This window comes from Maylandia zebra, linkage group LG6 (genome assembly GCF_041146795.1).
Source record: "Maylandia zebra isolate NMK-2024a linkage group LG6, Mzebra_GT3a, whole genome shotgun sequence".
Taxonomy (NCBI): Eukaryota; Metazoa; Chordata; class Actinopteri; order Cichliformes; family Cichlidae; genus Maylandia; species Maylandia zebra.
In genome coordinates, this window is record NC_135172.1 from 291438 (window position 1) to 363526 (window position 72089).

The 72089-nt window shown below is 44.0% G+C and overlaps 2 protein-coding genes and 1 long non-coding RNA gene across 3 annotated transcripts; 2 read left to right on the plus strand and 1 right to left on the minus strand.

Annotated features, from left to right (window-relative positions):
* The first annotated feature begins 12300 nt into the window (after nucleotides 1-12300).
* Nucleotides 12301-16376, plus strand: LOC112434354 (uncharacterized). Its single transcript, XM_076885174.1, has 6 exons — nucleotides 12301-12425; nucleotides 13073-13151; nucleotides 13457-13501; nucleotides 14296-14340; nucleotides 15283-15412; nucleotides 15909-16376. The coding sequence occupies exons 1-6, from the start codon at nucleotides 12301-12303 to the stop codon at nucleotides 15998-16000; spliced, it is 516 nt and encodes a 171-aa protein (XP_076741289.1). The 3' UTR covers nucleotides 16001-16376.
* Nucleotides 16377-18528: 2152 nt separating this feature from the next.
* LOC143419057 (uncharacterized) lies at nucleotides 18529-34848 on the plus strand. The gene is made up of 9 exons (XM_076885206.1): nucleotides 18529-18631; nucleotides 18921-19083; nucleotides 22092-22284; nucleotides 23050-23146; nucleotides 23235-23296; nucleotides 23558-23672; nucleotides 23907-23968; nucleotides 33823-33888; nucleotides 34204-34848. The coding sequence occupies exons 1-8, from the start codon at nucleotides 18529-18531 to the stop codon at nucleotides 33847-33849; spliced, it is 822 nt and encodes a 273-aa protein (XP_076741321.1). The 3' UTR covers nucleotides 33850-33888; nucleotides 34204-34848.
* Nucleotides 20602-21759, minus strand: LOC143419116 (uncharacterized). The gene is made up of 4 exons (XR_013099093.1): nucleotides 21453-21759; nucleotides 21249-21366; nucleotides 21080-21117; nucleotides 20602-20647 (listed from the first exon to the last, which is right to left on the minus strand). It is a non-coding gene; the product is annotated as an uncharacterized LOC143419116 (long non-coding RNA).
* Nucleotides 34849-72089: the final 37241 nt, after the last annotated feature.

A 72089-nucleotide genomic window follows, 5' to 3' on the forward strand; every position in this document is an offset into this window, starting at 1 on the left:
CGCGCAGGAGGAAATACAGTCATGGGTGAAGAGAGTGTATAGCAGAGGGCTCAGAACACACCCCTGAGGGGCACCGGTGTTGACCACAAGGGTGGAAGAGGTGTTCTTACCCACTCTGACACTCTGTCTACGGTTAGTGAGGAAATCCACAATCCAGTTGCACAGAGAGGAGTTAAGTCCCAGTTGGTGGAGTTTGGGACGGAGTTTGTATGGCCGGATGGTATTAAAAGCCGAGCTGTAGTCTACAAAGAGGAGCCGTGCATAGGTGTTCCTGTGTTCCAAGTGCTTCAGTAATGTGTGCAGCACTGTGGCGATCGCATCCTCGGTTGACCGGTTCTCCCTGTATGCAAACTGGTGCAAGTCCAGGGATGGTGGAAAAGCAGCTCTGATGTGTTTAATGACCAGTCTCACCAGGCATTTGGTGGGAATGGGGGTGAGTGCCACAGGTCTGAAATCGTTCAGACATGTGACATTTGACTGTTTTGGGATGGGAACGATGGTTGCTGCTTTGAAATAGGATGGTACCAGTGAACAGGACAACGAGGTGTTATATATAGAGGTGAAGACGTCCGCCAGGTCCGCAGCACAGTCTTTTAGCACCCGGCCCAGCACTCCATCCGGCCCGGCCGCCTTCCTGGTGTTAATGCTCCGGAACACACGCCTCAGCTCATGAGTGCTCAGGACTGGAGCAGGATCGGTTGAGGGGAGAGGGGACAGGACAGGGTCGGTGTTCTCCCTATCAAAACGAGCATAAAAGAGATTTAGATCCTCAGCCAGAGTAGAACTGTCGGCTGAGGGTGATGGTGTTCTTCTTTTGTAGTCCGTGATAGCCCTGATGCCCTCCCAGACCTGCCTTGGGTTTGTGTTGTTCTCAAACCTGGCCTCGATACGCCTCCTGTGCTGCTGCTTGGCAGTCTTGATGCCTCTTCTCAGGTTGGCCCTGGCAGCACTGTATGCCTCCTGGTCCCCGGATTTGAAAGCGTTGTTCCTTGTTCGAATAAGTTGTTGAACTCCGTGTGTCATCCAGGGTGGATTATTAGGGAACACACGGAATCGTTTCCAAGTTGTTACATTGTCCACACAGAAACAGATGTAGTCCAAGACAGTGGAGGTGTAACTGTCCAATGCGACACGATTGTCAGTGTCCTGCACCTTGAATACATCCCAGTCTGTGCAGTGGAAACAGTCCTGAAGCATCGGAATAGCATCCTGCGGCCATGTTCTCACGGTTTTGGTTGTAATCCCAGTGCTCTTGATCTTTTGTGTGTATATTGGGTGTAGCAGAAGGGAGAGATGGTCTGACAGACCCAGGTGGGGATAAGCCTGGGCTCTGTACGCATTCGCCATGTTGGTGTACACCTGGTCCAACGTTCTATCTCCTCTGGTAGCACACTTCACATTACGGTGGAAATTGTGAAGTACAGATTTCAGGTCCGCGTGGTTAAAATCCCCAGCCGCAATAAAGACACTGTCCGGGTGTGCTACCAGGCTGTTATTGATGCTGCTGCTCAATTGTGCTAACGCTAGCTTAGCATTAGCATCTGGTGGAATGTAAACAGCGCAGATGTAAACGGCAGAAAATTCCCGAGGGAGATAGAATGGACGGCACTTTAACACCAACAGTTCTACCTCTGTACTGCACAGTCTTTCCGTTACCGTGACGTTCGTGCACCAAAAGTTGTTAATATAGATGCACAGCCCCCCGCCAGTCTTCTTACCCGAGTCCGCAGACCTGTCGGCTCGATAGGCGGTGCCGCCTGCTAGATCGATAGCCGCATCGGGAATGGCGCTGTCCAGCCAGGTTTCAGTGAAAATCATGCACGAACAGTTATTAAAAGTCCGTCGAGTGGCGATCTGCAGTCGTATTTCAACCAGTTTGTAATGGATTGAACGGGCGTTGGAGAGGAATATGATCGGGAGTGGTGGTTTAAACGGACTAGTCTTTAGCCGTGCCCACAGGCCTCCCCGCCTGCCTCTCTTCTGCCTCCGCTCGCAACGTCTCCTCCTGCGGCTTGCTGTTGCGGGTAGCCCCGGGGGTTGCTTAACGATCTCCGGGGGGATGAGATACTCGGATGTTAGTTGAAGATCTCCACGGCTTAGTTGTAGTAGATCATCTCTGTTGTATTGAAGTAACCCCAGACTGTGTGAAATAATACACAGTACCACCAAAAGTGCAAAAGTGTAGGAGCTCCGGGCCGCTGCGTCTGTGCGCGCCGCCATCTTAGATGGAAAACCGTGAAAGAATGAGGGATCATCAACATTTGGACCATATACACTTGCAATACATAGCTTTTTATCAAGTATAGATAGTTTAATGATTAAGAATCTGCCCTCTGGATCTATAACTGTATCGAGTACCATGAAATTAATATTTTTATGTATTAAAATTGCTACTCCCCTTTGTCTAGAATTATAACAAGCTGAGAACACATTAGGAAACTCAGGTGTTTTAAGTTCATTCGAACCTCTAAGAGGTCTGTGGGTCTCTTGTAGTCATAAAGTCATAAAGTTAACACTCGCTGTGGAAAAAGTAACAATGGTCTCATCACAGTATGTCTCACACTGCATTAATTTCTCCCCTGTAACATTCACATTTTCTCAACAACACAGTGTAATTTCATCATCAACATATAGCCTGTAACTACGGTTTCCTTCATACAAAATCTCAGTAATCCTGTGGTATGAAGATGGCACCGGTGAGGTCGGCTGCCGTCATGACTGCTCCGACCACTTTTTCTTTGTCTTTGTTTTTTAAGTTAGTTTTCAGCGTTTCTAAATCGGCAAAATCATCACCATTGGGTACATTAGGTATGACAGTGACACTCTTGTTTCTATTGGTATACAATGTACTCACAATTCGAAGTTTTTAACTCCGGATCCGAGCTGGCCGAGTGAGATCTCGAGGGAGAACAAAGGGAAGCGGCGGCGGCCTAGAGGGAAGCGAGCCGGCGTCAGGAACAGGCTGAGAGCTCGTGCACACCGCACACCTCTGCCTAGCATCCTGCTCGCCAACGTCCAGTCACTGGAGAACAAGCTTGACGACCTCAGGGCCAGGATAAAGTTCCAGAGAGACATTCGGGACTGCAATCTCCTCTGCTTCACCGAGACATGGCTGAACCCAGCGGTGCCGGACCACGCCATCCAGCCGGCCGAGTTCTTCTCGGTTCACCGCATGGACAGGACACGGGACTCGGGGAAGTCAAGGGGAGGCGGCGTGTGTTTAATGGTGAACAACAACTGGTGCAACAGTGCGAACGTTGTTCCTCTCACACGCTCCTGCACACCAAATCTGGAACTACTGTCGATCATGTGTCGTCCTTTTTATCTACCTCGGGAATTTACATCGGTCATTGTAAGTGCCGTTTATATTCCACCACAAGCAGACACGGTCACCGCCTTATGCGAGCTGCATGAGGCACTCACACAGCACCAGACACAACACCGGGACGCTGCGCTTATTGTGACGGGGGACTTTAATAGCGCCAACCTCAAACGCGCAGCGCCGAACTTTTATCAACACATCACCTGCCCAACCAGGGGTGAAAGGACACTGGACCACTGATACACTACGGTCAAGGACGGCTACAAGGCACAATCCCGCCCCCCGTTTGGCAAATCTGATCACGCCGCCATCTTCCTCATGCCAAAATATAAACAAAGGCTGAAACAGGAAGTTCCGGTTCAGAGGAAGGTCGCGCGCTGGACGGATCAATCGGTGGCCGTGTTAAAGGACGCACTCGATGACGCAGACTGGGGCATGTTCAGAAACAGCTCCGACGATGACGTCAACGTGTTTACGGAAGCGGTTGTGGGATTCATCTGGAAACTAGCGGATGATACCGTGGAGACAAAGACTATCACAACGTTTCCCAACCAGAAGCCGTGGGTGGTATTAGATTATTCTGTTATTATATGTTACCTTATATATGTAATCAAAGTAGTTGAATTAGAATACTGCTGTAGATCATATTATACCCTTTAATATAGAGTGTGTGAGCTGTATGTAGTTTAGTTCTCGTTATACTTTTGAGTTAAAAGAACATATTCACTTATTAGTTTGTTAGACAAGTGTGCATCACTCTGTATCCTTGATCTGCTGTGAATGTGTTACATGCTTAATTGTTGAATCATGAAGAGAAGATTGTAAGCAGGAGACTCTGTGTCTAAGACAGGGGAGATAGACAGACCACATTCCATACCCCCACCTTACAGAAAGCAGAGAAACAACTGCCGAGGTCATAACTTAGGCGCTGTAACAGAGAAAGAATGTGATGTTTTGGCTTTTACGACTAGATGGGGGCCACTAGAGACTATAAAAAGCTGAGCAACCCATCACCATTTTGAGACTTGCTGTGACCCTCTTCAGGCATGTCTCCCCATCATGATGGTTCTTATGCTCTTAAGTGTTGAATTGTATGGAAATAAATGATTGTTGATTGAGCATAAATACACAGAGTATTGTCCTTCCTTCAGCCCAAAGATTCAAAGAATTGGAAGATTTCAACAGTGGATAAAACCATCCGCAACGCTCTGAGATCCCGCACCGCTGCCTACAACACGGGACTCACAACGGGGGACATGGACCCGTACAAAGCCGCGTCATATAACGTGCGGAGGGTGGTGAAAGAGGCGAAGCAGCGCTACGGGAGGAAACTAGAGTCACAACTCCAACAGAGTGACTCTAGGAGCCTGTGGCGGGGACTAAGGACAATAACGGACTATAAAGCACCAACAACCGGTATGACGAACGCGGCCGTGACTCTGGCAGACGAGCTGAACACTTTCTATGCTCGCTTTGAGGCTGCAGCTAAGGTCTCCAACAATGCTAGTGTTGGCGGCGCTAACGGCTGCAGACAGGAAGATACTGCCAGCACCGGAAACGTGCTCGTCATCTCCGAGCATGAAGTAAGGAGAGCCTTCAAAAGAGTGAACACCAGGAAAGCAGCAGGACCAGACGGCATCCCAGGTCGTATCCTAAGAGACTGCGCATACCAGCTAGCTCCTGTGTTCACTGAGATATTCAACATCTCTTTATCTCAGTCGGTGATCCCCACATGCTTCAAAGAGTCCATCATTGTTCCTGTCCCGAAGAAACCCCACCCTACTTCTCTCAATGCCTATCGCCCTGTAGCCCTCACGTCAGTAGTGATGAAGTGCTTTGAACGCCTGGTCAGAGACTTCATCATTTCTTCACTACCAGACACACTGGACCCACTACAGTTCGCTTACCGTCCAAATCATTCCACAGACGATGCCATCTCTCATCTCCTCCACACATCACTCACTCACTTGGACACTAGAAGGGGGAATTATGTTAAAATGCTCTTCATAGACTACAGCTCTGCATTTAACACCATAATTCCCTCCACACTCACCACCAAGCTGGAGCACCTGGGACTCAGCTCATCTATGTGTCAGTGGATCTCCAACTTCCTAACTGGCAGACCACAGGCAGTAAGGATGGGCGGACATGTCTCAGCCTCCACCACTCTCAGCACTGGAGCCCCCCAGGGGTGTGTTCTGAGCCCCCTGCTGTACTCTCTGTACACATATGACTGCGTGGCCACTACCAGCTCCACCACCATCATCAAGTTTGCTGACAACACCGTCGTGGTGGGCCTGATCTCTGATAACAACGAGACGGCCTACCTGAAGGAGATTAGGAATCTGGAGAACTGGTGCCAGAGGAACAACCTCCTTCTAAACGTCAGTAAGACAAAGGAGCTGATAGTGGACTTCAGCACTAAGCAGGAGAGGAACTACCAGACCCCCGTCATCAACGAGTGCCCAGTGGAGAGAGTGGACAGCTTCAAATACCTCAGAGTTCACATCACGCAGGACCTGTCATGGTCCTGTCACATCAACACCGTGGTGAAAAAGGCCCGACAGCGTCTCTACCACCTCAGACGCTTGAGAGACTTCCAACTGCCCTCCAAGGTGCTCAGGAACTTTTACTCGTGCACCATAGAGAGCATCCTGGCGGGAAACATCTTAACCTGGTTCGGGAACAGCACCATGCAGGACAGACGAGCTCTACAGAGGGTTGTGTGGTCAGCTGAGCGCACCATCCGCTCCGAGCTCCCTGACCTGCACTCAATCTACAGCAGGCGGTGCTGGACCAAGGCCAGGAAGATCGTGAAGGACCTCAGCCATCCCAACAACAGACTGTTCTCTCTGTTGAGGTCAGGAAAGCGATTCCGCTCCCTGAAGACCAACACAGAGAGACTGAGGAGGAGCTTCTTCCCGCAGGCGATACGGTCTCTCAATCACACCACCACACAGTACTGACCCACACATATAGTTCTTACACACACACTGGACATTCTGGACTTTGCTTTTGCACAACACTGGTCACTATATTCTTCATTTCCGGTTAATACTTGTACAGCTGCTGTTATTGTGTATATATTTATTTAGATTTAGATTTCTTCATACATTCTTATATAGTTCTATATTGTGTATTTTGTTGTACAGTTATTTCATTTTTAACCTTAATTTATATTTTATTCCTTCCTAGTTAAATTTACCCTTTTTAATTTTTCATATTTATTTCCTATCTTATTCATAGCCTTTTCCTTTTTTGTTTTCTTTAGGTCACGAGCAGTTGTCCAAGCATTTCACTACATATCGTACTGTGTATGACTGTGTACGTGACAAATAAAATTTGAATTTGAATTTGAATTTGATTTAGAAAAACATATTAAGTTGTGTCCTGCTGTAAATCACATGATCAAATCACATGATTAACCATCTGCTGTAAAAAGAAATGTAAATGTTAGCGCTGCGCAGGTGTATACACTCTTTCTCACAGTAATCTCTGTGAGCAACACAAGGTAGTGAATAACACACACATGGTAAATTCACAGACAGAGAATTTAAACTAAAAAGGTTAAATTTTCAGAGTTCACATAGTCATGTGACCCAAGTTTCCTCCTGTGGTCTCCTTCTGCTCCTGCAACAGAGACACACACAGAGATACATCCACACCTTTGTCAGGTGTGGGTTAACTTCACACAATGGTGTTAAGTCAGTCTTGTCAGCTTTTGTCAGCCAGTCAGTTTCCCATTTATTTTAAAATTCTTACTCATTCACTCAGTGATTCCTTCTTTTGCTAATTGTGGAAATTATCGTCGCAGTCGTTTCCACGCTCAGCAAAACGACGTCATTTCAAAAAGAAAAACAATTTAGACTGGATTTCCTCGTTGAATCCTTTTAGACAGGAACTTGTTTCCTAATTGTCCCAAATAAGTGGCTTTCTCCTGAGCCCATTTTAATTTTGGAGAAGCTCACTTTGCAACAGTTTTCTCGACGACGCTTCGGTTCTAATTGTGCAGATCTGCTCAAACAAAGATCATCAAACAAAACTTTCAGTGCACCATGAAAGTAACAAAATAAAAGAAAGAAAATAAAGGAAAGCAAAGGAAAGAAAGGCCTTGTTTAAGTCATGACACGTGTTCTTCATGCCAGGGGGATAAATCGTAACAACCCAATTGGCAGGCTCAACTTAATAACAAAAGACAAATGAACAGCCAGTTTAATCTCAAACATTCATCCAAATCAGCCATACACACACACAACATACAGCATAACCGTGTTGTCTCAGCACATAATAAGTTTCTTCTCATGTAACTAAATGTGTTAAAACTTCTTCACACATCAGAAACTCACAATCAGCTCACTCATTTAACCTTCGCTGACCCTTAAAAATGCATCCCTTTAGAGCCCTGGGGACCAAAAATGGTCCCGCCCCAAAAGTGCAATAAAAAGATTATATATTCATATTTTTTTCCACTTTAAATTGGTCAGTCTTTTAAAACTACTTCTCCCTGAAATATTCATATAAAGTTTTAATTATATTTTCGTTGTTTTAACCCGTTAAATCCCAGTTTTATTACATGAGCGCCCTGTTTTTTTAGCCCCAAAAAACAAAAAACTAAATATTTTCCAAAAAAAACATTTGAAGTAATATTTGTTTGTTATTATAATTAGGCCTTTAGATGGACCAAAGATTGGCACCAACAGTCATTTCGATCGCCTTTTATTTTTTTTGCAGGAGCGCATTTCATAAAATGCACACCCTATTGGTCCTAATCGACCACGCCCAAAAAAGTGCTATAAAAAATTTATATATTAATATTTTATTCCACTTTAAATTAGCCAATCTTTTAGACCTACTTCTCCTTGAAATATTCATGTCAAGTTTTAATTACATTTCGCGGATTTTAACCCTTTATATCCCGGTTTCGTCACATGAGCGCACTGCTTTTTTTGCCCCAAAAAACATAAAACTTGAATATTTTCCAAAAAAAACATTTGAGGTAATATTCAATTGTTATTATAATTAGGCCTTTAGATGGACTAAAGATTGGCACCAACATTCATTTCGATCGCCTTTTTTTTTTTTTTTTCAGGACCAGAAAATGGTCTCCAGGCGGCAAACGCTCCTCCTCTAGGCCGAAATAAGTGCATGTTGCCGGGGTAAGTCGCGACGATCACCGGGGCACGATCACCGGGGACTGCTTTTTCCAGCCCACACATCCGATACCACGTGACAACAAATACGTCATTTCCTGTTGACTAAAAAAAAAAAAAAAGCACCCTCTAACGGTTAGGGACCAAAAAATGGACCCGCCCGATCATCGGGCGAAGCCGCTGCTGCACGCCGGAAATGAGGCTTCGTTTCCCGCAGGTCTGTCCAAGCAGCCCGCTGTTTTCCAGCAGGGATCAAATGTGGAGCAAGGGCGCCACCCGGTGGACAAATAAAAAAATTACAACTCTAAGGCTCATAGACCAAAACGAGACGGAAACATAAGTAATCACCAAGACATTAACGGTAATAATTCTGCAGTGAAAAATAGCGTTTATAATGGAAGTCAATGGGCCAAAAATGGTCCCTAGGGCTCTAAGAGGATGTGTATTGTTAGCTTAGCCACTGAAGCTAATTTAAGGAAGTCAGACTTGAATTTTGAAATGAAATTATGCCAAACTTTTTTTTAGAGAATTTGGCTATATTCCATTCAACACAGTGCAAATGGCTTGTAACTGAAAAACTAAAGGGACCAAAAATGGTCCCAGGGCCAAAGAAGGGTTAAACTAACATAATCATCCTGCTAAAACCAGGTTTCTGTAAGGCAGAGTAAATCGATTTGTTGATCAATTATTAAGTCATGTACTAACAGAGACTTGGAGGAGAGAGACCTAATATTTAATAATCCACATTTCACTGTTTTACTCTTTAGTTAGGATGTGGATACTGTATTGTTCTTTCTTTGTAATTGTTTATGTTTAAGTTGTTTGTTGCTGGTTTTTAGTTTGTTTTTTGTCTTTTTGGAAGCTGACACAGTCTCTATGGAGATGGGTTTTTGGGGGGGTAGCAGGAGGAGAGAAGCTGCAGAGAGGCGTGTAAGACTGCAACTCTGCTTCCTGGTCCCAACTCTGGATAGTCATATTAGGGGGGGTTTAATTAATTTGTCCATATTTCTAGAAATGAGAGCTGCCGTCTCTCCTTATAAGACCAGGTTTCCTCCAGAAGGTTTGCCAATTATCTATGAAGCCCACATCGTTTCTGGGACACCACTCAGACAGCCAGCAATTTAAGGAGAACATGCGGCTAAACATGTCACTCCTGGTCTGATTGGGGAGGGGACCAGAGAAAACTACAGAGTCCCACATTGTTTTGGCAAAGTTACACACCGATTCAATATTGATTTTAGTGACCTCCGATTGGCGTAACCGGGTGTCATTACTGCCGACGTGAATTATGATTTTACTGAATTTACGTTTACCCTTAGCCAGCAGTTTTAAATTTCCTTCAATGTCGCCTGCTCTGGCCCCTGGAAGACAATTGACTATGGTTTCCGGTGTCTCTAGCTTCACATGTCTGAGAACAGAATTGCCAATTACCAGAGTTTGACCCCCGACGGGTGTGTCGCCGAGTGGGGAAAAACGGTTAGACATATGTATGAATTTGAGGAGTGGACCCAAAATGCTGACACAAAGGAACGTGAAAGAAAATTTGAATATTAACAGAAAGCAAGCCGTTTATTAATCTCTACTTTTAAGATTAGGCTTCAAACTTTCCTTTTTGCTAAAGCATATAGTTAGGGCTGGATCAGGTGACCCTGGATCCTCCCTTAGTTGTGCTGCAATAGACGTAGGCAGCCGGGGGATTCCCATGAAGCACTGAGTTTTTTCCTTTCCAGTCACCTTTCTCACTCACTGTGTGTTAATAGACCTCTCTGCATTGAATCATACTTGTTATTAATCCACAGCATGTCTTTGTCCTGTCTTCCTTTTCTCACCCCAACTAGTCACAGCAGATGCCCGCCGCTCCCTGAGCCTGGTTCTGCTGGAGGTTTCTTCCTGTTAAAAGGGAGTTTTTCCTTCCCACTGTCGCCAAAGCGCTTGCTCATAGGTGGTCCTATGATTGTTGGGTTTTTCTCTGTATCTATTATTGTGCGATCTACTGTACAATATAAAGCGCCTTCAGGCGATTGTTGTTGTGATTTGGCGCTATATAAATAAAATTTAATTAAATTAAAAGATTACAAAACAAAAGGCAGAGGTGAAGCTAAACAATAACCTAACCTGGGGAAAATATTTTTTATTAAAAAAAACAAACAAACCATGAAACCTGACATGGATACAAAGATACCTGGAACATGGAAACGTGGCACCAAAGACAACAGATGACCTGACACTGAACAAATGAGGACAGGACTTACAGTGGCTTGCAAAAGTATTCGGCCCCCTTTAACTTTCCCACATTTTGGCACATTACAGCCACAAACATGAATCAATTTTATTGGAATTCCACGTGAAAGACCAATACAAAGTGGTGTACACGTGAGAAGTGGAACAAAAATCATACATGATTCCAAACATTTTTTACAAATAAATAACTGAAAAGTGGGGTGTGCGCAATTATTCAGCCCCCTGAGTCAATACTTTGTAGAACCACCTTTTGCTGCAATTGGATTCCATTAAAATTGATTTGTGTCACGGCTGGGAAGGCGAGCCGTGTGGTGTGGAGGAAGGAGGACCCAAGATGCAAGCAGTGGATGAAAATGCTAGTGAAGTTTATTTACAAGGTGTAGTGGCAAACAAGCAGTGGGGCATGACAAATAACTGAAGACACCTAAACTGGGAAGAACTAAAATAACAGACCTGGGTGCATACGACAAAGGGATGCGCGGCAGCCGCCGAGCAGGACACCGAGTAACAGGCAGGAGAACACACAGGGCTTAAATACACACACCAGTAATCAGGGGATGAGAGACAGGAGGGCAACACGGCTGGGAGGAATCAGAGCTGACGGGACAGGGGAAACGTAAACTGAACACACTCACATCAGACAGAGACCTTCACAATAAAACAGGAAACTCAGACACGGGGAACCAAACAAGACACAGAACTAAACAGACAGATTCACAAACAGACGGGGTGACAGCATAGACAGAGACACAGACGCAGAGGCAGACCAAATATAACACATAGAACTCAAACAATAATAATCATCATCATCATCATCATCATCATAATAATAAACTAAAAGCGCTGGGTCACCAACCCAGGACCATGACAATTTGTGTTTGTGGCAGTAATGTGACAAAATGTGGAAAAGAGGGACGAATACTTTTGCAAGCCACTGCAAGTACACAGAGAGATAATGAGGGGATGAGGAACAGCTGGGACAAGGGGAAACAAAACTAGACTCACTGCATATAGGACAAAGACTTTCCCAATAAAACAGACATCACAAGGGTAATCTAATAAACAAATGAACTTAGCAAACCTAAAGAACTTATAAATAAACATCGACATCTAAACAAACTAAAACTTAAAACGCTGGGTCAACAGACCCAGGAAAGTGACAGTAAAATCATTTATTATACACATTATACTTATTTTCTTAAATTGCTTATCTATTATCTGTATTTTAACTTGGGGGTCTAGGGGTGCTGCATGTTTATGATAACACACTGACAATATCAGGACAATTTTAGCCTTACTCTATCAGTGAACAGCATGCCCATGCTAACTTAAACTAGACCAGCAAGCTAACCCCATGTGTATTAAGTGTTACTTCAGAATAGGAACCAAACAAATTAACGGAACGAAATTAACTGTAACAGCAGTTTGCAAAACATTGTGACAGTTCTCAAGTGTTCCTACCTCAAATCCAGCACGTGTTGCTGTGTTTTTGTTGTTAAATGGACGAGGAGAGGCTGGTGAGACGATGCAGCATTTCGTCAGTGGAGCATAGAACGACGTCTCTGATTGGTCAAAAAGTGAGTAAAGATGCATCTGATTGTTCGAAAGCGTCAACCAAAGAGCTGCTGGTCACGGCAAGATACAAACTCGCCGGAGCTCTGCGTGAACGGCACATCCAGGACCTTCAGCACTCAGGAGAGATTTATCTTGAGGTATGTATTTACCTTTGATATCCATGCGTCGACGCAAGCTCCGCGAGGTAAAGTTGTATGTTTAACAAGCTAATTAAGGTTAGTTAAACGGAATTAAAACAATACACAACCGATTTGAACAAATTGAAAGTGGTGAATGATGATAAATGCTAAAAAATTACTTAAGATTTATCTTTAACAATAGATATTAGAAGTTAAATTTAACTGTTTTTAAATTCCCACCGGAGTTAAAGGGACCTGCGGCCTTGCATGTGCTCTGCATCTTCAACTGCAGAGACAGTCAGTCTAAGCTCAGTGTAGCTAACTGCAACACACTTTTTTTTTTTTCAACACAAGATATGCTTGGGGGGATTTAAATGATAATATTAATGTTTTCTTATTCAGCACAAATCAATAATATTATAGTTATTTGCTCACGGTCTGGGTCTCTGGCCCAGCGTTTCTGATGTTATTCTAAGGTTTTTGAGTTTCTTATGTTTAATGGCGGGTTAGTTGAGTTTGGCTTAACGTTATTAATATCGTTTTAAGGAGTTTATGTTAGGGCTGTATATTACCACGTTTGTATTTTCATGCCATGTTTCCTGTTTTATTTTGAAAGAGTCTGTTGCGTTCAGTTCATTAATCTCACTTCCCTGTTGTGTCAATAGAATCATTTGTGCAAGCTACTACCCTGCTGTCCCTCTGTTGTGTCTCAACCTCCAACAGGAAAGTAGAAGTCCTCATATGGTAGGACCAGTGATTGTAGTGTGTGTTACACTGTCCTCATATTGTTTTAAGCTGTGAAGGACAGGAGTGTGTTTCAGTTGCCTTCCTCATGTGGTAGGACCAACAACTCTAGTGTGTGTTACACTGTCCTCATATCGTTGGGTAGCAGAACCGTACAGTGTTAAGTTTCTATAGAATCTGGTATAAGGAAGTCAGATCCTTCTGTAATAATATTCACTGATACAAATATGATCTGTAGTTAATTAAATAGTCGGGATTTATACTAGAGAATGTTTCTGACGTTATATTGTTGTCTTTTGTTGCAGACACCAAGTGCCGAGGTCCTGTCTCAACCTCCTTCAGACCAATTGGTGAGTGACACACCCACTTCATTCTTCCAACAGGTTACACATTATTTTTTGTATTTGGCATCAAGTATTTGTGTCAGTTGGGCCTAGTGCATAAATGAAATGCACTTTAATTGTACTAAAACAATCAGTTTTAGTCGAAGTTAACCAAAACCAACATTAGCATTAGGATAAAGTAATTGTCTATACCATTTGTTAGTCCAAACTTTCCCTTAAAGCATCAGCTTGATCTTTATTCTGACAAAATTTGATATTTTTGTCGTTTTACACATGTTTTTGTCAAAATAAGCTCCCGCTGATCAGTTTACATGATTTAATTTCTGGGGAAATAGATGGCTGTACATCAGTGTTGGGTTTAGAGCTTTTATTGACAACAGCAGGAGAAGTTAGAGGTCAGGAATGTGAACTCTACATGTGTTCAGTCGTCATGTCCTCATATTGTTTTAAGCTGTGAAGGACAGGAGTGTGTTTAAGTAGAAGTCCTCATATGGTAGGACCAGTGATTGTAGTGTGTGTGTTACACTGTCCTCATATTGTTTTAAGCTGTGAAGGACAGGAGTGTGTTTCAGTTGCCTTCCTCATGTGGTAGGACCAACAACTCTAGTGTGTGTTACACTGTCCTCATATCGTTGGGTAGCAGAACCGTACAGTGTTAAGTTTCTATAGAATCTGGTATAAGGAAGTCAGATCCTTCTGTAATAATATTCACTGATACAAATATGATCTGTAGTTAATTAAATAGTCGGGATTTATACTAGAGAATGTTTCTGACGTTATATTGTTGTCTTTTGTTGCAGACACCAAGTGCCGAGGTCCTGTCTCAACCTCCTTCAGACCAATTGGTGAGTGACACACCCACTTCATTCTTCCAACAGGTTACACATTTTTTTTTTTTTTTTTTATTTGGCATCAAGTATATGTGTCAGTTGGGCCTAGTGCATAAATTAACTGCCCTTTGATTATATTAAAATAATCAGTTTGATTGAAAGTTTCCCATATTCAACATTAGCATTACTTGTTTGTGAACATCTTAGGAGAAAGAAATTGGCATATCATTTGTTAGTCCTAACTTTCCCTTTAAAGCATCAGCTTGATCTTTATTCCTACTAAATTTGATATTTCTGTGTTACATTGTCCTCAGATTGTTTTAAGCTGTGAAGGACATGAATTTGTTTTTTTTTTTTTTAGCCTTTCTCAATTGGTAGAACCAACAACTCTAGTTTGTGTTACATTGAAACTGAACAGCAGGGATGTTTGTCATGAAGGTAATAACACTCTATCCGATTTCAAACAATCACACTGTGATGAGTATTATTAGTAGATTATGTTCACATGTAAAATATTCATATCAAATGGTAAATATCCTATATTTATATAGCGCTTTACTAGTCCCTAAGAACCCCAAAGCGCTTTACACATCCAGTCATCCACCCATTCACACAGACATTCACACACTGGTGATGGCAGCTACATTGTAGCCACAGCCACCCTGGGGCGCACTGACAGAGGCGAGGCTGCCGGACACTGGCGCCACCGGGCCCTCTGACCACCACCAGTAGGCAACAGGTGAAGTGTCTTTCCCAAGGACACAACGACCGAGACTGTCGGAGCTGGGGCTCGAACCGGCAACCTTCTGATTACAACTCTTCAGCCACGATCGCCCCTTAGCCCCTTAATGTAGAATTACACACTGCCCAACGCTGACTTTGCCTACAATGCAGAGAAAAAAGCAAACAGACCTATTGCATGCATTGATTCTCATATTTCACTGTTACTTTTCAAAGGCTCAAGGACCAAGTATTCCGGGGGTTCCAAGCCACACGCTTTACTCAGCTGCCCTGGACAACATGAAGGGCACCTCTGCCTCAATCACCCTGGACAACAAAAACATTAGCAACACTTCACCAAGAAGGGGTAAAGGCACCCAAATACAAAATGTTTTAGGTTAATATACTTGTGATCAAAGAACAAGTTTGTTTTCAGACATGACACTATTCAGAGCTTTTATCATAAATCATTTCATCTTATTTGATTCCCAGCAGAACACAGCACTTCAAATGGTTCATTCCAAGCATCCTTAAAGGAGCAATAAGCAATATCTTTTCACTGCTAGGTGTGCTGTTTTGCACTGCCTGTGAACCAAACCAAAGTCTATGGCTGGAGATCAACACAGAGAGAGGGATTGTGACTTCATGCTGTACTCCAGATGTAATTACACCTCTAGTTCTTCACATAGTCATTTTTAATTCCTTCAACCTAAGTATGATGAATTGTGCTTATTGCTCCTTTAAAGTGCTCCAGTAGAAAGCAAGGTTTAAGAACATTTTGTATTCACATTATAAACTAGAATATTTTCTATCTTTTCTTGCATTCACATTAAGACATTTTCTTTTGTTTCCATTTATGACAGCTGGGACGGTGAGAAGCAAGTGGACAAATGATGAAGTGAAGGTTGCTGAGCGGCACGTTTCACTTCATAAAAAGCTGCAAAGTACCAGGTAAAAAGGAATGTGACTGCTGCCTCCAAGCAGAGCCGGCAGCTCTGAAAGGCAGAGACTGGGTTGTCATAAGGTACTACAGCCACAACAGGATCATAGCATTAAAAGAAAGATGCAAGAAAAAAAGAAGCAAGCAAGAGAGATACTTTGTTACTTCCACAGTTATGTCAGTATTGCAGTTTTCTGTATTGCATTGTTCTTACTCATAAATCTGTGGTTTATGCTGGGTGCTTTTTGCAATTAAATGATAAAAAAGGCAGATAATGTTCCACGTTTTTATTCACATGAACATTCACTACAAAATGAATTAATGCATTACAATATCAAGACTTAAAAAGTAGACTGACCACATTTGACCCATGTCTTTTTTTTTTTTTTTTTAAAAGTCTTTACACAGCTCAGATTTACTGTTTTATTAACACAAATGTCTGATATTTCTGTCAGAAGTTACCCAACTGGTGAGCATTACTATTGTGCATCCATGTCTATTATATTGTAATCTCAAAAGGAGCCAAGCTAAAAATGCAGAACCTACCGTTACCTGGTCCTTATAAGTCATGTATACTTGAAAATTATGTGTTTCCATGGGCTTCACAATTCATCTAAACATGAAATATCTGTGTGTGACCTTATGGTACTCATAAGTCACATAAACCTGACAGTGTCCTCACAAGTAGCATTAAATTCAGGTTTGACCAAAATTTAGCCCTAGCCAAAATCTCAACAGATGGGTGTGTTCCTGGAAGCATGGGTCAAATTTTTTGAGATTCCCATGCCTCTAGGACCTTCGGAAAGGCACGTTCCCATTTGTCACATTTTTGTCATACGTACTGATATATCGTGTGTGTGTGTGTGTGTGTGTGTGTGTGTGTGTGTGTGTGTGTGTGTGTGTGTGTGTGTGTGTGTGTGTGTGTGTGTGTGTGTGTGTTTTTCGTTTTAGGAGGACAATTTTCAAGACAAATCAAAGAGCTATGAGGACCCTCTGTTACAGGAGGACATTTTGCTGTCCTCATAAAATTGACCTTTTAAAATGGTTTCTGGGCATGTTTTAATACCCAAAAAGTGTTTTTCTCAAAAGTCTTTGTAAACCAAAAACTTGACATATGTTGTATATTTGTGTGTCCGCCACTGCCCCCTGTCGGTTGGAGTTGTCCCTGCATGCCGCACACACAAGCGCGGGAAATTATACACGAGCGCGGGACATTATACACATGGCGCGAAATTGGAAGCTGCGCATGCACATTTTAACATTACCCATTTAGACCATTGATATTTACATCAATGATTTAGACTGACTGATTGGGCGCTTCTTATTCATCCATCAATTTTGGCAGAGTTTTGACACGCTTTGGAGAAAAGGTAAGAAGGTAATTATAAAACTTTTAAAAGACGGGCGTTCTGACAGACACAGTGCTTCAGAGTAGGCACAGCCGTGGTGAGGCGGCAGGTGAGGGAACGACGACGAGGTACGGTGGAAAGCATACGGCGGAGAGCGCACCGCGGGGACCGGACCACAACGAGGTGAGGACGGCGGAGCGGGCCGGAGCACGCGGAACGGTTCACGGAGGTCACAGCAACACGCAGGGCGGGGATTCCCGGACTGTCCCAGGGTTATTTTTACCCTGGCCTAATCTCATCACTTGTTTCAAGGTAAGAAATTACACAAGTGTGTGATGTTTCACTGGGTTTGAAAGAAGGCCTTTTTCACGGCAAGATCACTTGTTTAATGTAAAATGGCTGCTACTGCTATTAGATGATCTTTGCCCAAATACCAAGGAAACATTGGAAGGCAAATACAAATAAACTCTTGTAGATTTATGAAATTAAATTGAGACAGTATTGGTGTCACTCTGCACACATTTGTTTATAAAATATTGTAAAAAAAACATTTGTTTTGCTCTTATAGTTGTGTTGATGAAGCACATGATTCCTGAGAGATCTAAAGCTTAGTTTGACAGACAGGTTTATGAAGCACATGATTCCTGAGAGATCTAAAGCTTAGTTTGACAGACAGGTTTATGAAGCACATGATTCCTGAGAGATCTAAAGCTTAGTTTGACAGACAGGTTTAGGCTAAGTCAGAGTTAGGCTTTAGTTAAATTAGGACATTTAAGTATCTTTAATATCTGCAAGTGCATGCTTTCTGTTAAAACAACTCCGACATCAGCCTTGTCTGTGTCTGTTATGTGAATGTAATGAAAGCATAGAACTCAATTGAAACAGTTTCAGTATCCATGCTATTAGTGAAATAAGAAAAATTGGGTGGAGCATGTCAGAAACTTGACTTAATCAACACAGGTGGAACACAGTCAAGTTAATCTGCACAAATACAGCCTTGCCCCCATCCATTTATCTGTTAATCAGAATCCCTCCAGCACTCATCACCAAACTAAAATAACCTTAAACTAATAATACGCTAACATGGGGGGGGGGGGGGGTGCTTCTCATTCAGCTTTACTAATGCCCTTGTAAGCATAAAGGCTTGAAGTTTTGATGTTGTTTACATTTTTATCTTGATTTCCTTACCAAATCATGTCACGGAGAACCACTCCCCTTCAGGATGCCATTAATCACATCCTTGCAAGAAGAGACAAGAATTCAATGTTAGAAATCAAATTTATTAATTCAGTTAAAGGTGAGTGACTTTGACACACTGCAGGCTAGACTGAGGGGTTACACATCACCAGTGGTGACCTGTACAAACATCAATATAAATTAAAATCTAAGGTATTTTAATAATAATTTAGTTATTAGCAAGCCTGGCTATTTATGTTTTCTGCACTTGGACATGTTTTCTTTATTATATATGTAGAATTGCAAAAAGCACAACATTGCATACTTGCAATTTACAGATATACATATTTAATGAATTGATTATTTGCAGTGCTGCCACGCCTGTGTCTCTAATATGGTTGTGTCTTCAGGTCGTGGCATCTTCACTTTAGCCAATTTCAAACAAGGAGACTTCGTGGTCGAGTATAGAGGGGAGCTTATTGATGCAACTGAAGCTGAACACAGACGTAACCTGTACCCCAGCGCATGTTCAGTCTTCATGTTTGAATTCATATGGAAGCAGAAGACTTTGTGGTAAATTCAAAATGACTGAATGTTTACATTTCTATTGCAAGGTCAGGATTTCTGAAGCAAACATCTCATATTGCTCTTTAACGAGTCCTTACCTCTGGTACCCGGCCCCGTCAGTCCCCAGAATCTATAGAAGGGGGAGTGACGGACCCGTGGAATAGCAGGATCTCATTCTTACTGAGGCTCCGTCATTTCCCGGTGACCCTGTGGTCCCCGGGAACTCGCAGTACTGGGGACTGACGGGACTCCCACATATGCTGAGGGCCCATTAGTCCCCGTATTCAGCCTGTGTGTGCCTTCTCTAATACACACTCACGGGCGTAATGTACGGGGTTAGAGGGGTAATAATATAAGCCTACATTTTACAGCTAAGACAGTGTGCTCACGCTGCTGTGAAGATTTAAAATATAATATATAGATAGAGAAAATAATAAGAGAAAATTCAAATGGCCAGGGCTGAATGAGCGGCCCTGTGTCTGTGCGCATTTGGCACATGTGGACACGGAGACTCGTGCACTGTTATACTGTGTCCAAAACTACTGTATAATATGTACAATGCCAAAATAGTACATGTCAAGTGTTCTCTGTCTGTGAGGTAGGTAGATGGATGGCTTGATGGATAGGTGAAAAACCTTTCAACACAAAAAATAAAGAACATTTCATTAATCATTCAGATTAATTAAATGCATTATACAGAAGACAAATGAAATAACAAATATACACTTCAGTAAAGCCTCTTTTGTCTAAACTATCATTTATCCTAGTTTTAGTTTCACATTCATTAGTTTTTAAATCAGAGGTGAGTAATTTCAAACAACAAACTGTGGTCTACCTTTCACTTTTTACACTTTCTGTAACAATTACATTTTTAAAGTATACATTTTAGAGTTTACAAATATTTTAATAAAGACTTTAACCAAGGATTTTCTTTTACAAAGAATTATTTTCCTTAAATTAAACCAAACATATTTACACTAGTTTTAAGATTTAACCAAGGATTTGGGGTAATTGCTTTTAGTATTAATTAACATAAGTGTGGGAAACACTATCTACATAAATAGTTTATTCAAACTTAAACATTTATTTTAATATCAATATAATTTTTTAAACTTAAATGCAGTAACTATTTCCCAAAGCATAAATACATTTCCACAATTGAGCTTCCATAGTTCCCAAACATAAGCAGCAAATATGAGTCCAAGCTTACCGATAGCCCGTCTAACTCAAAGTGGATTGTGCTTGGTTTGCTGTCCTCTCAGCATGTCACGCTCGGGTCAAATGACTGCTGCATGCATTTTAAGGTCTACTAGGCATGCCCGCCCTTGATTGCTGTAATTCAACTCACCTGGCGGAGCAGTGCGCACCAGGCTGCGCTTAGCTGTAGATTGCACAAGGTCTAATCAGCGGCCACGCGCAAGCACAGAGCAGGTAGTGGAGAAGAGAAGAGAAGAGAAGAGAAGAGAAGAGAAGCACCTAGTGATGGGCAGATGAAGCACTGAAGCTTTTCATCCAATTGGTTCACCCCAACGCGAAGCTTCATGAAGCTTCATTTGCTCTAGCAGGACACCTACTGGACGTAAAAATAATAGCTGGCATGAATTTGAAGAGTGTGGCATTTTGCACACAGCCTGTAAATGTCAACAACAAAAGGAGTGTGTAAAACATGTATATTGTAGTGATGGCAGTATACTGTGTATATTTATAGTGGCAGTATGGGAAATGATTATTTGGAAATGCTTGAAATGGAAATGATCATTTACTGTGAGGTGAGGTGTGGTTGGGGTGTGGACAGTAGTTGTGCTTTTGTAACGTTGAGGTATGGACAGCTACACACTGAGGCCTCAGTCCTGCCTGTTCACATTTTATTCTGTAAAAACTAAATTTTCACTGCTTTTATGACCTTTTTAGTGGGGAGAACATAGCTAGGATTTAATGATTTAACAAATCTTTTGAATCCTTTGTCCTCCACAATGCTAAATGGCTGGGAGTCCTCAATCACCATGCTGACCAGGTCTTCATCTATTTGAGATTGTTCTCCTGAGGAAAGACAATAAAGATAAAGCACAAATATAAATATCACATACGTAACTTATAACAGTTGTATAATAGTGTTATATCATTTAGTAACATTACTGCATGCTATATTATCATTGCATTTGATGGCTCACCTGGTCTTGCTCCACGATCGGTGTCCCCCTTATTCTCATGCAAAGCTCTGTAGTGCCTAAGCATGGATGAGGTGTTGCTGTTATATCCCAGCTCCCTGGCACATAGCAAACACTTCACCTTGTACAAAAGTCAAGACAGCTCAACATAAATTGTATTGCACCATCAGTATCATGAAAATACATCTTCTGTAGAAATTTACATACCTTGTTGGGAGGAATAAGATCAAAATGTTCCCACACAGGGGAGGACATCCTCCTCTTCTTAGCTGGCTCCATTCTCTCCTGACTTTCTCTCCTCACTCTCATAAACCTCCAAACTGTCTCTAACTCTCACTAACCGCAACTCTCCATCAAACACCCACATTTTGAATGAAGTCTAAGGGTTTATATCGCTGTCATATCTCGCAGCAAAGTTCGAACCACTTCATGAACCAGTCACGTGGTACAGCCGGGCAGCGAGGCTTCGGACGTCATCATTTTCAGCTCCTCCCATAAATGAAGCAAGCCTCGATACGCGCTTCGCGGAAACGCCCCCTCCATTACTCGACACACGCTCCGAAGCCTCGATACAGAACGTCCCATCACTAACAGCACCTACTAGGTCAGCGCGACAGTACAACAAAACCACGTTTAAGCTCTAAGCACAAGTAGAAGCGCAAACACTTATCTCAGTCAGAAAGCAACGCGTCCTTGACTGATGGACCCTCTTTAACTTATCAACTATGCATTTAACAACTAAACTTGTATTGGATGTTGTGTTTGTGTTGGTGCTTAAAAATTATAGTATAGTTCATAGGCGTGTCACTATAAATGTTTGTTTAATGTATGTTTCCAAATTTGCAGTATTGATGGAGCACTTGAAGATGGGTCATTTGGGCGACTAGTAAACGATGAACACAGGACACCAAATTGCAGAATGAAGTTGATTGAAGCAGAAGGGAAGCCACATCTCTGCCTTTTTGCACTGAAGGAAATTGCGGCAGGAAGTGAAATTACTTATGACTATGGTGGGAAAGAATGGCCCTGGCGGAAAAAGGTGGGTCATTTAAAAAAAAATTTCCCCCTATGAATTGTTGTTTAAAACCTACATATCTAGATGTCACAATTAGGGCTGCAACTAACGATTATTTCAATAATCGATTAGTTGTCGATTAATCGATTAGTTGTTTCAGCCCTAGTCACAATATTTAAATGTCCTCTTGGTGGTATTCAATCTGGTTTAACTAAATCTTGAATTTGTATGACTTTCCCAAGTGATGATTGCAAGCTTATCTGTTTTGTGTCCCCTCCACAAGTGTGTTTTACTGAGTGGCCACACACTGGAGGTGAAACAGTGAAAGCATCAGTTTGAGCTCGGATGTCATTATGAGGCTGATGGCCAGTGTCCTTGTAAACCTTGGGTTTTTCTGTGTCAGACATATACATGCACCTTTTACTCACAGTCACTTTAGCTTCTTAGTATTGTCTTACTTTGGCTTCACTTAACTAGGTAAGGGTTAATCACTCTGTTTCCTTGCAGTTAGGGTGAGAGTTAGAACTGTATTTAACTGAAGGTGAAACAGAAAATGCTTAACTATGTGTGTGTGTCTGACACAGACAAACTCAAGGTATGTGAGAACACTGTCCTGACATCTGAGCTCAAACTGAGTCTTTCATTGTTTCATCTCCAGTGTTTGGCATACTCAGAAAAACACACGGGTTGAGGGGACACTGGTTAGAAAAGACCACTTGTAGTGGATTAAATACATTTCCACTGTAGCTGCCAGATGTTTACAATATTTGTTCTACTTTTCATACCCAGCTAAAGATCGCAAGCATCCCTTCTGGTCAACAGTGTGTTGCAGAGCCTATTGCCCATGACGTGGAGCACCATGTGATCTCTACAGACTCATTCACAGGTGAGTCCCTGCTTGAGTAAGCACTACCTGTTAAACCCTGGGGTCTTGCAAAGCACTATGCCTCCATGTCTTGTGTTCTCTTCTACAGACAGAGAATTAAGAGCAGAGTGTCAGTCATCTAGACCTACAGCAGACAACTCTGAACATGAGGTTAGCATGGATTCATCTGTTTACTAAAGATTGTATCAATGTGTAGTTTGGTAAATAGTGTGGTTTGTAAAGATCATGTTTATCAATTGATTACAATTATACTGCATGTGCAGTCTTTAAATCATTGTAAGTACAGGTAGTCATCATTTAACATTGCATTTCCCTCTCAACATCATTTGGGTGTTTTAAGGTTTGAGAGTGTCCCTCTTGATCAGATGGACACTGTACCATTGATGCTTGTTCATCTTTGCATCTCTTTAGGTGCATTCTGTTGGAGGTCAGCGTGGCACTTCTTCTCTGAAAGAGTTAATTGGTGAAGTTGGTGTCCAGTATCAGGAGTTGTCACCCCAAGCGTTCTCAGAAGAACTTACCAGTGGTCAGTTTTGAGTAAATGTTGTTAACTTCTGGCAATGCATGACATGCCTGAAGGTTTGCTGCATGAAAAATGTGCCAGTATTGGGACATTTCTGATGATTCTATAGTGTCTTGATGGATATTTTGAGTAGAATTGTAACAGTCAGGGATGTGAATTGATTGCGTTATGCGTAGATGTGTTTTTTTTGACTTAACGAAAGTCAAGCACTGAATCTCCTTATGTTCCCTTGTACAGAGAGCAAATCGAAAGAGGTGCCACAATCATCCAGAGCTGTGCCTAACGACTCTGCTTGTGAGGTGAGTTGAAATTGACCTTTGTTTTAAAATTGACCAATGGTTAGAAGTGTTATGGTGTTTACATGAAACTCCATTTTGAGTATTTTAGCAAACATCTGGCAGCGGTGGTGGAAATGTCCTCTATTTAGAACAGGAGGTCTTTTCTAACCACAGTGTCCCCTTAACAAGTGTGTTTTACTGAGTGGCCACACACTGGAGTTGAAACAGTGAAAGCATCAGTTTGAGCTCGGATGTCATTATGAGGCTGATGGCCAGTGTCCTTGTAAACCTTGGGTTTTTCTGTGTCAGACATATACATGCACCTTTTACTCACAGTCACTTTAGCTTCTTAGTATTTTACTTTTGCTTCATCTAAATAGATTCCCCTCTCTCTAACTCACAAATCTCAGGAATTGAATAGATATGCTTCACTATTTTATCTAAAAAGTAACTCCTATCTCCCTTTCAATCTCTCCTGAAGGATTGGTAGAAAATATGTAAAATGGTCAAACATTATTTTTAATTCGTCATAAAATATTTGGGTAACAATGTTTTATGTTTCATTTCATGTTTTTAATTTTTTCCAGTGTACAATTCATAGGCTGGTATTTGAATCGGTGAAACTTGACAAATGCGGGATATGCCATTCACCTTTGACAGCTATCAGATGGCACGGTCTAAGATGCAAGCGTAAGTGTATTATTTATCTTGTGTTAATTAATGCATTTTTTCACTATACCATAAGTTACCATGAGTCAGGTCTACATTTTCATATGTAAAGAATAAAAAAAATCACTTCAAAGTTTTATCAATTCAAACCATTGCAATGATACACAGTGTAATGGCAGATACTATCACATATCATGCATTTGAGTTTGTCTGCTTAGTGTGGCAGAGAACAGAGAACATACTGTAATAATGTATATTGCCCTCTTACTCTTTGTTGATTAGACTGTTGAACTTTACAACTTTAAATCTTTGTTTCACTCTTTCAACATCAAGCTCATATAAGCTAAATAAGCATCTCACCGCGCGCAAGGCATGCCGGTCCGGGTCAAGGGTCACGACTACCCAGCGTGCATCGTAAACAGTAAACACTGCCGCGTGTGATAGCGATATTGAATATTTTGAGCGTCCTAAAGTCAATGTTTTAAAAGAATTTGGTACGAAACGGGGATACAGTGCTGCTGGGAAGAGAAAGAAAGAATTCGTGGCCCTCGCTTGGGTGTTTTCACTACAAAAAGCCCCTATAGTTTTAACAAAACAGCAGGAGTGGGAGGCTATGCTACCTTGGATATAAGTCTCTGCTCGAGATCGAGACTGACAGTTGTCAGATGACAATTCCAGATCCCTTAGAGCTGAGGGAAGGTTGGTACAATGAATCAACAGCTGCAAATAAACTTTCACTTTCAAAGCCTCATATCCGGAGCCATCAGCCTCTGTGGTGCCCGGAGACGCTCGTGCGGGGTTTGGCCACTGACGTCTGGCAACCCTGGCACAGCACTTCCCCGTAGGCCTATATCCATGGATGTATTAAAAGAACCAAGCCTATATCTGACGGAGAAGTATAATTCAGCCTTTACATCGTGGGTAGTGGTGTACTCTGACCTGGCCGTGTCGTGCATGCGTACTGACAATGCTGATTTAGCTTATTTGTGATGTTACAATGCAAAAACCACAGTTCCTGATTTGATCTGTTATATAAAGATAAAGCAAAATGCACAAATGTTTAATTATATTTAAGAGAGTATCAACATGTATGAAGTAAACTGCCCTCAAGTCTGTTTGTCATTCTGTAATTACACATATACACACAAACTTGGAAGATGATGTTTGATGATAATAAACCCTTTGAGTAAACATTGCATCAAACTTGCAAACTTCTTACAATGTCAATATAAGAAGCCCAATAAGGTACTGGGTCTGATTAATCCAGACCTATTCCAATAGATCAATCAGGCAATTTGCAATACAAATGCTTGATGGTGTCTCTACACATTTTCAATGACTTTTTAGTAGAAGTCCTTTTCATCTCAATCCTTATTAATTAATGTAGGATAAACATTTTAGCTTTTCTGTTTCTCATTAGATCGTATGTATGTATGTCTGTCTGTCTGTCTGTCAATTAGTCTGTTTTTAAAATAACAATGTTTTATATCTCAAATCTGATGAAAAAATTTATTATTAGGATGATTCAGTATATCATATTCATAAGTTTAAAATGTGTCTTAAACTTAAAAAAAAAATCTGCTTTTTATTCTGAATTATGCGTTGGTTTTAAATTCACTTTATGCTTGTTTATATTTAGTGGTCTTCGTGAATATAATTTGTGATGTGTGGGATCGCTACTTTTTAAATTATAACTTAATGAATCATCGGTTGTTGTCTAATGCTGTGGTTTCTTTGTATTTGTAGAATGCCGTTGTGTGTGGCATAAGATCTGCCTCCAGACATCTTCAGAAGACTGGGATATGTCCGACGTAAGTGTACAGTGAAATTCAACCTGGAAAGACTCAGATACGGAGAAAGAATTAGACATGCTTTATTGAACATTAAATATTTGGCGGTCAGACCCCGGCGGGAAAACTGTTGATAAAAGCATTGCTGATTGAAGTAGGAGGTCTTCCCCTGGGGTCTGGACACTGGTGGTGGTATGGAGGCAGGGGGCAAGCATGGGGGTGCAGGGGTGGTGGAGGGATGCGAAAACGCTGAGAGGCCGAGCTATGGGTGAAAGAGCTTAAATGCCCGGATGCTGAATGGAGGCATAGGTGCGAGGGAGCTCCGGATTGGCTGCGCCGGAGTGAGCAGCTGAAGGGAGTTGAGATGATGATGATGATGATGGAGATGATGTGCAGGTGTTTCTCCCAGGTTGAATTTACACAGGCTTCATTATAATATAGTTAATATTGACGTAGATGCAGTTCGTGAAGATTGCCACATGTTGCTTGCTCTTCCTTTTTCTTTCATCACAAAATTATAAGGATAATCAGTTTTGTAAGTGTTGTCTCAGATAGAGAATTGAAAGCAGAGAGATTTTGGACTGGATAGAGTGTAGAAGTTATGTGAGAGAGGCCAGAAATAAATAAACACATTGTAAAAATATTACTTAGATTTTATTATAATCCTTTGTAAAAAAAAAACAAACAAAAAAAAACAGTTTCATACAATCTAGTCTCAAAGGTTTTACAAATTTTGATCTGTGGGGGTCATTGTGGGAGGGGCTCCGGGACCAGGTTAGGGCTGGTGTCTTAGTTTTTTTGTTTTGTGTTTGTTTTTTTTGTTAATGTCATTGTTCAAAAAATATAAATTGGATATTAGAAATGGGACAAATATCAAAAAAGTACTGAATCGATCACAGATTGCAAATTGATCAAGCAGAATCAAAATACTTGCACAAAATACATATCTGCTGCACATTTTCTTCTTTAAATCAGGAGGTATTTCTTAGTACTTTTAAGACATCTAGAGACTTTGGTTTACGTCCCGAGCTCTGTGACGTGAACAATTTAGCATTTATCCTTCCCATGTTTATTTCTGTTATTTAATCTATGCTGTATCTACGAACAGGGTGATGTCTCATCTGATGAAGAATACATCCCAAATTCTGCATCAGATTCAGAAAGCTCAGGAACAGAGTTGTCTATTGAGTTACCTGGACCATCAAAAAACTCCCATGCTGCTAGCATGCCTGATTTATGCGTTAATTTTGCTGAAAAAGAACAGACCATGGATGTTAAGAACAACTTTGAGCACATTTTGAATGATCTTGAAACTACTGATGATCTTCATCCCGACCAAGAACCAGACAGCTCAGAGTCATGCCAGCAGAAAACAAAAGATGCATGTAGCGAAAAGAGTACTGTGGATATTAGCCAAAATGAATCCCCAACCAAGTCAACAAAATTAATCAAAAGCACAGTCAATTTTTGTTTTGTGTGTGGAAAACCTCAAACAAAATTTGCACGTCATCTGGAGACGCATGTAAATGAAAATGCTGAAGTCGCCCAGGTGCTTCAGTTACCCAAATCATCAAAGGACAGAAAAGTTCATCTTGAAAGGTTACGAAACCTTGGTAACTTCAAGCACAACTCTGCTGTTAAAACCACAGGATCAGGTTGTCTTAAAGTGAAAAGGATCTCAAAAAAGAGCAGCAGCAGCGCTGAGACATACGAGTACTGCTTATACTGTAAGGGTATGATATCCAGAAAAGAAGTTTCTCGGCATATGAAAAGATGTGCTTTAAGACCAGAGAATAATGCTGAAGAGAAGCTGAAAGAGTCTTTGGTATAGCATCTACTCAATCCACAATGTCTCAGCCAATTTCAAGTGAACTCTACTCAGTACTGGGCAAGATGCACAAGGATGATGTGTCTAGTGCAATAAGGAATGATCATTATATTATGCAGTTGGCTCAGTCTCTTTTTAATAAGCATGGAAGTGACAGATCAAAGCATGAGTATATAAGACAGAAAGTAAGGGAACTTGGGAGATTACTTGTGACTTTGCGTCACACAACAAGAATCCATAATATGGAAGAGGCAATAAAACCAGCCAACTTCTTTATTCTTACTAATGCTGTCAAGAGAGTTTCAGGTTTTGATACTGAAACCAGCACATTCAAAGCCCCAAGTTTGGCCCTGAAGCTTGGACATTCTCTCAGAAAAATAAGTGATATTATCATGTGTCGTGCTCTCATGGAAGAGGATCAAGAGGCGATCGATTCAATCAGGAGGTTTCACACACTTCATGAAACAAAGTGGTCTGAATTAGTTTCCCATTCAGCCTTATCAAACCTGAGTGAGGCAAAATACAACAAGGTCGACAGCCTTCCACTGACCAGAGATGTTCAGAAGCTGCAGTTATATCTTGGTCAGCAAGTGGAATCAGCTAGGGAGAAACTAGGTGATAACCCAACAGCAGGAACTTATGCAGCACTAGCAAAGGTGATCCTTTGTCAAGTGATTTTGTTCAATAGGAGGAGGGAAGGTGAAGTAGCACGTATGACTGTCAAAAATTTTGAAGATCGTGACATGTCCAAACTAAACGATGACATCAGCTCTGGGCTTACAGAAGTTGAGAAAAGGCTTTGCCAACAGTTTGCCAGAGTGGAACTGAAGGGGAAAAAAGGACGAAAGGTGGCTGTGATCCTGACTTCTGATATGACCGATAACCTGTCACTCCTCGTTAGTAAGAGGAAAGAGTGCGGGGTATCTGAAAACAATATGTACCTTTTCGCCATTCCTTGTAGTGATGGTCACTACAGAGGGCAGTTTGGTCAGTTTGCAGATGCTTGCGGAGCTGAACATCCTCAGAACCTCAGATCAACTAACCTTCGCAAACAGATTGCCACGATAAGCCAAGTCATGAACTTGAAAGATAATGAACTAGACCAGCTGGCCGATTTCCTCGGCCATGACATTAGGGTCCATAGAGAATACTATCGACTGCCCCAATCAACAATTCAGCTGGCTAAGATCTCCAAGTTGCTCATGGCCATGGAGAAGGGAACTGTGAAGGATATTCAAGGAAAAACTCTGGATGAAATTGGTGGTATGCATGGTTTATATGTTGTTAAATCGGCTTGGTGTTTGTGAATATGGTTGGTCTAATAACATTTTTTCAATTTTATAGATGACATAGATGGGATGGCTACTGGATCACAGCAACTCCCTGATGCTTCCACATTGCGAGGTACTGAAATTATTGTATTCTGTGTTATAGACTTTGTAGTTGTATTGATAAAATATTTAAAATTTACATTTTTATATATTTAGATAATGTTATTGCAGTTCTGTTTGTACTTTGCTGTGTAGTTAATACCATTTACAGTGAGGAAAGTAAGTATTTGCTATTTTGCATGTTCTCCCACTGTAGCTTGCTATCGCCAGTGTGTGAATGTGTGTGTGAATGGGTGAATGACTGAATGTAGTGTAAAGCGCTTTGGGGTCCTATGGACTAGAAAAAGCGCTATACAAATGCAGGCCATTTATACAAATGCAGGCCATTTACTTAGAAATCATGGAGGGATCTGAAATTTTCAGCGTTGGTACATGTCCACTGTGAGAGACAGAATCTAAAAGAAAATTCCGGAAATCACAATGTATGATTTTATTAAAATATTTTTGTATATTACTGCTTAAAATAAGTATTTGAACACTTGCTTATCATGCAGATTTCTGACCCTCAAAGACCTGTTATTCTGCTTTTAAACAGTCCAACTACACTCTGCTCATGATTCTAATTTAGCAGCACCTGTTTGATGCCGTTAGCTTTCATAAAGACACATGTGCACCCCACAATCTGTCAAAAGTGTTGCAGCAACATGAGTAAAACCAAAGAGCTGTCCAACGACACAAGAGACAAAACTTTAGACCTTCACAAAGCTGGAAAGGGCTCCAGAGCCACTGCCAAGCAGCTCGGTGCGCGACAGTGCGCGTGCACGCATGTGCGTGTGCGCGATGGAGCGCGTGCAGGTGACTGTGTGTACCCTCTGCAAGACTCCTGCAGGCGCCCCTGAATGGAAGAGGCTAATGTCTTCCTCGGACTGGAGCCCCACGTAAGATCTCAGCTCGTGGGGTGTCAGTGATCCTAAGAAAGGTGAAGAATCAGCCCAGAACTACACGGGACGAGCTGGTCAATGACCTGAAGAGAGCTGGGACCACCGTTGGCAAGGCTACTATCAGTAATACACTGAGACGTCATGGTTTAAAATCATTCATCACACTGAAGGTTCCCCTTCTTAAGCCAACCCATGTCCAGGCCCGTCTGAAGTTTGCCAGGGACCATCTGGATGATCCAGAGTCATGGGAGAAAGTCCTGTGGTCCGATGAGACCAAAATAAAACTTTTTGGTCTAAACTCCATTGTTGGGGTTTGGAGGAAGAAGAAGGATGAGTCTCATCCCAATAATACCATCCTACAGTGAAGCATGAGGGTGGAAACATCATGCTCTGGGCTGTTTTTCTGCACGGGGGACAGGACCACTGCACTGTATTAAGGAGAAGATAAACGGGGACATGGATTGTGAGATTTTGGGCCAAAACGTCCTTCCCTCAGTCAGAGCATTGAAGATGGGTTCTGGCTGGGTCTTTCAACAAGACAAAGACCTGAAGCACTCAGCCAGGAAAACCAAGGAGTGGCTCCGTAAGAGGCATTTCAAGGTTCTGGAGTGGCCTCACTAGTCTCCAGACCTCAGTCCAATAGAAAATCTGTGGATGGAGTTAAAAGTCTGTGTTGGCCCAAAACATGACAGATCTACAGAAGATCTGTGTGGAGGAGTGGGTCAAAAGACCTTCTGCAATGTGTGCAAACCTGGTGAAGAACTACAGGAACTGTTTGGCTGCTGTAATTGTTAACAAAGGCAATATTAATATAGTTTGACTCAAGTGTTCAAATACTTATTTTACAAAGAAATATACAAAAAACTTGTTATAAAATCATACAATGTGATTTCCGGAATTTTCTTTTAGATTATGTCTCTCACAGTGGACATGTAGCTATGATGAAAAGTTCAGACCCTTCCATGATTTCTAAGTGGGAGAACTCGCAAAATAGCAGGGTGTTCAAATACTCACTTTCCTCATTCATATATATATATATATATATATATATATATATATATATATATATATATATATATATATATATATATACATACATACATACATACATACACACACACACACACACACACACACACACACACACACACACCGTATTTCCCGGACTACAAAGCGCACCTGAATATTAGCCGCACAAGCTAAAATCAGGGGAAAATCCTGTTTTGTACATACATTAGCCGCACCTGACTAAAAGCCGCAGGTGTTTCAATGTTGACTTATCATATGTAAGAGAATATGCACAAAGGGAATTGTCAGGAAAGAGATGGCTGTTTGGAGACACACCACTTTTATTAATATTTTGAAAAACAAGTTATGGGTACATATTTGCACAACTTTTTAGGTATATGTAAAAGTAGCGGTAATTACAAGTACGAAACATGTACTGTGCTTCATAAATGAGTAACAAATGTAGTACATAACAATAACCTACAGCACACCAGAAAAATAGATTCGGACTACCTTTTAGGCTCAGGTGCAGTGACACGGCTTTAACAAGAAGAAAAGTCAGTCATTCACCACCATCTTCCTGCGCACTAAAACCACCAAAGTCCTCTTCTCCATTGTCAGATACGAACAGGCTCAGGATGGCTTCATCATCCACTCTCAGCTCCTTTCCTTCGTTGTCACTTACAAAACCAAAGAAATCCTTGTTGTCAGTGTCAGAGTCGAACACCCTCAGAAGGGCCGTGGCGGTGTCCTCCTCTCCATCATGCAGCAGTCCAGCCCTTCAAATCTGTTGGTGATCGTGGATGTTTTCACATTTTTCCACGTTGTCAGATTCCACCGGTGGAGTTGAGCATAACTTGCTTTTCGCAAGTTTATCGCCGCTCGTCATCCACGACTCCCGCCGAACGTGTAGCGCTACTTTGAAGTTTGTTTTTCGCGCTACTTGTACGGCACTATGTTGCCTGGCGGATGGACATGTGACCAACATACCACTCTTGAACCCCGATACTGTGTGTCTGATCACATGCCCTTCCGCCAGGCAACGTAGTGCCGTACAACAGCGGAACAAACAAAACAAATCGTCTTACGATATCACAAAAATCATGGACAATCCATAGAAAAGCCGCACCTGACTAAAAGGCGCAGGGTTCAAAGCTTGTGCAAAAAGTAGCGGCTTATAGCCCGACAATTACTGTGTGTGTGTATGTGTGTATATATATATATATATATATATATATATATATATATATATATATGTATATATATATATATATATATATATATATATATATATATATATATATATATATATATATATATATATATATATGTATATGTGTGTGTGTATATGTGTGTGTGTATATATATGTGTGTGTATGTGTATGTATATGTGTATATATATATATATGTATGTGTGTGTGTGTGTGTGTGTGTATATGTGTGTGTGTATATGTGTGTGTGTGTATATATATATATGTATATATATATGTGTATATATATATGTGTATATGTGTGTATATATATATGTGTATATATGTATATATGTATATATATGTGTGTGTGTGTGTGTGTGTGTGTGTGTGTGTGTGTGTGTGTGTAAATAAAATAAATTATTTTATTATTTTTTTGCTAGAAAAATCTATCAATGACAATGAAGAAATATTAACTTCTGTGACTTCTGATTTGCCTCACTTCTCCGAGACTGCAGCTCAAGGTACATTTTCAATGCTGTACTCAAAGTTTGCCCAACATATCTTAGGTAATGAGCTGGGATCTGTGAGTTAGTCTTGTTCAGAGACAAATCCAGTGAAATGTGCAGTAACGTATTTTAACAGCGCACATCACGTATGATAAAGATGCTCTCTTGTTTCATTAATGCCACTTGCATCTCTGTTTTTCATTGCATTAAAAATGAAATCAGACTTTACTATTAACACTACTATGCTGATTACGATAACCTGGGATTGTGAATAGAACAATATTACTAACCATCAGTACATTTTTACATGGTCGATTGTTAGTTGTTCCATTCCTAATTGTGACACTAATGCTTTATGACTAGTATTTTGATGCTTCATCAGTTTTGGCCAAGCAAGATTTGGCCTGTGCAAAATCTACATCATTTCCCAGTAAACTTATTACCCAAGGTATTGTTGACTTCATCCAGTTCAGCAGCATTCCCATGTGTATAGTTAGTATAATAGAACTGGCTGTCACTGTCCCCTCTGTGCCCATGGTGTTTGATTGGTAGGCAGAAAGCCTCTTTAAGCCCATACATTTATACTGTGCAATTTTTTTTTTTTTTTAGATGACCAGGGGAATGATGCCTGTGTGACTTCTGGTTCACCTCCTGTCCCTGACTCAGTTACTAAAGGTATGATATAAATCAGATGCCATGTCCATCACTAGGCACTATGTGCAGTCAACACCAACATCATGTGGTTAGACATTATATAACATATAAAGAAGCTGAATGTATTTTGTGCTTACCAAGCAGTGTGATGAACTATCATGTTAATGAAAACAATCAAACTTTAAATTTTATCAGGTCTACAGTCTATTTATTATCACACACAATTTGTTTAGACAAGTACCAGCTTGTTTTCACAGTTTTGAACACCATCTCTACCTACAAGTGCATCTCACATGATCTTTTTAAACTTCAAATTTGTTTTGTTTTATTGAACAGGTTTATGTGTTTCATCAAGGCGGTGTGTGAAGAGACCATGGTCTGAGGAGGAGATAGGAGCGGTGATGAAACATATGAAGCCTTTTATTGAAAACGGTATCACTGTCACCAACCAGCAGTGTCTGAAGTGCAAAGAAAAGGAACAACCTATCTTGGAGACGAGATCTATTCAAAACATTCGAGATTTTGTGCGCAACAGAGGACTGGCCTTTAAAAAAAATAAATAAATGTTAAACACTAAATGCACTTTTTGACAGTCTGAGCCTTTACCTTTCTGGGCCTGATTTCAAGGTTAGTGTTCTCCATTCAAAAAGTATGTAGTTGACTTCACTGTGCTCACAGGCAGTGTTTTGTTTTGATGTGTGGTTAGCCTGAGTCTTTTAATGCCAGGATTCACTTTTATTTTCCTTCAATAATTGTTACAATGCTGTCCTTTTAAGGAATTGATTATTGAGTTGGTTATATTAAATATAGTTCAGTAATTCAACAAATGTGTTGTGTGTTGATATAAGTCTTATGTATAAGTCATGGTGTCAGCCCGACTCACCCCTGGTGTGCAAAGGTGCTGTTTTATTGGTCAGCCACTCAGTGCCAGTTTCTTCAGGACAATGAAAAACTCTATAATACATAGTTTGTTCTAGTTGATGCAAGCACTGTTGTGTTATGGTCACCGGTTCGATCCCTGGGCTCTCTGTCCTGGTCGTTGTGTCCTTGGGCAAGACACTTTGCCCTACTTGCCTACTGGTGTTGGCCAGAGGGGCCGATGGCGCGATATGGCAGCCTGGCCTCTGTCAGTCTGCCCCAGGGCAGCTGTGGCTACAACTGTAGCTGCCTCCACCAGTGTATGAATGTGAGAGTGAATGAATAGTGGAATTGTAAAGCGCTTTGGGTGCCTAGAAAAGCGCTATATAAATCCAATCCATTATTATTATTATTATTATTATTATTATTATTATTATGCTTCTAGTTGTTTTAATGACACTTTGACCACCTGTTAGTAGATCACAACAGATATGATCTGTGGTGTTTTATGTAAGCTTGTATGTCAGATTGTAATGCTCATCAGAGAAAACCAAAATATAGTCTTTTTATTATTTTTTAATTTATTCATCCATCCATCCATCTTCAACCGCTTATCCGAGGCCAGGTCGCAGGGGCAGCAGCCTAAGCAAATTTATTCAATTTTACTATAATGATGTATCAGTCACAGTCTTATAATACACGTTCTTTTCTAAGAAGGTTATACTTAGTGCATGTGTGAGTATATGTACAGTGAACTGGCTTTACACACCATGTGTCCTTTTAAACCAGATTTACTCTGTGTGTGTGTACAGTAGACTGGCTTTACACACCATGTGTCCCTTCAGAACAGACTATACTTTGTGTATATGTATGATGACATCACTGACCTTGTACACCAGACTGTCCTTATAGACCGAGCTACAGAAAAGTCTCTACAAACCACCAGAATGTCTGAAAAAATAGCCTTTTTTATATCTCAGTTGAGCAAAGAAAATGTTTAAATTTTAAGTTGTGTATAGGTTTGCTGATTTTTTTCATGATTTTTGATATGCATATTGTAGCTCTAGCACCTCTGGAACCCGGTGTCCCCATAGCCCTATGTCCAGTCTGATTTGCCAAAAATTTCAGAAATTGTCCCTCTAACCCAAGAAACGGGTGTGTGTGTGTGTGTGTGTGTGTGTGTGTGTGTGTGTGTGTGACCCCATAAATAACTTCCCTAAACCTGCTGGTCTGGAAGTCCAACAGTTCATCTAAGCAAAAGGCACTTAGCCTAAAACAAATACAGCCACGTTTATCCTGCCATAAAACAATAAGACAAGGTACGACCTCTTCCCATGCTCCCAGGATGTAGGCAGCCTGCTAAAGATCACACATCCTATCACTACACAATTGATTATACACCTCTAAGCATATATGGTTAAATATTTCTAAGCATAAATGACAATCAACAATACAAAACCTAACAATTTCTCTGACTTAGTCTCAAAGAGTAGAGGTAACCCCAAGGTACTTTTTGATACCATTAGTGATATTGTTGCTCCAGCTCCACCAGCTGTCCCAATTTCATCAAATGATGACTGAAAAATTTCTTTCTTTCTTTGTTGAAAAAGTTAGTAAGGTGAGGAACAATATCTCTCCTTCTGTGTACCTCTTGTCTTCTCCAAATTCTTCTAGGCCTGTGTTAGAATGATATTACTTGACGTGCTTTAATACGAAGCACTCCGGGTCATCTTAAAAAGGTAAGCACCACCTTTAATCAAAAGTGTGCACATTGGAGCTTATCTAAATTGTCTGTTCGCTAAGTTGTTGTCAATTTGCTGCAGTAGACAAAGAGGCGGTGTGTGATCCATCCCAATGCATTAGAGCAACTAAATTGTGAGTATAATAAGTAAATAAGCCGAGTAAACGAATTGGTTGTTGTGGATAACGACTGAAATTAAGAGAGTAGGAGTAATTATCCTTAGGCATGGTTGCTCCACTCACTTTGGACGCGAGGCGAGACCCGTGGGACGGGAACTAGGGTGGCAATCTGGGAAGTTGAGGACCCCTGAACGGCTAAATCGAGGTGTGGGATCCTCGTCACAGTTGAAAGCCTGCACGAGGGCGGGCCCATGTTTTTCGGCTGCCTAGATTCCATGTGGAGGGGAGCAAACTCGTTGTAGTGCCTCTAGATTGTGTGTGTATGTGAAAGGGCGAGAGGTCACATTTCGATTGAAATCAAGTAGTTAAATTCGCCGCAGTTGACAGCCTGTATGAGAGTGGGCCCAAGTTCTTTCGCCGGTTAGATTCCGAACTGATATTGGGAATCTTGCTACAATGTCTTTAGAGTGTGTGTGTGTGTGTGTGTGTGTGTGTGTGTGTGTATAAAAAACCCCAAAAAGTTAAAATTTGCTACAGCTGACAGTCTGCCAGACAGTGGGGCTAAGTTCTTTCGCCGGTTACATTCCGAGCTGAGATCTTTGGCCCGCTGCAGTGCCTCTAGACAGTGTGGGTCAATTTTGGGTTAGTATATTAGGCTTAAGATTGAAATTTGCGTCTAAAACCACATGTTTGGGTTTGTAGAGCGAGACACGTGCTCTGTATAGTATGTTGAGTGCGAGGGAGAAGGAAGTGTCTTCCAGAGCCGAGTGAAGCAGACAGACAGAAAGAGGAGGAGCAGGCAGCCCAACTCAGAGGAGTGGAGTTGAGCGCGAGGGCGTAACTGAGGAGGAGCGCCGAGGAAGACAGAAAAGAACAATGGTGACGTCTGGTGGATGGTGGTAAGTATTACAATTAAAAAGTGAAAATGGCAGATTTAAAACAAATCATTAGAGAAGAGCCCAGGGCTAAAATAGAAGATGGAAGCAAATGGAAAACCATTGAAAAACAGAGAGAAGAATTGGGAAAAGCTCTGAAGAGCACCATCACTGGAAACAATACAGGTAAGGATGGGAAAATATTGGAAATATGGAGAGAAATTAAAGAAATATGTGATGAGCAGGGGGTGACGGTTGATATGGACGGAAGTATGGAGAATGAGGATGGCACAGTGGTGAGGCTCTGTGCCAGGCAAGGCAAGGCAAGGCAAATTTATTTGTATAGCACAATTCAACAACAAGGTGATTCAAAGTGCTTTACAGAGACATTAGAAACCAAAACAAATAAAAAGCATGATTTAAAATTGATTAAAACAAGCAAACAAACAAACTAACTAAACACACACATTTCACACCTGTTCGCGCGATCTGAACCCTTATCGTAAGGGGAGCTACCAGTCCTTCTGTGGACGAGCTACTTTCTATTTTAAATTCCCTGAATTTAAAATACTCTCTAGACCCAGTCTAGACCCAGCTGGGGAGCTACCCAGAGCTCTAAACCCACTTAACAAACAAACAAACACACAAACACACAAACACACAAACAAACAAACAAACAAAACAGTATATAAAATCAAAACAGATAAAATCAGAAATAGATAAAATCAGTAGTTAATGTAAGTTTTGAAATTTAAGCTTAACTAATTAACAAACAAACAACAGTATATAAAATCAAAACAGATAAAATCAGAACAGTAGATAAAATCAGTAGTTAAATGTAAGTTTTGAAATTTAAGCTTAAAAGTGTGGATTTGGTGCTTTATTCAAATGCAGCTGAGAACAGGTGAGTCTTCAACCTGGATTTAAATAAACTGAGTGTTTCAGCTGATCTGAGGCTTTCTGGGAGTTTGTTCCAGATATAAGGAGCATAAAAGCTGAATGCAGCTTCTCCGTGTCTGGTTCTGACTCTGGGAACTGATAAAAGACCGGATCCAGATGACCTGAGGGATCTGGAAGGTTCATACTGGGTCAGGAGGTCACTGATGTATTTTGGTCCTAAACCATTCAGAGCTTTATAGACCAGCATCAGGACTTTAAAGTCTATCCTCTGACGGACAGGCAGCCAGTGTAAAGACCTCAGAGCTGGACTGATGTGGTCCACTTTTTTGGTCTTAGTGAGGACTCGAGCAGCAGAGTTCTGAATGAGCTGTAGTTGTCTGACTGAGTTTTTAGGTAGACCTGTAAAGATGCTGTTACAGTAATCAAGCTTACTAAAGATGAATGCATGGACTAGTTTTTCCAGGTCCTGTTGAGACATCAGATCTTTTATCCTTGAAATATTCTTGATAGTAAGCTGACTTTGTTATTGTCTTAATGTGTTTTTCTAAGTTTAGGTCTGCATCCATCACTACACCCAAATTTCTCGCCTGGTTTGTGGTTTTTAGATGCATAGATTGAAGTTCTCTGGTGACCTGTAATCGTTTTTCTTTGGCACCAAAGACTATTACTTCAGTTTTGTTTTTGTTTAGTTGGAGAAAATTGTGGCACAACCAGTCATTAATTTCCTCAATGCATTTACCAAGAGCCTGTACAGGGCCTCGGTCTCCTGGTGACATTGTGATATATATTTGTGTGTCATCTGCATAGCTGTGGTAGTTTATTTTGTTGTTCTTTATAATCTGTGTCAGTGGGAGCATGTAAATGTTAAACAGAAGGGGTCCCAAGATGGAACCTTGGGGAACTCCACATGTGATACTTGTCTGCTCAGATGTGAAGTTACCTATTGATACAAAGTATTTCCTGTTTTCTACGTATGTTTTGAACCAGTTTAGTACAGTTCCTGAAAGACCTGCCCAGTTCTCCAGTCGTTTGAGTAATATGTTGTGGTCAACTGTATCAAATGCTGCACTGAGATCCAGTAAAACTAGGACTGACATTTTTCCGCTGTCTGTATTCAGACATATGTCATTAAACACTTTGGTCAGAGCGGTTTCAGTGCTGTGGTTCTGTCTAAAACCTGACTGGAAGGCATCATAGCAGTTATTTTGTTTTAATAAGTAATTGAGCTGTTGAGAAACTGCTTTTTCAATGATCTTACTTAAAAACGGGAGATTTGAGATCGGCCTGTAGTTGTTCATTTGTGTCTTGTCAAGATTGTCCTTTTTCAGTATAGGTTTGATTACAGCAGTTTTTAGTGGTTCTGGAAACACACCTGACATTAAGGAAAAGCTGACGATCTGTAACAGGTCTGACTCTAAAGTCTTTGAGACCTTTTTGAAAAAACTTGTTGGCAGGACATCTAAACAGCAGGAGGAGTTGTTCAGTTGACCTAAGATGTCCTCCAGGTCTTTGCTGTTAATAGGGTGAAACTGTTTCATGGTGTTTAAACAGTTTTTCGGTGGACACAGTACATATCCTGGATCTGCTGTTGATGTACCAATTGCTTGTCTAATTTTTTGGATTTTGTCTGTGAAGAATTTGGCAAAGTCATTGCAGGCCATGGTTGAATGAAGTTCAGCTGCCACTGACACAGGAGGGTTTGTTAGCCTGTCAACTGTAGAAAATAAGACCCGAGCATTATGGCTGTTTTTAGTGATGATGTCAGAGAAGTAGGACCTTCTTGCACTCCTCAGTTGTAAATTATAATTGTGAAGTTTCTCTTTATAAATGTCATAATGAACCTGGAGGTTTGTTTTTCTCCATCTGCGCTCAGCTTTCCTACACTCTCTTTTTTCATTTTTCACCAGTGTGGAGTTTCTCCATGGAGACTTTTTCCTTCCAGAGATAACCTTCACCTTAATGGGAGCAATAGTGTCCATTACATTTAACATGTTAGCATTGAAGCTATTGACGAGCTCATTGACTGAACCTTTGGACAGGTCAGGTGTTAATGGGAAGACCTGGTTAAAAATTGCACTACTGTGTTCAGTTATACACCGTTTTGTGATCACTGCTGTTGATATATTTGTGTGGGCTGAGATTTTACTTTCAAAGAAAACACAGTAATGATCAGACAGGCCCACATCAGACACAGTAACCTTTGAAATGCTCAGGCCTTTGGAGATCAGTAGGTCAAGAGTGTGTCCTCTATTATGTGTGGCCTCTGTTACATGCTGAGTCAGCCCAAAGTTGCCCAGAGTGTTACTCAGGTCTTTAGTCCCTTTGTCCTGAGGGTTGTCCACATGGATGTTAAAATCCCCAACAATAATTACACAGTCAAAATCAACACAGATCACAGACAGCAGTTCACTGAGGTCATTAAAAAAGTCTGTGCAGTATTTGGGAGGCCTGTAAACATTAAGAAACACAACTTTGGATGGGGCCTTCAGCTGTAAAGCCACATATTCAAAAGACTGAAAACTTCCAGGAGATAGCTGCTTACATTGAAATGATTCATTAAATAAGACAGCAACCCCTCCTCCTCTCCTGCTCGCCCTGGCCTCACTGATAAAACTGTAGTTAGGAGGGGTCGTCTCGATGAGAACAGCTCCACTGTTACTTTGGTCCAACCAAGTTTCAGTTAGAAACATAAAATCAAGGCTGTGCTCAATGATTAAATCATTAATTAAAAATGTTTTCCCAGCTAAAGATCTAACGTTTAATAAAGCCAACTTAAGTGTTTTAGAGGTATTACTTGTCCCCTCATGTTTGGGAGCAGTCTGTGGCACACGAGGTATGTTTACTATGTTTAAAGATCTTTTAGAGTGCAGCTCTCTGTGTTTTGACCAGGCCACATGTCTCCTTCTGTCACCTAAAAGTACAGAGATTTTAAAACCTTCTAGTAAACAGGGTTCCAGCTTCTCCTGGGAAAAGTCATCACTGCCATAATCCACGCAGCCCGGACCCTCCACACATCACACATCAGACTGCGGAGACAGGGCATGAAGAGGGACTAAGGGGGGCGAGGCTGGGCAATGTGACTTCGATTGCTCTGTTGAGGGTGGGGCTCGGTGGCAAACCTTTGGGTGCTTTGGTGGGGGGTTTATGGGGGACAAAGAGGGATTGGGCCGGGGGACTGTTTGTTCCTCTTTATGAGATAACTCCTCGTTTATCTCAGCCTTGGCTCCAAGCACAGATGGATGACGTATGGAATAAAACAAGTTGGAGGTGAACAGTTTCACCCCTGACTTGTTAAAATTAAATCCATTTGCTTTAAACAGATGCCTGCGTTCCCAAAAAATATTAAAGTTGTTGATAAAATGCACTGAGTGGTCAGCACATGCTGATATAAGCCATTTATTCAGTGTAAACAGCCTGCTGAATCTCTCGTCTCCTCCTCTGACCGGCGGTACAGGTCCACTGATGAATACAGCTGCATTCAGAGAGTTTACAGTATTTAATAATCCAGTAAAGTCCCGTTTCAGAACCTCCGATTGTTGTTTGGACACATCGTTTGACCCTGTATGCAGAACAATGTTTGTCACAGTTGGATATTCATCTGCAATTTGAAGAATTCTCTCCTTCAGGTTGTTGACCATATCGTTAGGAAAGCAAATTCAAATTCAAAATTCAAATTCAAATTTTATTTGTCACGTACACAGTCATACACAGTACGATATGTAGTGAAATGCTTGGACAACTGCTCGTGACCTAAAGAGAACAAAAAAGGAAAAGGCTATGAATAAGATAGGAAATAAATATGAAAAATTAAAAAGGGTAAATTTAACTAGGAAGGAATAAAATATAAATTAAGGTTAAAAATGAAATAACTGTACAACACAAATTAGAATGAAGGGTAAATTTAACTGGGAAAGAATAAGATAAAGATAAATATATAAATTAAAGTTGAAAATAAAATAACTGTACAACAAAATACACAATACACAATATAGAACTATATAAGAATGTATGAAGAAATCTAAATCTAAATAAATATATACACAATAACAGCAGCTGTACAAGTATTAACCGGAAATGAAGAATATAGTGACCAGTGTTGTGCAAAACCAAAGTCCAGAAAGTCCAGTGTGTGTGTAAGAACCATATGTGTGGGTCAGTACTGTGTGGTGGTGTGATTGAGAGACCGTATCGCCTGCGGGAAGAAGCTCCTCCTCAGTCTCTCTGTGTTGGTCTTCAGGGAGCGGAATCGCTTTCCTGACCTCAACAGAGAGAACAGTCTGTTGTTGGGATGGCTGAGGTCCTTCACGATCTTCCTGGCCTTGGTCCAGCACCGCCTGCTGTAGATTGAGTGTAGGTCAGGGAGCTCGGAGCGGATGGTGCGCTCAGCTGACCGCACAACCCTCTGTAGAGCTGTGCGGCAGCCTGTTACAGCAGCTCTGCTCATTCTGAGTTTCTTTCTTTCTTATCTTTTTTCTCGTAATTTTTTTATAACTAACGTATTAGTAATTAGACTCTGCAACCATGTTCTACCGTTTTGTGCTAGTCCTGGTCGTTTTTCTCAGTTTATTTCTACTTTTTTCACCCGTGTCTGGGGACCCAGAGCAGAGATCCTTTGTTTACAGTAAGGATCAGCTGTTAGCGCTGAGTCCTGCAGCGGTACTGCCGGCGGACAGACCCGATATTCCCAGCGAGCTGAGGAGGAAAAGACGGGGGTGTCGTGCTGGGAAGGAGCGCTGTCGCCCGAGAAGGAGACGTTATCGACCATCTCTTCCTTCTGTAATTATTTGCCCAATAAGATGGATGAGCTCATGTCGCTAACCTGGTCACAGAGGGAGTACCGGCAATGTAGCATCATGATGCTAACGGAGTCGTGGCTAACATCGCTAACTCCGGACACAAGCGTGACACTACCGGGATTCCAGCTGCTGCGAGCAGACAGGACCAGAGACAGCGGTAAGAGGAAAGGAGGGGGACTGGCAGTTTTTGTGAACGACAGATGGTGTAACCCTGGGCACATCACTGTAAAAGAGCAACTCTGCAGCAGAGACATTGAGCTGTTAGCCGTTAGCATGCGTCCGTACTACCTGCCCCGGGAGTTCTCGCATGTTATCGCGATAACAGCGTATGTCCCCCCCCTCGGCCAACGCGGATGCAGCCTGTGACTCTCTCCACTCTGTGGTCAGCAGACTGCAAACACAATCACCGAGAGCCCTTCTCATAATATCAGGGGACTTCAATCATGCCTCACTGGACTCCACACTGCCCACCTTCACCCAGTATGTGACCTGCCCAACCAGAGTCAATAAAACACTGGACTTACTGTATGCCAATGCAGAAGAGGCATACAGTTCATCACCTCTCCCTCCCCTGGGCAGATCTGATCACAACCTGGTGCACCTTGTCCCTGTGTATGAGCCCTTAGTGCGCAGGGAGCCACCAGCCACCCGCACAGTACAGAGATGGTCAGAGGAGAGCGAGGAGGCTCTTAAGGATTGTTTTGAGTCGACTGTGTGGGAGGTGATTTGTGATGACCACGGTGAGGACATCGACAGCCTTACTACATGCATTACTGACTATATAAACTTCTGTGTGGATAACACTGTACCTACCAGGACTGTACGGTGTTTCTCCAACAACAAACCTTGGATTACCCCAGAAATTAAAACCGTCCTCAAGCAGAAGAGGAGGGCCTTCAAATCCAGAGACAAAGAGGAGTTGAAAAGGGTGCAGAGAGAGCTGAGGGGACTGATAAGGAATGGGAAGGAGAGCTACAGGCAGAAGATGGAGAACCAGCTTCAACAAAACAACGTTGGTGAAGTCTGGAGAGGCCTCAGAACCATCTCGGGCCACAAACAGCAGAACTCTCTGCCTGGGAGGGATGTGAGATGGGCAAATGAACTGAATCATTTCTTCAACAGATTTGACTCAGCCATGAGGCAGTCTACAACATCGGCTGCAGACTCACCCACCCCCACTGCTGCTGTTCCACCTCAGACACTTCACACCTCCTCTATTCACCCTGCTCACTCCCCCCCACCCCCAACAACAGCATCCAATACACACTCAACACAAGGCTCCAGCCTGTCTCTCTCAACCACCCAGGTTAGGAGGGAACTGAGGAGGATTAATGGCAAGAAGGCAGCGGGTCCAGATGGCATCAGCTCGAGGGTTGTCAGGTCCTGCGTGGACCAACTGTGTGGGGTGATGGAGCACCTCTTCAACCTGAGCCTGAGGTTGGGAAGAGTCCCACAGCTCTGGAAAACATCCTGTGTTGTACCAGTGCCAAAGACTTCACGCCCCAAGGACCTCAACAGCTACAGGCCGGTGGCTCTGACATCCCACCTGATGAAGACCCTGGAGCGGTTGGTCCTGGCTCAGCTTCGGCGCCTAATAAGCTCATCACTGGACCCACTTCAGTTTGCCTACCAGCCTGGCATTGGAGCGGATGATGCCGTCATTCACCTCCTACATCGTTCCCTCGCTCACCTGGAGACCGCTGGAAGCACTGTGAGAATCATGTTCTTTGATTTCTCCAGTGCCTTCAACACCATTCTTCCCTCGGTTCTAAAGGACAAGCTGGTGAACTCTGGAGTGGACCATCACCTCACTACCTGGATCCTGGACTACCTCACCGACCGACCACAGTATGTGAGGACTCAGGGCTGTGTGTCGGACAGGGTCGTCTGCAGTACGGGGGCCCCACAGGGAACGGTTCTGGCTCCGTTCCTCTTCACCATCTACACTGCAGACTTCTCCCACAATTCCACCCAGTGCTTCCTGCAGAAGTTCTCTGATGACTCTGCAATAGTCGGCCTCATCACTGATGGGGACGACAAGGAGTACAGAGGTCTGACCCAAGACTTTGTGGACTGGTGCCAGCTGAACTACCTCCAGATCAACGCCAGTAAAACCAAGGAACTGGTGGTAGACTTCCGCAGGCACAAGCATTCTCCACTGCAACCACTGAACATCCAAGGTATGGACATTGAGGCTGTGGACAGCTACAGGTACCTTGGTGTTCATCTGAACAATAGACTGGACTGGACTCATAACTCAGACGCCCTCTACAGGAAAGGGCAGAGCAGGCTGTACCTGCTGCGGAGACTCAGGTCGTTTGGAGTGGAGGGCCCACTCCTGAAGAAATTCTATGACTCTGTTGTGGCTTCTGCTATCTTTTATGGCGTGGTCTGCTGGGGCGGCAGCATCTCTGCTGGGGACAGGAAGAGACTGAACAGGGTGATCCGAAGGGCCAGCTCTGTTCTAGGATGCCCTCTGGACCCAGTGGAGGTGGTGAGTGACAGGAGAACGGCGGCTAAGCTGTCATCCCTGATGGACAACATCTCCCACCCCATGCAGCAGACTGTGACAGCACTGAGCAGCTCCTTCAGTGGGAGACTGCGGCACCCACGGTGTGGGACGGAGAGATTTCGCAGGTCTTTCCTCCCCACTGCTGTCAGACTCCATAATAAAGACTTTAACTGATCAAGCACACACATCCATACATATGCAATAATACTAAGTGCAATAATCCTTTCTGTCATCGTTGTATTTTTACTCAGTTGTATATAGTATTTGTATTTGTATTCTATTTTTATCTTATTGTATATTTATTTTATTTTATTCTACTGTATATAGTATTTTATTTTATTCTATTCTGTACAGTTGTGTACTGTATTTATTCTTATTGTATTCTAATTTTTGCCTCATAACTTTTGCACTGTCCACTTCCTGCTGTGACAAAACAAATTTCCCACGTGTGGGACTAATAAAGGTTATCTTATCTTATCTTTACGGCAGAGTCACCCACAATCAGCGTTTCAGGCCTAGCCTTTAGCTTTCCCCGTGGATTTTCAGGCCTTACTTCGCTACTTTTAGATGGATGGTTGTCCGATATAGATCCAGGGTCCTTTGATAGTGGAGCAAATCTGTTCTGCAGTTTCACATTCAGTTGTTTTGAAGGTTTGTTGTTAACCTTCCTATTCACGGTTGTCCAGTCCTGTTTCCTCTCGTATACAGGGGTAGAAGAGCTTCTCTGTCTCGTAGGAAGTGAAGGCCAGTCGGTTTCAGAGATTTCAGCTCGCTGTGCCCTGCCTGTGGTACGTCCTCCCCCTTCCAGGAGACATGATTTATGTCTTGGTTTTGCACCAAGACAGTCCAAGGGGGGATTATCGCTTGAGGATTTATAATAGTGCACAAAGTCTACTTTCTTGGTCATGTTATCTGTGCTCCTTAGCTGTGTACTAGCTTGCTCATCGCCATTGTTTTGAGTCAAAGGCAAGGTTGTTTCATTTCCACACAGTCCATTTACCTCCACGTTTACTTCTAAGCGATGAATTTTTGTCTCCAGTGCTGCAATCTTCTGCAGGAGGCTGTGGTAGTCATCTGTGGAGGGGGAAGGCATCTTGTTGCTAGTTAGCCTAGCGGTTAGCACCTTTCTAGGCTATTGAGGCTGCTCGGTGCCCAGACGCTGTAATCAGGCTTCAGCTGTGTCTAGGCCACAGACACACGGAGCGCTGAGGATAAGGTAACTATAAAAATGTTGCTGTTTCTGTTAAGAACACTTTAGTCCTAATGATCTATAAGTGTCCAGAAGCTATCGCAGGTAAGCTCATACGGAAAAAAGGGAAAAAATCAGCATAAAAATCGGTAAAAATCAATAAAAGAAGCAAAGCATTTAGAGAGCAAAGAGATGAAGTGTCCACACTTACAAAGGGGGAGGAGATTAATGAGCCGACTAAGCGACCTAGGCCCCTGAATAAAATCTCTCCAACGACTTCTAACTCAGGCCCAAACAATGCCACATTGGGAAGTGGCCACAGGAGAGGGCTTTAAGGGGGCCTCGCTGAAGGAGGCAAGTGGAGAGGGAGAAAAGCTGGTTCAGTTCAGAACTACCCACTCCAGCTCAGACACAAAAGGAGGAAAGAGGGTGCAGTCCAACCCAGGAGGAAGAAGAGAGTCTGAATGCATTTAAGAGTTGGATACAGAACTCGAGAGGAAAAGTGGATACTCCTGCTGTGACTCCGGCCCCTAAGGAACTGGTAAAGGAATTAGAGGGAGGTCTGGAGTGAGGGAGTCGGGAAAAATATCAGAAAGGGTTTACTCTGCTGATGGAGCAAAAAATGAAGACAAATGATAAAGAATGGGATGACGATTTGTGGGGCGGTTGGGTGACAGCTGCAGTGGAGGAGAATGAGGATCCTATGAAATGGCGACTGAACTTCACCGAGACTGAAGAACTTGAAGAGTATGAAGTATTCTATAGGTGGGGACAGAGAGGGCGACGTGAGGAGGAATAGAGAGTACTAGAGAAAGGGGGTTGTCGTATGCGCCTACGTACCGGTTTGGTACAGATGCTGCCTCCAATTACTGAGACAATTGGATAGTGACTTCAGGCACCCTACTTGCTCTGGAGGACTTCAGGGCCATAGCTGGAAGATGCATTACTATAACAGCATTAGAAGCAGTACAGATTATAGCAAGAGTTGTGGATCTTCCTGACACCACACCTTACTGCCGTGTGCAGGAGAGAGTGGGGAATGCTATCAGACAGAAGTACCCGAACCCAAATGCTTCGGTGATTACTAAGTTTGTGTCACGGACCCGGTGCCGGGGACTCGGGGTTCGTGAACAGTGTGGACCTTTATTGTTATTAGTGTATTGGATGTATGTTTGCTGCACTGTGCTCTTGTGTTCCATGCTGGTGTGTGTGTGTGTGTGTGTGTGTGTGTGTGTGTGTGTGTGTGTGTGTGTGTGTGTGAGTGAGGCTGGAGGATGAAGGATGAAGGACAGCCACCTGCAGGCCTGATGGGTGTGGCCCTGCCAGCTGCTGGTCACGCCTAGCTTACCACACACCTGCTTCTGATCAGGATCGTCGGGGGAGCTACTTAACAGAGCGATGGAGCTTCCTCCGGCGCAGGATCGTTGAGTTAGACTCCATGTCAGTGTTTCTAGTGTTGTTAAAGTGTATGCCTGCCGGAGTTGGTGCCATAATGGCTGTGTCTGTGTTTTTCCCCAGGAGGACAGCGGAACACAGGACTGCAAGACACACGGGGTGTGTGAAGGCACAGGGGCAGAGAGCACGGGATACCAGCACTTGGGAGAAGACACGTCACGGGAGTCGAGGGAGCACTTTTGGAGATTTAATGTGTGGTGTACAATTACCTCACTGTAAATAAACCCACTGTTCATTCCATTAAGTCTGCGTTTTGGGTCCTTTCTCCTACATCCCCCACGGTCTGCCCTCCAGACCGTGACAGAACGATCCTGCCAGATGGACCCAGCGGACTTTTCGGAGAGGTTCAGGAGGGAGGTGACAGACAAAGTAAATCGTCTATGTGAACTGTGGCTGGAAGCGCACGCGGAGGGTTTACGTTGTGCTGTGGAGAAGTGGTTGCAGGAAACACTGACTTGTTTTCCCTGGGTGTTGGACAATCTTTTTCCGATTGTGGCGGATTTCCTGCTCAACACCCTTCACCTCCACTCTCCGATCCAGGCTGCCCCCCCACTCGGCCAGCCTGAGGTTCTTCAGCCTGATACGCCGGCCCCGACGTCTACCCGGAAACGGCGTTCGCGCCGCCGGCGTTCCTCACCGCAGCCGCTCTCCCGGACATCTCAAGAACCGGCTGTGGTGAGTAATAAGGACACTTTTTCCATTTCTCACCCCATCTGCTTTTTTGTTTTCAGTGGATGGTGACACCGCTGACGCTGCTGCAAGCCGGCCAACAGTACAACTAGCGTGGCCTCATTCAGCAGTCTCCACGCCACTGGCGGCTTCACCATCTGCGGTTGTAGCGCCGTCATCATCCCATCCGCATGCAGTCACCCCTCGGCCATCTTCTTCACCGGCTCTACCTTCACCTTCCCCACCTGCGGACACCGCGTCACCATCTTCGCCTCCGGATCATCCATCTGTGGCTGAAGCGCAGCCAGAGGTGCCCGCACGGCCAGCTGTTGAGCCCTGCGAGCCGGAGCAGGAGCCCGGAGAGCGGGAGGAGCTGCTCAGCGGAGCAGGAGCTCAGGGAGCGGGAGGTGCCCGCACGGCCAGCCGTGCAGTCCTGCGAGCCGGAGCCCGGAGAGCGGGAGCAGCGGCTCGGCGAGCGGGAGGAGCTCAGCATGCCCGAGCAGGGGCTCAGCGAGCGGGAGGAGCTCAGCATGCTCGAGCAGGAGGAGCACAGCGAGCCGGAGGAGCTCAGCGAGCTTATGCTGGAGGAGCTCAGCGAGCGAGGGGAGCCCGCGTCGCCAGCTGTGGAACTCAGCGAGCCGGAGGAGCTCAGCGAGCCGGAGGAGCTCGGCGAGCCGGAGGAGCTCGGCGAGCCGGGGGAGCCCAGCGAGCTAATGCCGGAGGAGCACTGTGAGCTGGAGCAGCTCAGCGAGCCACCCACTGAGAAGCCCGCACCGCTGCTGGCGGACCTCAACGAGCCGGAGGGACCGGCGTTGCCAGCAGAGGAGCTCAGCGAGCCTGGTGAGCCCGCGCTGCCACCGGAGGAGCTCGGAGGTCCGGAGGGATCCGCTGAGCCAGAGCTGGAGGTCGGCGTGCCGGAGGGGCCGCCACGTCCTGCAGCCCGGCCGCCACGTCCTGCAGCCCGGCCGCCACGTCCTGCAGCCCGGCCGGTACATCGAGAATCATGGGTTGTGCTGAGGCGGGAGCTACAACGCCGCCGCCACCGGACCCGTGGCAGGCCGCCAGAGGAGCAACGCCGCCGCCACCGGACCCGTGGCAGGCCACCAGAACCGTTCCACCGCGGCTGCCGGACCCATGGCCGCCCGCCGGAGCTCCTGCGTTTCCATCAAGGGGTTAGAGGTAGGCCACCTGAACTTTTTTGCCGCCACTGCCTAACCCGCAGCGGGTCCCGCTTGTTTTGCCGTCCTACAGGTCGGCCGCCAGAACTGTGTTTGCTGCCACTGGACCGGGGGATTGAACTGTTGAACTGTGTTTTTCTTTTGTTGCTTTGTGGTGGCTGTTTAGCGGAGTGGTTTTGGGGACCCCGAGATACTCCTCCACTTGGGGCAGGAACTCGTCCCCGACCCGGAGTGGGCAAAAGTTATGAACAGAATTGGTGACAAAGGGCAGCCCTGGCGGAGCCCATCACCCACCTGGAACGAGTCCGACTTATTGCCAGCTATGCGAACCAAGCTCTTGCAACAGTTGTATAGAGATCGAATGGCCCGTAGCAATGGGCCAGACACCCCATACTCCCACAGCACCTCCCACAGGACACCCCGAGGGACATGGTCGAATGGCTTCTACAAGTCCACAAAACACATGTAGACTGGTAGAGCTGGTGCAGTGTTCCACAACCAGGACGAAAACCACATTGTTCCTCCTGTATCTGAGGTTCGACTAATGGACGAACTCTCCTTTCCAGCACCCTGGCATAGACTTTCCCAGGGAGGCTGAGAAGTGTGATCCCCCTGTAGTTGGAACACACCCTCTGGTCCCCCTTCTTAAAAATGGGGACCACCACCCTAGTAGACGAAGTCAGTGTAGTCGGCTTCTCTGGGGTTCCAATGACGCTGCCTGTCACAACACCTTTAAAGACTGAACTTGGTAACCAAGTAGTGACGCATCCGTATGTGATTTCAGAACAACTCCCGGTGTATTTAATGGACTGAGGCTTGCTGATTAACACTAGGTTTACTAAATTATTATTATTATTATTACTAAATTAATATTATTTCAGAATAATATTGAGTGTAAGCTGATCTTCATTGCCTCGATGTGAGCTTTGGATTCAAACTGTTTCACTTCTGTTTCTCTCCAAAAATAATTTCACATATGCCAGTTTGTATATGTGTCTTTTCTATACATTCATGTAATTGTTAGTTCATTTATTTCTCTATCTCTCTCTCTTTTTTTTAACCTTTCTGTTGTGATGCTCTGGACATTTCTAAACCTCCATGAGTTCAGGCTCAATCTTCAATCCAATTTCCCACATGCTTTCACTTTATCACGTCTAGGTTCACCTCTCACTGGTCCTCGTCCCTGTTCTCACAGTTTCCTGTGTGGCCTCCCAGATCAAACACAGGCCCAAATCAGCTGTTTCTTCTCTCCATTCCTTCTCTCTTTATCTTTTCAGTCTTTTCTTGGAGGTTAACTCCCATCCATCCATCCATCCATCTTCATCCGCTTATCCGAGGTCGGGTCGCGGGGGTAGCAGCCTAAGCAAAGAGGTCCAGACCTCCCTCTCCCCAGCCACCTCCTCCAGCTTGTCCGGGGGAATACCAAGGCGTTCCCAGGCCAGCCGAGAGATATAATCTCTCCAGCGTGTCCTGGGTCTGCCCCGGGGCCTCCTCCCGGTGGGACATGCCTGGAACACCTCGCCCAGGAGGCGCCCAGGGGGCATCCTTGCCAGATGCCCGAACCACCTCAGCTGGCTCCTTTCGATGTGGAGCAGCAGCTGCTCTACTCTAAGCCCCTCCCGGATGGCCGAACTTCTCACCCTATCTCTAAGGGAGAGGCCAGCCACCCTTCGGAGGAAGCTCATTTCCGCCGCTTGTATCCGCGATCTCGTTCTTTCGGTCACTACCCACAGCTCGTGGCCATAGGTGAGGGTAGGGACGTAGATCGACCGGTAAATTGAGAGCTTCGCTTTTACACTCAGCTCCCTCTTCACCACGACTGACCGGTGCAGCGTCCGCATTACTGCAGCCGCAGCCCCAATCCGTCTGTCGATCTCCAGCTCCCTTCTCCCATCACTCGCGAACAAGACCCCGAGATACTTGAACTCCTCCACTTCGGGCAGGAACTCATCCCCGACCCGGAGTGGGCACTCCACCCTTTTCCGGCTGAGAACCATGGCCTCAGATTTGGAGGTGCTGATCCTCATTCCCGCTGCGTTACACTCGGCTGCGAACCGCTCCAGTGCGAGCTGGAGGCCCTCACCCGATGAAGCCAACAGAACCACATCATCCGCAAAAATCAGAGATGAGATTCTGAGGCCACCAAAGCGAAAGCCCTCCGCCACTTGGCTGCGCCTAGAAATCCTGTCCATAAAAATTATGAACAGAACCGGAGACAAAGGGCAGCCTTGGCGGAGCCCATCACCCACCGGGAACGAGTCCGACTTATTGCCGGCAATGCGAACCAAGCTCTTGCAACGGTTGTATAGGGATTGAATGGCCCGTAACAATGGGCCAGACACCCCATACTCGCGCAACACCTCCCACAGGACGCCCCGAGGGACACGGTCGAATGCCTTCTCCAGGTCCACAAAACACATGTAGACTGGTTGGGCAAACTCCCATGCACCCTCAAGTATCCTCGAGAGGACAAAGAGCTGGTCCAGTGTTCCGCGACCAGGACGAAAACCGCATTGTTCCTCCTGTATCCGAGGTTCGACTAGCGGACGAACCCTCCTCTCCAGCACCCTGGCATAGACTTTCCCGGGGAGGCTGAGGAGTGTGATCCCCCTGTAGTTGGAACACACCCTCCGGTCCCCCTTCTTGAAGATGGGGACCACCACCCCGGTCTGCCAGTCCACAGGTACTGCCCCTGATCTCCACGCAACATTGCAGAGACGTGTCAACCAAGACAGCCCTACAACGTCCAGAGCCTTCAGGAACTCGGGGCGGACCTCATCGACACCAGGGGCTCTGCCACCAAGGAGTTGTTTAACTGCCTCAGTGACCTCGCCCCCGGAAATCGGTGGGTCACACCCCTCATCCCCAGACTCTGCTTCCTCCCCGGAAGACGTGTCAGTGGGATTAAGGAGGTCCTCGAAGTATTCCTTCCACCGCCCGACAATTTTCTCAGTCGACGTCAACAGCGCTCCGCCAGCACTATACACAGTGCAGGTAGAGCACCGCTTTCCCCTCCTGAGACGCCTGACGGTTTGCCAGAATCTCTTCGAGGCAGTCCGAAAGTCTTTTTCCATGGCCTCTCCGAACTCCTCCCACACCCGAGTTTTTGCTTCAGCCACTGCCCGAGCCGCATTCCGCTTGGCCTGTCGATACCTGTCGGCTGCCTCCGGAGTCCCACAGGCTAACCAAGCCCGATAGGCCTCCTTCTTCAGCCTGGTGGCTCCCTTCACCTCTGGTGTCCACCATTTGGTTCGGGGATTACCACCACGGCAGGCACCAACCACCTTGCGGCCGCAGCTCAATGCAGCAGCTTCGGCAATGGAGACGCTGAACATGGTCCATTCGGACTCAATGTCCCCAGTCTCCCTCGGAATGCTGTTGAAGCTCTGCCGGAGGTGTGCGTTGAAGATCTCGCGGACTGGGGCCTCTGCTAGACGTTCCCAGCACACCCTCACTACGCGTTTAGGTGCACCAGGTCTGTCCAGCGTCCTCCCCCGCCACCTGATCCAACTCACCACCAGGTGGTGATCAGTTGACAGCTCAGCCCCTCTCTTTACCCGAGTGTCCAGAACATATGGTCGCAGGTCTGGTGATACGATTACAAAATCGATCATCGACCTACGGCCTAGAGCATCCTGGTGCCACGTGCACTTATGGACACTCTTATGTTCGAACAGGGTGTTCGTTATGGCCAAACTGTGATTAGCACAGAAGTCCAATAACAAAGCACCGCTCGGGTTCAGATCAGGGAGGCCGTTCCTCCCAATCACGCCCCTCCAGGTCTCGCTGTCGTTACCCACGTGAGCATTGAAGTCTCCCAGCAGGACAACAGAGTCTCCAGGTGGAGCACCTTCCAGCACCCCCCCCAGGGACTCTAAGAAGGCTGGGTACTCCGAACTGCCACTCGGCGCATAAGCGCAGATGACAGTCAGGACCCGTTCCCCGACCCTAAGGCGCAGGGAACAAACCCTCTCGTCCACCGGGAAAAACCCCAACGTACCGGCAGCAAGCCGAGGGGATATAAGAATACCCACCCCAGCCCGCCGCCTCTCACCAGGGGCAACTCCAGACTGAGACAGAGTCCAGCCCCTCTCCAGGAGACTGGTTCCAGAGCCCAGACAATGCGTAGAGGTGAGCCCAACTATATCTAGCCGGTACCTCTCAACCTCACGCACCAACTCAGGCTCCTTCCCCACCAGAGAGGTGACATTCCATGTCCCTATTGCCAGTCTTGGCAGCCGGGGGTCGGTCCGCCAGGGCCTCCGCTCCTGGCCGCCACCCGGCTCACAATGCACCCGACCCCTATGGCGCCTCCTGCGGGTGGTGGGCCTGCGGGAGGATGGGCCCATGTCTCCTCTTCGGGCTGTGCCCGGCCGGGCCCCATGGACTAAGGCCCGGCCACCAGACGCTCGCCCTCGGGCACCCTCCCCGGGCCTGGCTCCAGGGCGGGGCCCCGGTAACCCTATCCCGGGCAGGGTAAACTGTTCCCTCGATATTCTTTTCATGGGGGTCTTCTGAATCGCTCTTTGTCTGGTCCCTCACCCAGGACCAGTTTGCATGGCAAATATGAAAATCAGTGTCCAGTGCTGTCCAGTGCTTTCACACAGTCATCTCACTGTTCAACTTCCCAGCTTGTAATCCAGAGTGCATGTTCCATCCACAATTGTATTCATAGTATTTTAGGTCAGTTGTGCTGTCTTTTGCCTGCTGTTAATTCTTCAAGTACATGGTGTTGCTCTGTCTGTCTTCTGTCTTCATCAGGAGATTGACTGTCCTTTAAGCTTCTTCTCAGGATAAGGACAGAATGAGAGGTGAAGCTGTCAAATTTTTAAGCCAAAGCCTGGCCTGTTTTCATCCCAATTCTGTTAATCTATCATTTCACAAAAGTTAACCTGTTGTCCTGCAATCTGGAGAGTTATTTGTCAGCAGTGGATAAACTCAGCATTTGATAACAAGTGTATTGGCGATTAAGTATCGGGATATCAGGAGCGGGACGACACCTCCAAACACGCTCCTTCCGGCTCACATCTATATAGGTTCCCCCAGTTCCAAACAGGGTCCTTTCTCTGCAAATGCCTTTAACACAGCTTATCTCTCAGGAATAACATAATTTTACTCACCCTTCCATTTTCTTACAATTTCGTTCTCGTCCATCGGGGCATCAGGCGAACAACTACTCAAGCTCTGCATTCATCGCTTTTCCTCGGGCAATCCAAGAAACACACTGAACGTCATGCTGACGCCCATTCCGGGAAACCCTCTAGCAGTTTTCTCTCCACCCGTCATATTATCTGCTACGTCGATCCATCCAGTCGTCTTATCTCCGCTAACTCCAGTTATGAAGTAACTCTGGCCGCTCACCACTTCAATGAAAACCAGCAGGTGCCCACCAGCAGAACTCACAGCTCCTCTCGTGTTGCTCTGAAACAGGCCCTCAGGCCAGGCGAGTTAGCCAGAAAGCTGACAGATGTCAGTGCCGAACCCATGCTTCCGTAAGATCCCAAGTATATCCTTTTGTTAAGGACTGTAGAGGACTGTAGCCTGGTTTCAAACGCTCCTCGTCCTCGCAGATCCAAATGTCAATACAAAGTCTTCTTCCATGCAGAAGCAAATTACAGTTCCAACAGGAAAAGCTACAGCGTATGCCAGGTTCTCAGCCACTCAGCCATCCTTTGCTAAACTCTGCAGCAGCAAACGTCAGCACTGGGTTGCCAGGTTTCCTTTATCCTTCATTCGCAAAAGCAGCAGGAAGCTTTCCACCATCAGGTTGCAGTTTCTCAGCATAAAAAAAAGGCACCGAGTTGCCAGTTCTCCATCCCTCCTTTGCAAAATTCTGCAGCAAACGCCAGCACTGGGTTGCTAGGTTCTCAGGCACTCATCCCTCTTTTGCAAATTATGCAGCAAACCTCAGCACCGACTTGCCAGGCTTTCAGCCACTAATTCCTCCTTTGCTAAACTCTACAGCAAACGTCGGCACCGGGTTGCCAGGTTTCCTTTATCCCTCATTCGCAAAAGCAGCAGTTGTCAATCCCCCAGTTCTCAATGCAAAATGCAGCATGCTTTGGCACAGAGTTGCCAGCTTCCCTATATCTGCTAAAGACTTTCTTTCTAAAAAGACACTGGGTTGCCAGGTTTTCCTTCATCTCCCATTTGCAACGCAGCATTAAGCTTCTCTACTACCAAACTGCCAGTTTCTCCGCATCTATCATCGCAAAGCAGCGGCAAACCCTTCTAGGACTTTGGTGTCAGATTCTTGCTATATCTATAATTTCCAAACTTCAGTGACAAGCTTCTTACACCTGAGTTGCCAGGCCCTGTCCATCTATCATGGCAAAAGCAGCAGCGAAATCTTCTAGCAGGTTCCTTCTATATCCATCATTCGTAATGGCAGCAGCAATCTTCTTCCACCACTTTGCCAGTTTCTCTGCATCCGTTATTGCAAAGCAGTAGTAAACCCCTCTGGCACTGAGATGCCAGGTTCTCTCTTTATCCCTCATTCGCAAATGCAGCAGCATGCTTTTGACACCGCGATGCCAGGTTCTCTTCCTCTGTCCCTCCTTTACGAATGCAATATCAAGCTTGACGCCGAGATATGAGGTTCTCTCTTTATCCCTCATTCGCAAACACAGCAGCATGCTTTCTAATATAGAGTTGCCAGTTTCTCTGCTCTGCACCGAGATGCCAGAGTCACTGCCATCTTTCCTGCCTTCGCAAAGCACCGGCGAACCTTCGTGGCACCGGAATGCCAGGTTCTGTCCTCTATTGCTCCTTTTAAGACATCCAAACTTAATCCGTGCACATAATCCTTCGTGGCGTCCCTTCACTTCTCATGTGCATTCACCAGCATCATCAGGCATCCACCCTCGACACAATCGACCCTCTAATCAGTCTCTCAATTCATCAACTCTTCCCAAGCTGCTGCTGTCACTTCTGTTCATTCAGAAATCAGCTCAGTTGTTATCCCTACCTTATCGGAAGTAATTAACCAGCTGAGCACCCCCTCAAGTCAGATCATTTTTAAAACTAACAGTGTGAGATCTCCCAGACAGGTAGGATCTCAGCCATGATAAAACATTTCCCGTAACTCCAATAAATTGTTCTAGACTATCCAATAAAATACAGTAAGCCACAGTGACAAATGCAACACTGAGATCCAGCAATAATAAAACTGAAGAGCGATCATTGTCTGCATTTACCAGTAGATCTTTTACCACTTTGACTAAAGTGATTTGGTCTAAAAGCAGACTGAAATGGTTCAAACAGATTGTCTGTTGACAAATGCTCAGTGATAAGAAAGATTGATAAGAAAGACAAATGTGAGATGGGTCTATAGTTTGCAACTATGTCAACATCCAGTCCAGGCCTTTTCAAGATTGGTACTACCACAGCTGATTTAAAACATTCAGGGAAGACTCCAGTTGTTAACGAAGTATTTAAAAGAAACAGAATGTAGGGTCCTAATACAGACAGTTCGTCAGAGAAATCCGTGTACTGTGAATACACGTAGAAGATGGCGCTAGCAGTATGCACGGCGACACGTCCGTCAACTCTGCTAGCTTTGCTTTGGCTTATCCTTTTCTATTTTATCCCAAAATGCCCTCGCTCTGCATGTTACTCTCACCAGTTACTCTTAGAAATCAAAGCATCGTATGACCTGGCTCTTAAACAAACGGAGACAGGAGATGATTATGGGCCTCCTCCACCACTTTTTGAGCCCTGTATTCCGGTTTATCTGTGCCAACACTCCTACTCCACTTCCTGGAAGAAGCGCCCGAGGAAACGAGGAAAGCGGGCTGATACACTCATCAAAGTCCGAGCTCTTCTCCGTGCTTCTCGTGGAACTACTGGACCAGCAGAGTGCGTCTTTAGATGGATCCTGCCTGTTGTCGCAAACTCCAAATGGCTTTAGTAAATGTAATATCATTAGCAAACAAGACGTTTGTATTAAACAACTTCCTAAAGTCACAACAGTTGGATTTTCTGTTTCTGACAGAAACATGGCTTCAACCCGGTGAGTCTGTAGCTTTTTCGGCACTGGTTCCTCCTAATTTCTCATTCTTCAGTCTCCTTCGGTCCTCTGGTAGGGGGGGAGGCTTAGCCACCGTGTTCAACGCTCGATTTCATTGCCATCAAACATTACAGCACGACTCATTTTCTAGTTTTGAACTCCAGCTGTTTGAGTTACACCTGAACTCGGCTGCGCCTTTGCTGTGTGCCCTCATATACCGCCCTCCCAAGTTTAACAAGGATTTTATCAAAGAGTTTTGAGGTTTTATGGCTGGAATCATTCTTAAATTTGACAGTTTTTTAATCCTTGGTGATTTTAACATCCATGTTTGCTGTGACTCTAAACTTTTGGTCAAGGACTTTTTAAATATTATTGACTCTTTTAACTTGACCCAGTGGGTTACCGGTCCCACACATGAAAAAGGTCACACACTGGACTTGGTGCTCTCCCACGGGCTGGATGTGTGCATCACGGAAATATCTGAGTTGCGCATCTCCGATCATCTTCCTGTGTTGTTCACTCTAACGCTGTGCTGCTCGGTAGATAAGCCGTACGTCCCAGCGCACAAAAAGCGAGCGCTTAATACTCAGAATCAGAATCAGAATACTTTATTCATCCCGAGGGAAATTAGGGGTTACAGCAGGCAGCACGCTAATGGCGCATGCGCACTCACAAAGGAACCTTCTGACCAACTTTACACAAACATCACATTGGGGAGACATGTCAGAAAGGTAGGCTGATAGGAAAAAAACAACGAAAATACACTACATGAGGTAAGAGGAGGAGAAAAAAAACTCCACTCAGACTGAGCTCCTAGTGGGAGAACAGTTTGATAACAGAAAAAACACCTCAGCACAAAAGCACATGACTATCAATACACCATAGAAACACGAGACAAGCAACAGGGGCGGGTAAAGGGTAAGAGAGAGCCGGCGTAGACAGCGCATCCGGTCCTGCAGCATCTGTGCTGGTCCAGTTGACTGCTATCTTCCCCGGTAGGGCACAAGCATCGAAGGCGTTGGAAAGGGAGGGGGATGAGTGAGTGCTTGTCAGTGTAAGTGTGTGTGTGTGTGTGTGTCCAGAGTTCAGCGGAGACAGTGTCCTTCGCACTATCAGGCTAAGTAAACAGTCTGCCAGCCAACCCAGGTGGCCTTCATGGGACGGGAAGAATAGTCATCACACAGTCGTTATCAGGGAGTTGTTTTGGTGGGCTCCAGCCTTGGGCCTGCAGCTGGCGCCGTGGTGTCCGAATGTTGAATATTGTTGATTTCTGTTTTGTGAGCAGCTCGAATTTTAGCACTCTGAGACTGGTCCCTCAACTTCGCGTTGGAGAGCCGTGAGCCTCCCCATGATGGTATCAAACTTCAGTTCCAAGGTGTTGTCAGTCTTTTGATTCTGAGACTTCACAACTGCAGTGATCCGTTCCGCGATGTTTTCCAGCTGTCGCTCAAGGGTGTCATTTTGAGCAGGCCTCTCTCTGATGTTTCCCCTCATACGCTCAATGGTGTTGTTTTGAGCCTTCACAGCAGCTGTAAGCGTCTCCAAGGTGTTGACCATATTACGTTCGTTGTGAGAGGTCGCACCTCGTCCCGGCGCTTCGAATCCAGCGGGCAGCCATGTGGGGGTTTGAACAGCCGGTTCCGCTCTCTTATTTCTCTGATAAAGCAGAGAAATACTCTAACAGTGCCCACTTTTTCTGCTGCCTTTATGGATTCTGGAATAATGAACTCCAACTGTAAAAGTGTTGAGGACCTTTCGGACATTCTTCCTTCTACCTGCACTGATATCTTGGACTCTATTGCTCCGCTCAGGACTGTGCCTAAGAATTTATCAGAGCCGTGGTTGAATGAACATACGCGCTCCCTCAGATGTGACTACAGACGTGCTGAAAGGAGATGGAAAAAGGACAGATTACAAGTTTGTGGCATTCACACCCACATTCTGGGAGCATGGGAGAGGTCGTACCTTCTCTTATTGTTTTATGGTAGGATAAACGTGTCTATATGTTTTAGGCTAAGAGCCTTTTGTTTAGATGAACTGTTGGACTTCCAAACCAGCAGGGTTAGGGAAGTTGTTTATGGGTCACACTCTGACCCCCCCCCTCCCCCCCCCCCCCCCCCCGCCCCCCACACACACACACACACACACACACACTTACACGGTGTAGTGATGGATGCAGACCTAAACTTAGAAAAACACATTAAGACAATAACAAAGTCAGCTTACTATCACCTCAAGAATATATCAAGGATAAAAGATCTGATGTCTCAACAGGACCTGGAAAAACTAGTCCATGCATTCATCTTTAGTAGGCTTGATTACTGTAACAGCATCTTTACAGGTCTACCTAAAAAATCAGTCAGACAACTACAGCTCATTCAGAACTCTGCTGCTCGAGTCCTCACTAAGACCAAAAAAGTGGACCACATCAGTCCAGCTCTGAGGTCCTTACACTGGCTGCCTGTCCGTCAGAGGATAGACTTTAAAGTTCTGATGCTGGCCTATAAAGCTCTGAATGGTTTAGGACCAAAATACATCAGTGACCTCCTGACCCAGTATGAACCATCCAGATCCCTCAGGTCATCTGGATCCGGTCTTTTATCAGTTCCCAGAGTCAGAACCAGACACGGAGAAGCTGCATTCAGCTTTTATGCTCCTTATATCTGGAACAAACTCCCAGAAAGCCTCAGATCAGCTGAAACACTCAGTTTATTTAAATCCAGGTTGAAGACTCACCTGTTCTCAGCTGCATTTGAATAAAGCACCAAATCCACACTTTAAGCTTAAATTTCAAAACTTACATTTAACTACTGATTTTATCTACTGTTCTGATTTTATCTGTTTTGAGTTTATATACTGTTGTTTGTTGTTTGTTTGTTAATTAGTTAGTTAGTTTATTTGCTTGTTTTAATCAATTTTAAATCATGCTTTTTATTTGTTCTTGTTTCTAATGTCTCTGTAAAGCACTTTGAATCACCTTGTTGTTGAATTGTGCTATACAAATAAACTTGCCTTGCCTTGCCTTGCCTTACACAACGCACAGGCAAGGTACTCTTTGTGTGTATGTATACGTCGTATGTTAATGCACCTATGCATATTCATGTAACCACAATAAAAGAGCAGTGTTATGGGGGAGCAGATGAGAGCAACTGGGGTCAAGCGAAGGAACGGGGTTTGTCCAGTTCTCTCCCGTGCACGAGAAACATAAAGAACTTTGCCTACTCGTGTCTTGCTTTGCTGTGTAATTAAATTGTCCTTAACGTTCCAGCGAATAGGTTTATGCTACAAACCTATCAGCGACTGTACAAAAAAAGAGAAAAGTTGATGGTGAGGGCCGCCGCTTTCAGGAGCGGTGGGAATTGCAGTATTTTTTTACTGAAATTTGAGGCAATTGTGTTTGCCTGATTTGTAAAGAGACTGTTGCCTTGTTTAAGGATTTTAACATTAGGAGACACTACGAGACTAAGCTGTTAGCTTGTTATTTTATTTATTTATTTATTTTTTAAAAAGAGGGGCAATACATATTAATGAACATTTTAACAAATGTAAATATGCTAGATTACAGCCTTGGGCTAATTTCCATCTGCAGACCCTCTGGCAGGTTGGTGTTGAACACAAATTAGTAAAAACATACAGAGACACTATTTACAGGTCATGTGACAAGGACAAAAACAGTGATCACATTATACTAGAACAAACAATGACAAGGAGAGTGGACACAGAGGACAGTATAGATGTTGCAGCATATAACAAGCTAACAGGGAGTGAGCGCGCTGAAAAAGTGAAGCAACTCCAAGCTGCTCTGGCTTCGCAACAGCGATTTTTCATGCGGGCCTGTGAGATACATGAAAATATCACGAAAGCCAGCTACGAAGTGGCTATGTTAATAGCGAAACATGGCAAACCTTTCACTGAAGGTACGTTTGTCAAAGACTGTGTCATGAAAATAGTGGAGAACATTTGCCCCGAGAAGAAGCGAGAATTTCTGAGTGTTTGCTTGGCACGCAACACTGTGGCACGAAGAGGTGAGGATATATTGTCAGACATTCACAGACAGCTGCGGGACAGAGGAGTGGATTTTGATTATTTCTCATTAGCCTGCGATGAAAGCACCAATGCATCTGACACCGCGCAACTGCTGATTTATTTACGAGGAGTCGACGACAAGATGAACGTGACAGAGGAGCTGCTGGATCTCAAAAGCCTTAAGGGTCAAACCAGAGGATTGGCTTCTGTTTGTGAAGCTGTTGATGATGTGACGCCACCATGGAGTAAAGTTTCTGGGATCATTACTGATGGTGCACCTGCCGTGGCTGGTGAGCGAAGCGGATTGTCCACACTGATCTGCAATAAAGTCAGTGAAGAAGCAGGTAACGCTGTTAAACTTGACTGTATCATTCATCAGCAGGCTCTCTGTGCCAAACATCTCAAATCTGATGATGTTATGAAACCAGTAGCAAAGACAGTCAACTGTATTCGCTCTAAAGCTCTGTACCACCGACAGTTTCAGCAGTTTCTTCACGACATCCAGGCTGAATATGGTGACGTCATTTATTACAATGATGTGAGGTGGCTAAGTCAGGGGTCTGCACTACAGCGATTTTTCTCTCTCAGAGAGGAAATTAGACAGTTTTTGGATGAGACGGGACAACCAATGGAAGAACTGTCTGATCCTGTATGGCTGGCAAATCTGGCTTTTTTGGTTGACATTACGAAACACGTGAATGCGCTGAATGTTAATCTTCAAGGAAAAGACGCAGTGGTGAGCCAGCTATACGCTCACATCAAGGCCTTTGGAACCAAACTGCAACTTTTCCAAAGACACTTGTCCCTAACAGAGCCCTGTACTGCACACTTCCCAGCTTTGAAAGATGTTATTGACAGTTTCCCAGTGGACATTAATGTTGTTACAGTTCGGCGTTGGCAGTGTATTGTTTTAGGCGTTTTGTTTTGGCGTGACTGTTATGTGCTTCCCGTTTTACTTTGAAAGTCTGTGTTATCTTAGTGTGTTCAATTTACGTGTCCCTGTCTCGTCAGTGTAAGCGTTGCCCCAGCTGTGTTTCCCTCTTGTTGTCCATTTCCTGATTGCTCCCTCTAGGTATTTAAACCCTGTGTTTCAGTATGTCATGGTCGCGATCTCCCCCCCCCCGTTGTAAATAGTTTGGCGCCTTGTGTTGTGATGTAAATAAATATCGTATTTTGCTTTAAAGAAAATAGTTGTCGATACTTTCGTTTTGGGATTATTTTTGTGGAAGCCCGTATTAGTCTTTTTTATGAGTTCGCCCTCCTTAAGAGCAGTGAGCTTGGGGGCCCTTTTTCCCTTATTTCTATTTTTCCTGAGTTGCACGCCGGTTGCCTAGGCCGGGGTGTAACAATGTCCAGATGAAGGGGTACGCAACAGCTACCGCGTCTCTTTCTGGAGAATTTAACAAACACTTTCAGGACTTTGCAGCTATTGAAAAAGACATGCTGCTTTTCTCATCGCCCTTCTCCGTGGACCCTAATGATGCTCCTCCACAGCTTCAGCTGGAGCTCATTGAGCTGCAGTGTGACGATGAGTGGAAAACACCGGCAGTGTTCTCTTGTTGACTTTTATCAGCAGCTAGACAAAGACAGGTTTCCTGAAGTGCGATCTCTTGCTAAGAAAATGCTGAGCTTATTTGGTTCCACATATTTGTGTGAGCAAACATTCTCTGTCATGAACTTAAACAAGAACCGATTGAGATCAAGGATGAGTGACTCCCACTTGCGTGATATTTTACACATCTCAACCACTGCCCTCAAACCAGACCTAATTGCTTTACTAAAATCTAGATCCCAGTATCACCCCTCTCATTAGTCCAGGGATGTCCAAATTCTGTACTGGAGAGCTGCTATGCATGTTTTAGTTCTTTCTGGTTTAGCACAGTTGAATCAAATGAAGAGCAGGCCTCCAGGAGTGACATCCCTGCATTACTCATGTGTTCCTGAACAGTAAAAAGCATAGAGCATGCTAATGTAATCCACAAAAGGAAACGTATTTTCTAAAACTCTTAAGATTTGGTTTTAACTGTTGATGTTATGCTCTTAATTCATAGTTGAGTGTGTTGTGTACATATTGTGTAAATTTACAAATGTGTTTATTTCTTGCGGCAAGTGAACTTCCAGTTGTGCAGTAGATGTGAAAAACTTTGGCTTCCTGAAAGGTCTTGTAAAAGTCAAGGGCAAAATTCACTTTAAAAAAAACTTTATTGATAACAGAACACTTTTCATTACTTATAACACCTGTTTAAATGTTCATTAGGCAAAGATATTGCAAACTCATGGAAATTTAGGGTATTCTATACAGTTTGTTCACTGTTGTCTGACTCTCCAGATATAAATGAAAGGCGGAATTGTGTCTTTAGAGTTGTAAATGCTTGCCTGAGTGTCTTTTATTTAGGTACATTTCTATTTTAAAAACAAAGGTAATTGTGACTATTAAAATTGTTCTTCATTATATTTTCATGTAACTTTGTTATGGAAAAAAAGTCAAAAGGAACCATTGGCCCCCAGGCATCTTCACTTTATAAAATTTGGCCCTCTTTGCAAAAAGTTTGGACACCCTTGATCTAAAGTCTTGGAGAAAGTGGTCTATCTACCTACAGTTGCAGGCCCACCTTGATTTTAATATGATCTCTGAAAAATTTCAATCTGGTTTTAAATAACTACATAGCACTGAGACGGCACTTTTAAGGGTTTTTAACCATATTCTTTTAACTCTGGACTCTGGCAGCCCTGCTGCCCTCTTATTGTTGGACTTGTCAGCAGCTGTCAAGCTGTCGACACAGTCGACCTTGACATCCTGTTATCACGGCTAGAATTTTATGCTGTCCTAAAAGGATCTGCCCTACAGTGGTTTCTGTATGCCTATTTGTCAGAAAGGTCTTTTCATGTCAATATGGGTCCCCACAACTCCAAAATAGCCCCTCTTAAATACGGTGTACCTCAAGGCTCTATTTTGGGTCCTGCCCTGTGTTAAGTCTAATTGTTGAATGTTGCCATTGTGTTTCTTAAATTTGTACAGTCTTAGTTCAAGCAGTAGGATCAAAGCCATTCCTTTGATCCTGACCACCTCTCCAACCACTCTGTGCTGGGGGAGGTTTTATTGTAGATACATCCTATCTGAAAGATCTGTTTCTTTTGATGTAAGCTTCCTGGGTTTATGACCCTTTGGTGAGCAGGAGGTCTGACACACACACACACACACACACACACACACACACACACACACACACACAAACACACATACGCACACACACACACACGCACACACACACACACACACACACACACACACACACACACACACACACACACACACACGGTATTCTTTGTTCACATGTATACCTATGTAAGATGTTATATGTTAATGACCCTATGCATATTCATGTAACCACAATAAAAGGAGTGCTATGGGGAACCTGGCTGAGAGTCTGACGGAGGTCAAGTGGTGGAACGACACTTGGCTCCAGCCAGGTCTCCCTCATGCATGAGTAACACGAAGAACTTTGGTGCCTTGTGTCTTGCTTTTTGCTGTGTAGCAAGTTGTCCTTAACGTTCCAGCGAATAGGTTTATGCTACAAACCTATCAGAATAGGCAGCCCTTGCATTTCGAATTGAAGGATTAAAAGAAGCTAAAAGGTTGACATGCACGTTTTAAGCAGCGAATGTTGTCGTTTATCCAGGAGGATGATTTTAAGACAGGAGCTAATCTGGATTTAAAAGGACAAATACTATCTAAAATAGAAAGACTAATTATTAAAAAGATTCTTAATAAATCAACATTAGAGACAGACAACACCAAATTAAAAACATCAGAAAATTAGCAGTAGTAGAGAAATATAAAGTTAAATATAATAGAATAATGGTCAAAAGTCAATGGTTAAGCCTAAAGAAAAAACGAGGTCCAGTGTGTGTCCTTTGATATGTGTGGGTCCAGACACATGCTGTGTAAAATGAAAAGAGTCCATGATGCTAAGAAAACCTCAAAGACGTCATAGTCATCATCAATGTGTATGTTAAAATCCCTAATTATAACCAGTCTGGACAGCTTCAGGGTGGAAGGTAAAAAGTCACTGAACTCCTTTAAGAACTGACCATTTGGGACAGGTGGATGATACACTACAGAACAGTAACACAGATCTTTATTTCCAGTTTTAACCAGATGTAGTTCAAACGAAAATTTTTTATTATTATTATTTTTACTATTAATGAGCAACAATACATCCAACTTCGATACACCACAGCAAGACCTCCTCCTCGACTGGACATCCGAGGCTGGCTAGTGAAGGAGTATCCACCCGTGCAAAGTTTGATGAGGGATGAATAGTCACCGCCGCACTGCCAAGTTTCAGTTCTAGGATGCCCTCTGGACCCAGTGGAGGTGGTGAGTGACAGGAGAACGGCGGCTAAGCTGTCATCCCTGATGGACAACATCTCCCACCCCATGCAGCAGACTGTGACAGCACTGAGCAGCTCCTTCAGTGGGAGACTGCGGCACCCACGGTGTGGGACGGAGAGATTTCGCAGGTCTTTCCTCCCCACTGCTGTCAGACTCCATAATAAAGACTTTAACTGATCAAGCACACACATCCATACATATGCAATAATACCAAGTGCAATAATCCTTTCTGTCATCATTGTATTTTTACTCAGTTGTATATAGTATTTGTATTTGTATTCTATTTTTATCTTATTGTATATTTATTTTATTTTATTCTACTGTATATAGTATTTTATTTTATTCTATTCTGTACAGTTGTGTACTGTATTTATTCTTATTGTATTCTAATTTTTGCCTCATAACTTTTGCACTGTCCACTTCCTGCTGTGACAAAACAAATTTCCCACGTGTGGGACTAATAAAGGTTATCTTATCTTATCTTATCTTAAAATAAAAAAATGTAATGTTTTGGAAAGAATAAAATAATTCAACAAGAATGTTTTATTGGTTATTGATCAGCCATTGAGATGCGCCATGCTCAGTGAGGTAGAGGTCATGTCACTAACAGAACTGAGGGACGTAAATTCCATTCATTGCAGGGACAGAGGGCCAGACAACTGGAGAGTCTCGATAAACATTTGTAAGGTAACACGGTCCCATAGGTCCAGGCCCTACATGATCAAGTAGGGACATGGAAGAAAAATTCCCCTCCATACGAGCTGTCTGAGCACAGGTGACCAGAGATGCTAGGCGTCGCTTACCAGCGGATCCTGCTCTTTTACCTCTTCTGCTCCGCAATTTACATGAGCCCAGAAGGGTACCTGTTGGTAACGTCTGTTGAAAATCCAGACTCCGGCAATGGAGGGTGGAACATACTGTTGTAGGAAGAGGAGGTATCCAGGCCCACCATAGTGGAGCGAATTGCCAGCAGCATCAGACGATCGTAGACTAAAGTGGTCAAATTCAATTATTATAAAATACATCAGAGACAAAAAAGGAGAGCAGTAAGGTCGAAAAAAACAGCACTAGAGTAGAGTGAGAAAAACTGCAACCGGCAGCGGCAGAGCCAAACACAGGCGCCATCATCGTGGAAGCATTGAATTCCAGAACACACAGGATGTGTGTGTTCTGGAATTCTTGGTTGTATGCTAACCAAGAGCAGTCACAGTTTAATATCTATTGTTCTAATTTGATGGAATAGAATAAATATTGTAAAATGAATGATTTTCTACTTCCTAGTTTGTCTTGACAATGTGACAATAACTCAGACTGGAAGTGATCTTAATGACAAATAAATTTTCAGCCTTTCAGAGGTCATGTACAGTAACCACACTGACACCAAGAGGAGAAAAACAGAGAGATAAATAATAATGAAGGTGACAGTTTGAATCTGTCATATTCAGTGTTGGGACTAACGCGTTATTTTATAACGCGTTACAGTAACTACGTTATTATTGTGGTAACGAGCACGGTAACTAGTTATTATGCCAAAACCAGGAACGTGTTACTCGTTACTGGGATTTAGATAGGCTCGTTATTCGTTACTTCATGTGGTGGCTATTGCAGAGCTTCCACAGATTCAATAACATTAGCAAGTGGTGGAGGCCAGCAGGTGGATGAAGGAAAAAGGAGGCAAGACTGACTTTTTCGTACTGCGTGCTAGCTAGCATGACGGATTTTCTATACAGCTGGGTGGTGCTATGAAGTTACTGATGTTGAACTTTATTTTGTTCATACGGTTAATTATTAGAGTTGCCAACCGTCCCGTAAAAAACAGAATCGTCTCGTATTCAGAGAAATTATTACGCGTTTCGTGTTGAGGTGAAAAGGAACATTTTGTCCCGGACTTCAGCTACAATGAAAAAGACACAATGTCAGGGTCCTGGGTCTGAGCGACCCAGGATCCCTGAGCAGTTATGAATTATATTATTATTATTATTATTGTATGTATATTTGGTGTTGCTGTCCTTCTCCCTGTTTGCGTGTGTATGTATATGTGTTTCGGTGGGCGCCTTCAGGCCTGGTGGGTGTGGCCCTGCTGAAGGTCTGGCCACACCCGAAGCGACACACCTGCTGCTGATCAGGCCTCGTCGGGGGAGCTACTTAGGAGAGTCTTGGAGCTCCCACCGACGCGGGATCATTCCATGAGACTCCACGTTAGTCATCCTGTTGAACTGAGTTAGTGTGTATGCCCGCGGTTATATGTGTCCTGACGGCTGCGTCTATTGTGTCCTCAGGAGAAGTGTGGAGCGCCTGACAGCAGCCAGCACGAGGGGTGCTGAGACACGGGAGCGGAGAGCACTGAGACACGGACTATTCACGGAGAGACACGACACGGGAGTCAGGGAGAGCACGGGGATTTACTGTTATTGTTTCCATCACTGTAAATAAACACACTGTTTATACACAGAGCACCGCGCCTGGGTCCTCCTTCCCCACACCTCCCACGGTTTGCCATGCCGAACCGTGACACACAAAGCTGGAGTTATTCTGTGTCTTTGCTACACAGCTGTTCTTCTTCTCTCATTCTCCCCCCTCCCTCTCCCGTTTCTACTTCAATCATGAAACTGATCAATGATCAGCTGATCGGCTTTTCTCTCTTGTTTATTTATCGCCCACTTTGTGCCAGAAAGAGGAAACCAGCGGATGTCGTGCTAAACAACAGCAGCACGTGTAAGCTTGATCAGCTGTTGTTAGACTTTATTTAATATTACTTTCCAGTATCAGCTGATGTTTGCTGGAGCCACAGCTGTAAAGCTGCTGGTCATGATGTCGGTTTGGATATGTGGTGAGAGGGAAACATGAAGATGAAACCAGGAGATGTCCTTACTGAATCATCAGAACTGAACAGGTGATGGAGAAACAGGTTTAGCTGCCTCCACCAGTGTGTGAATGTGAGAGTGACTGAATAGTGGCATTGTCATGCGCTTTGGGTGCCTTGAAAAGCGCTATATCAATCCACTCCATTATTATTGTTATTATTAAATTACTTACGGGTTTAATTTGTCAGCAACTTTCTGCCAGCCCTCTCTCCTTGCTTTTGCAGCCTTTGCAGTGTTCCCTTGCGTTCTGATTAAACTCTGAAACTCCTGAAATCCCTCACTCAAGAGTTCTTGCTCTGCTGCCGAAAAATACCGAGCACGCTCCTTCGACATTTGCGCCGACCAATCAGAGGGTTGCCGATCAATGTTTCTACTATCGATGCGTAGCCCCTTTTACGATACCCAGTGATCTCACATTACTTCATCCAGCTGTACTAATCGTCAACAGCAGGTGTGTTCGGAGAACCGGATTAGCGAGCTCACAGTTAGCGTGATGATTTGATCTTGGATGTAGTAAGCCATGTACGATGAACGGGCCCCTGGTCTTCATCTATTGGAGATTGTTCTCCTGAGGAAAGACAATAAATACAAAGCACAAATATAAATATCACACACGTAACTTATTACAGCTGTATAATATTGTTATATCATTTAGTAACATTACTGCATGCTATATTATCATGACATTTGATGGCTCACCTGGTCTTGCTCCACAATCGGTGTTCCCTTTATTCTCATGCAAGGCTCTGTAGTGCCTAAGCATGGATGAGGTGTTGTTGTTATATCCAGTGTTGGGGAGTAACGGAATACATGTACCGCCGTTACGTATTTAAAATACAAAATATGAGTAACTGTATTCCGTTACAGTTACCGTTTAAAAAGGTGGTATTCAGAATACAGTTACTTTGTTGAAATAAATGGATTACACTGCGGTACTTTCCTGTTTCATTTTGTCGCGGGTCAGGACTGTTTGGGTTTTGTTTGACAGCTACGTTCTGTTGTTCCAGGCGGCAGCGTTACGGTTGCCATGGTTACAGGGCGACGCTCTCTCTCTCTGCGACTGTGTGTTTCCTGGGTGAGAGAGCGCCTTTTCGTTGTTGTTGTTGTTGTGCTAAGCTAACAGGCAGAATGCTACAAGCATAGCTCTAAAGAATGTAGCATCATGGGCAGTGTAGTCCGTGCTGCAGGGAGAATGGACTGCCATACACGTTATGGGTCTGTGAGCGCGAGGAGGGAGAAAAAGGGGAGTGGAAAGGTACGAGTTGTCATCGAGGAAAAACGGGAGCTGGAAGCATGTAAATATAATAATAACCACTTCAGCCAAGAAGAGTGCCTGACGAGCCCAGTTGTAAGTAAGCTATTAAGACTCGACTGTACACCGTGTTCGTGTTTTCCTCCGAAAACAATAAGTTCCGTTGGAGCCTTTCAACGCCTCTCTCTGTCTCTCGCAAGAAAAGTTGACCCACACAACAAAGTAAAGCTATTTTTCGGCTACGAGCCGACAGGGACCCCGCCGTATTAGTCAGAGGTCCCTTTACTACAGTTCGGAGTCGCGGACCTTCAGTAACAGTAATAAATCACACAGCAATAGTACATTCATGTTGTTGTAAAAAGCATGGTAATATATTAAGTAATCCAAAGTATTCAGAATACGTTACTGTCATTGAGTAACGTAACGAATACGTTACAGAATACATTTTGGGGCATGTATTCTGTATTATGTAATGGAATACATTTTAAAAGTAACTGTCATGGTCCCCGTGCCTGCTCGGCTGGCCCTGTGTGGCTACATGTTATGTTTTGTCTTTTCTCTCTCTCCTCTCTCTCTGCTCGCTGCCTGGGCGGAGCTCATTGTGAGCTCCCGGCCTCCACCACCTGTAGGCAATCACCTGTGGCTCCTCACCTTGTTTGCTCCCGCTACTTAAGGCAGTGACTGAGAGCACCTCGCCGCTGGACTATTGAGTAGCGCTCGTCAGTGCTACTTTAGCCTCAGCCAGTTTTGAGCTCTGTCCGTGAAAGTTCCGTGCTAACTCTTGTTCTCTGTATGCAGATTTCTCGTGCTTGGTTTGGAGACTCTGGACGCTTTTCCCGACCCCTCTCTGCACCCCTGGGAACCCTGGCCCCCTTCTCCTTCACCTGTATATAGTGCACCTGGAGTGTGTAAATAAACCTGTTTTTCTGAGATTTCAGTCTGCGCCGAGTCCTCCCTGCTCCTCCGTGACAGTAACCTTCCCAACACTGGTTATATCCCAGCTCCCTGGCACATAGCAAACACTTTACCTTTTACAAAAGTAAAGCCGCTTAACATAAATTGTATTGCACCATCAGTATTATGAAAATACATCTTCTGTAGAAATTTACATACCTTTTTGGGAGGAATAAAATCAAAATGTTCCCACACAGGGGAGGACATCCTCCTCTTCTTAGCTGGCTCCATTCTCTCCTGACTTTTTCTCCTCACTCTCATAAATCTCCAAACTCTCACTAACTGCAACTCTCCATCAAACACCCACATTTTGAATGAAGTCTGAGGGGTTTATATCACTGTCATAGCTCACGGCAAAGTTCGAACCACTTCATGAACCAGTCACGTGGTACAGCCGGGCAGCGAGGCTTCGGACGTCATCATTTTCAGC

Coding starts and splice junctions, on each gene's coding strand:
- LOC112434354 (XM_076885174.1), top strand. CDS start 12,301: ATGCATCTGATTGTTCGAAAGCGTCAACCAAAGAGCTGCTGGTCACGG. Junction 12,426..13,072: donor CAGGAGAGATTTATCTTGAG/GTATGTATTTAC, acceptor TTGTGTCAATAG/AATCATTTGTGCAAGCTACT. Junction 15,413..15,908: donor CAACACTTCACCAAGAAGGG/GTAAAGGCACCC, acceptor CATTTATGACAG/CTGGGACGGTGAGAAGCAAG.
- LOC143419057 (XM_076885206.1), top strand. CDS start 18,529: ATGTCACGGAGAACCACTCCCCTTCAGGATGCCATTAATCACATCCTT. Junction 23,673..23,906: donor CTCAGAAGAACTTACCAGTG/GTCAGTTTTGAG, acceptor TCCCTTGTACAG/AGAGCAAATCGAAAGAGGTG. Junction 23,969..33,822: donor CTAACGACTCTGCTTGTGAG/GTGAGTTGAAAT, acceptor TTTTTTTTTTAG/ATGACCAGGGGAATGATGCC.